Source organism: Leptodactylus fuscus, chromosome 6 (assembly GCF_031893055.1).
Source record: "Leptodactylus fuscus isolate aLepFus1 chromosome 6, aLepFus1.hap2, whole genome shotgun sequence".
Classification (NCBI taxonomy): Eukaryota; Metazoa; Chordata; class Amphibia; order Anura; family Leptodactylidae; genus Leptodactylus; species Leptodactylus fuscus.
In genome coordinates, this window is record NC_134270.1 from 16,223,090 (window position 1) to 16,295,178 (window position 72,089).

The window sequence follows — 72,089 nt, forward strand, 5'->3', positions numbered from 1 at the left end:
ATAGTCCAAACAGCAGCACAACGGATGGGGGTATTCCTGCCCCTGCGTGCAATTAGGACAGGTGGAATTTTTAATCAATCAAAGAAAACCTCCCCTATAAGATATAAGAGGTCAGCAGACCCCCCCCCCCCCCCTCGTGTTAGTTATAAAGTATAAAATTCCGAAAATATTTCAGAAGCATCAAAGAATCCAGGGAGGGAGCCTTGTGCTGCTGTTTGGACTATGGGAAAACAGATTATCTTCATAATCCTCCATTCGCCATACGTCAAACAGCAGCACAACGGATGGGGAGGTAGCAAGAAAAAACCCCTAGGGCGGGACTTCCTGCCAGACTGATGATAATATGGAGCAGCCGAAGGCAACTGCCTCCGCGCTAAAGCAATCTAGCCAATAATGCGTTACAAAGGTTAAGTGTGAACTCCAAGTTGCTGCTGAACAAATTTGGTCTAATGAGACAGAGTGTCTCTCTGCACAGGATGTGGGACAGCTTGGTCAGAGTGTGCCCGGACAAACTCAGAGGAGGTAGCCCCTGAGAGTGAAAAGCCTGAAAGATGGCTTCTTTGATCTCTCTAGATAAGGTTCCTTTGGAAGCTTTCGCCCCTTTATATCAGCCAGATAAATTCACGAATACATTTTCAGCTTTTCTGAAAGACCTAGTACGCTCCTGGTAGGTCTGCAAACATCTCTTCAAATCCAATGTATGTCACCTCTCCTCCTCCTGAGAGGTTGGAGAAGGGAAAAAAGGTGGGTAGGGAGATTATGTGATTTATATTTTGACCTGAAGGGACCCTAGGCATAAAGCCCGGGAGGTACCTTAATTGTACCCTATCTGGAAGAAACAATAGGTATGGCTCTGAAGCTGCCAAGGCCTGTAGTTTCCAGCGCGCTTCGTCATAGTCATGGCTAGGAGAAAAGCCACCTTGTAGGAAAGAAATTTTAGTGCCGCTACTTGTAGTGGCTCAAAGGGAGCCCCACAGAGCCCCTGCAGCACCGTGGCCAGATCCCATTGTGGGACTGGGCCGTGAACGGATGGCCGGAGCCTAGCGGCCCCTTTAAGAAACTGACTGATGAGAGGATTCTGAGATAGTCTGACACCCAATATGGCCGAAAAAGCAGCTATACGTACCTTTAATGTTGCCAGAGTAAGGCCTTTGTCAAGGCCACTCTGCATGAATTCCAACACCGATTCTACCGCCGAGCTAGAATGTTGGTTATCCGTACACCATTGATGGTAGATCCTACCAGTTCGCATGTAGCTCCTGTTAGTGGAGTCTGCTCTTGAACAGGCCAATGTTGCTTGAACGGCCTGTGATCGTCTTCTATGTCTGTATAGGGTGCGGTCAACCTCCAGGCTGTCAGGTTGAACCTCTTCAGGTCCTGGCAGAGCCGTTTGTTCTGGGTTACCAGGTTGTGAAGAAGTGGAAGCCTCCATTAATTCCCTCGACTCATCTGCATGAGGTGGGTAAACCATGCCCTTTTCGGCTAGAACGGTATGATCGCAATCACCGAAACCTGGTCCCGTTTCATCTTGGTCAATACCTTTCATACTATGGGAAGTGGAGGGAAGATGTACGCCAGCCTGAACCTCCAAGGTATTGAAAGGGCATCTACTGCCAAGGGATTGTCTTCCTGATAGAGGGAACAAAACCTTTTCACCTTGGCATTGTACTGAGTGGCCATCAGATCCACCTCGGGGAGACCCCACATCCGAGTCAGTTGGAGAAAGATGCTCTGGTTGAGGGACCATTCGCCTGATATTGTTTGGCCTCTGCTGAGCTGGTCCACCAGCACATTCAAGTGTCCATTTATGTGCATCGCACTGCAATGGCTTAGATTTTCTTCTGCCCAAGAAAAAAATCAGATCTGTCAGCTTAAGAAGGGGAGGAGATCTTGTGCCTCCCTGTTTGTTCAGGTAAAGAACAGCTATGATGTAGTCCGTTCTGATTCTGACTGCCCTGCCACGGAGAGACTGGGTGAAGCGTAGCAGGGCCCGGTAAATTGCGCATAGTTCATGCCAATTTTATGACTGTGATCTCTCCAGCTGATTCCATGTCCCTCATGCCAGGGTCTCCCCCAGATGTGCCCCCCCCCCCCAACCATGGAAAGAGGCATCTGTCGTCAAGAGGGTCCAGTCAGGCTGGACCGTGGACATCCTGTTCTTCAGTAGGGACCACCATACAGTGATCGACGGGTTCTGATGGACAACTGGATAGGCTTCTCCAGCCCCGAGGGGCTGCGGCTCCATACCTTGAGGATCTCGCTCTGCAAGGGTCACATATGCCATAGTGCCCATGGAACTGCATCCGTAGCCGCCGACATTAATCCTAAGACCTTCATTGCGGGTTCTTACCTGAACCTTCCGCGTAACCGCCAGATGATGTACCGCCCGACAGATCTTCTCTTTCCGATTGGGAGGAAGAGATATCTCCATCTTCCGGAATCTAAGATGAATCCTAGAAACTGGATTCTGGTGGAAGGGACAACCACAGACTTTTGCCAGTCTATTAGCCATCCTAGTTCTTCAAGGAAGGCGATGGTAGTGCTTAGGTGGGCAGCGAGAACCTCTGCTGGCTGGGCCTTTAACAGCCAATCGTCTAGGTAAGGTATGATAAAAATACCCTGGAGCCAAAGAGCTGCAACGACCGGGGCCACGACCTTTGTAAAGGTAGGGGGGGCCGAGGATATTCCGAACGGAAGAGCTGTGAACTGTAGATGACACAGAGTACCGTCCAGCACAACCGCAATCCTCAAAAATCTTCTGTGTGGCGGAAATATCGGGACATGCCGAAAAGGCGTCCCTTAAGTCTAAGGTGACAAAACTGTCTCCAGCTTGCAGGAAAGGTAGAACCGACCTGATGGTTTCCATCCAGAAACGGATCTTGAGGACATGGCGGTTGAGAGATCCTAAATCGACTACCATTCTCCTGAAGTCTTTGGGACTAGAAATACTGGAGACTACCCACCAGACGATTGCTCTTCCAGAGGCACCGGCTCTGGAGCGCCTTTGTTCAGGTACTCCAGAATGTCCTTCTCTAGAAGAACCTGCTCGTGACCAGACCAAACACGGGTTTTTACCAAGGTGTCGGGGGGGGGGGGGGGGGGGGGTGAGAAATGAATTTTATTCTGTAGCCTGAATTGACGAGCTGAAGCACCCAGGGGTCCTGAATATGACGGACCCAGGCCCCCCAAAAAAAGAGAAAGGCGACCTCCTACTGGAACAGGGGGGCGGGCAGAGGGGGAGGAGGGACTCTTGTCCATGGTCTGTGTAAGGTATTACAGGTCAGTAAATGGGCTCAGCTGTAATATCGCACACAGCCGCCATCCATAAATATTTGCACCAGGAGCGATTTTGCAAGTTTTACCACCTACAAAGAAGGGAGAGGTTGGTAATTCTTATTGTAGGTTCACTTCAACTGTGATAGACACAATCTAAAAAAATCCCATTGTATGATTTATATTTAAATAATGAATTTGCATTTTATTGTATATAATAAGTATTTGATCAGCGACCTCCTTCCCTCAGTAAGAACATTGAAGATGGGTCATGGCTGGGTCTTCCAGCAGGACAATGACCCAAAACGCACAGTCGGGGTGGTTTAGTCCAAATATTATCCTACTGGATTTCTCTGTGTCATCAGAGGGTGCAGCAGAAGAGTAATCAGAAGAGCCGGGGTCATACACTGGAGGTCACGAGGTATCCGAATCGCAGGTCAAAGAGAGGTAGTCTTCAAACAAGCCGGGGTCATACACTGGAGGTCGCGAGGTATCCGAATCAGAGAGCAAAGAGAATTGGTCATGAGGCAAGCCGGGGTCATACACGGGTGGTCACGGGGAATCGGAGTCTCCGGTGTAGTAGTGGTAGTCTAGGAGGAGAGCAGGGTTATACACAGAGGCCAAAACACAGGAACACAATAAGAAGGCAGAAGAAACAGGGCAGGAATGGACAGAGGTGTGGGGTGAGCTGATCCCAGTGGAAAATTGAATAACCAGAGGTGGGTTGGAGCCAGAATAAGGCCTAAATAGCCTCCGGCTCGCCGCTGACTCCCCTGACCCCAGAAGTGCCGTTCTGCTCCCGGGAGGAGACCGGAATCCCCCGCAGACTATTGCAGAGGTTCTGGTCCTCCTCCTCCAGGCACCGCAAATATTGGACATGGCACCTGAAGCAGAGCGGGCCGGCAGCCTCTGTGCATCGCCCACACTGCAACATTCTGCTCTCACTGACATGAATATAGTGAGGGCGCACAATATTATATACTAACTCTTACCTGGCTTCTCCACTTTTACCCCATCAAGGTTGTCAAGAGCTGTATAGTCATGGCATTCAACTCTTCTATCACAACTGTAACACAGAGAGATGTCCTTAAATAAACTGGTGCAGATGACAATATTCAGTTACCCCCCAGAAAACCCCCATGACCCCTCCCCCACTACAGAGGGGAAGATTTATAGGTGTGATGTATAACAGCAGGAAGGATATGGTGTCCTCGTGTACATTACACCAGGGGTCCTCAACCACTTGTCCATGGACCAACATCGCTAATAACCCCGTCCCCATATAACTAAAGTCCCGCCCCTACTGGGTCATGAAAAAATGGTTTTGTTTGAAGCCGTCCCTGGTGCAAAAAAAGTTGGGGATCACTGCATTACACCATAATACAGCGCCAGGAAAGGCAGGACAGCGGCCATCTGATTATAGCACCGCCTGATCCAACCCCTGGGTTATAGCCTGGCTGCAGTAGTTACAGTGCCCCCTGTAGGTCAGATAGTAAGTGCAGATACATTATATAGAACAGTTCCCTATAGAGAATAATGTGATGTGTAGAGGAGAAGATGATGGAAACTTACCAAATTCTGATACAGCCAGCGATCAGGGCCAGGATGGTGATACTGCATAATGAAAATGCGATGGTCAGCACTGGTAATAAAGAGACAAGATGGCGGTTATTCTTATTACAGAGAGAAAATACTATAAAACATTGTCGGACATCTCTAGATCCTCCTGATGCCAGCAGTGCCCGTCATAAAGACATCAGCGGGGCAGGGATTGGCAGCTTGGCTGGGCATGGGGCATTGCTGGACTGTGGGCTGGTAACGTCTGGGGAATGGGCACATCATTGTATATTCCAGACGCACATCATTATATAGGAGCCGTCAGCCAAAGACGCCGCTCACTGGTTGTTCTCCACCACTACAGACAGGGGGCGGTAGAGGATGATGGGAGTAGAAGTAGGAGAGGAAGGAATTGACTACTTACGGGGATTGGTGACTCTGACACGGAACATCTTTGGCCCTGGGGAAGTCTCTGCACATAAAGGAATGAAGAGAAATAAAGACATTGGCCGAGATTTATTATTGATGGAAAACATTTTGTGGCCTAAAAAGTCTCAGATCTGGGGATTTTGGCTTTTATTATTATTCCCATATGTATAATATATAACCCCCTGTGTATAATATATATCTCCCATATGTATAATATATAACCCCCTGTGTATAATATATATCTCCCATATGTATAATATATAACCCCCTGTGTATAATATATATCTCCCATATGTATAATATATAACCCCCTGTGTATAATATATAACCCCCTGTGTATAATATATAACCCCTGTGTATAATATATAACCCCCTTGTGTATTATATATATCCCCCATGTGTATAATATATAACCCTCTGTGTATAATATATACCCCCTTGTGTATTATATATATCTCCCATCTGTATAATATAGATCCCCATGTGTATAATATATACCCCCATATATACAATATATAATCCGCCCATGTGTATAATATATACCCACATGTGTATAATATATATCTCCAATGTGTATAATATATAACCCCCATGTGCTGCTTCCCCAGCGGTGTGGCCTGCTGGGGGAGCAGTATATCAACCAGGGACAGAAATAGACTTGACCGGCTGATCAGGAGGGCCAGCTCTGTCCTGGGGAGCCCCTTGGACCCAGTACAGGTGGTGGGTGACAGAAGGATACTGTCTGTGGTGACCTCCATGCGGGAGAACAAACCCCACCCCATGTATGGGACCCTGATGGGACTTGGCAGCACTGTAAGTGACCGTCTGCTTCACCCCAAGAGTGAGAAGGAGCTATCGCAGGTCCTTCCCTCCAACCGCGACCAGGCTGTATAATCTACATCAGACCAAGCGAAGACACTCCGCACAGAGAACTAATGATTATGACGATGACCATGAGGTCTTCCTCTTTCTCTTCTGTTTTTTTTTTCCTTAGCTGCCATGGACTCCTAGTATATCTTCTCTTCTCAGCTTATCTGTGTCTACGTCTGTAATATATTACTCTGTATTATCCTGTATCTGTATTACTATGCTGCTGTAACATGCCGGAATTTCCCCAATGTGGGACTATTAAAGGATTATCTTATCTCTTATCTTATCTTATATCTCCTCTGTGTATAATATATAACCCCCATGTGTATAATATATATCCCCCATGTGTATAATATATATCCCCATGTGTATAATATATATCCCCCATGTGTATAATATATATCCCCATGTGTATAATATATACCCCCATATATACAATATATAATCCGCCCATGTGTATAATATATACCCCCATGTGTATAATATATATCCCCCATGTGTATAATATATATCCCCCGTGTGTATAATATATATCTCCCATGTGTATAATATATATCTCCCATGTGTATAATATATAACCCCCATGTGTATAATATATCTCCCCCCCCCCACCGTGTATAATATATATCCCCCTGTGTATACGCCTCTTACCTTTTTCTGTGCTTTGCACCTCGCTCAATGTCAGTGTAATCAAGAAAATTACAATTACTTTTTTCACCTCCATTGTCTACAACTATAAACCCTCAAAAGACTCCAGAGCGCCCTCTACGTATAGAACCCTGGAGACTGCATTGTGATGTCATACAGCCTCAGAGCTGCAGTCTGGAGGCGGAGCTTACATGATGACATCAGAGATATGGCCTGAATGATGGGCAGTATATGGAGGATATTTATAGTGAGATTCCTCCTCTAGTGAACCTTCTGAGAAGTCCTATAGACAGTATATACAGTCCTATGAAAAAGTTTGGGCACCCCTATTAATCTTAATCATTTTTTGTTCTAAATATTTTGGTGTTTGCAGCAGCCATTTCAGTTTGATATATCTAATAACTGATGGACACAGTAATATTTCAGGATTGAAATGAGGTTTATTGTACTAACAGAAAATGCGCAATATGCATTAAACCAAAATTTGACCGGTGCAAAAGTATGGGCACCTCAACAGAAAAGTGACATTAATATTTAGTACATCCTCCTTTTGCAAAGATAACAGCCTCTAGTCGCTTCCTGTAGCTTTTAATCAGTTCCTGGATCCTGGATAAAGGTATTTTGGACAAACAATTCAAGTTCAGTTAAGTTAGATGGTCGCCGAGCATGGACAGCCCGCTTCAAATCATCCCACAGATGTTCAATGATATTCAGGTCTGGGGACTGGGATGGCCATTCCAGAACATTGTAATTGTTCCTCTGCATGAATGCCTGAGGATTTGGAGCGGTGTTTTGGATCATTGTCTTGCTGAAATATCCATCCCCGGCGTAACTTCAACTTCGTCACTGATTCTTGAACATTATTCTCAAGAATCTGCTGATACTGAGTTGAATCCATGCGACCTTCAACTTTAACAAGATTCCCGATGCCGGCATTGGCCACACAGCCCCAAAGCATGATGGAACCTCCACCAAATTTTACAGTGGGTAGCATGTGTTTTTCTTGGAATGCTGTTTCTTTTTGGACGCCATGCATAATGCCTTTTTTTATAACCAAACAACTCAATTTTTGTTTCCAAAATGAAGCTGCCTTGTCCAAATGTGCTTTTTCATACCTCAGGCAACTCTATTTGTGGCGTACGTGCAGAAACGGCTTCTTTCTCATCACTCTCCCATACAGCTTCTATTTGTGCAAAGTGTGCTGTATAGTTGACCGATGCACAGTGACACCATCTGCAGCAAGATGATGCTGCAGCTCTTTGGAGGTGGTCTGTGGATTGTCCTTGACTGTTCTCACCATTCTTCTTCTCTGCCTTTCTGATATTTTTCTTGGCCTGCCACTTCTGGGCTTAACAAGAACTGTCCCTGTGGTCTTCCATTTCCTTACTATGTTCCTCACAGTGGAAACTGACAGGTTAAATCTCTGAGACAGCTTTTTGTATCCTTCCGCTGAACAACTATGTTGAACAATCTTTGTTTTCAGATCATTTGAGAGTTGTTTTGAGTAGCCCATGATGCCACTCTTCAGAGGAGATTCAAATAGTAGAACAACTTGCAATTGGCCACCTTAAATACCTTTTCTCATGATTGGATACACCTGGCTATGAAGTTCAAAGCTCACTGAGGTTACAAAACCAATTTTGTGCTTTAGTAAGTCAGTAAAAAGTAGTTAGGAGTATTCAAATCAATAAAATGATAAGGGTGCCCATACCTTTGCACCGGTCAAATTTTGGTTTAATGCATATTGCGCATTTTCTGTTAGTACAATAAACCTCATTTCAATCTTGAAATATTACTGTGTCCATCAGTTATTAGATATATCAAACTGAAATGGCTGTTGCAAATACCAAAATATTTAGAACTAAAAATGATTAAGATTAATAGGGGTGCCCAAACTTTTTCATAGGACTGTATATATATATATATATATATATATATATATTATACCATCGTCTTAGAGGGCATGTCCTCACATAAATTATATTTAGGGTTTTTATAGATCTAAACGGATCCAAAATGTCCTCTTGGTGAATCTCCTCTTATATCTTTATAGTGGTCACAGCTCAGGTTTTCTGATACACGGCTCCAAAATTGCTGCCAAGCCATAGAGGCGAAGAATAAAATTCTGACTGTCACCACTAGAGGGAGTACGGAGCCTACTACATACATATATACACTGTACACAATAATAAATCTGTATTGTGTAAGCTCCCCCTAGTGGTGGCTTCAGGCAGACAGAAATTTACAGTTAAAAAATTTTTTATCTTTTGTCCTAAAACAGCGCCACTCTTGTCCATGGTCTGTGTAAGGTATTACAGGTCAGTAAATGGGCTCAGCTATAATACCGCACACAGTCGCCATCCATAAGTATTTGCACCAGGGGCGATTTTTCAAGTTTTCCCACCTACAAAGAAGGGAGAGGTTGGTAATTCTTATTGTAGGTTCACTTCAACTGTGATAGACACAATCTAAAAAAATCCAGAAAATCCCATTGTATGATTTATGAATAATGAATTTGCATTTTATTGTATATAATCAGTATTTGATCAGTGACCTCCTTCCCTCAGTAAGAACATTGAAGATGGGTCATGGCTGGGTCTTCCAGCAGGACAATGACCCGAAACGCGCAGTCGGGTTGGTTTAGTCCAAATATTTTCCTACTGGACTTCTCTGTGTCATCAGAGGGTGCAGCAGAAGAGTAATCAGAAGAGCCGGGTCATACACTGGAGGTCGCGAGGTATCCGAATCACAGGTCAAAGAGAGGTAGTCTTCAAACAAGCCGGGGTCAAACACTGGAGGTCGCGAGGTATCCGAATCAGAGTGCAAAGAGAATTGGTCATGAGGCAAGCCGGGGTCATACACGAGTGGTCACGGGATATCGGAGTCTCCGGTGTAGTAGTGGTAGTCTAGGAGGAGAACAGGGTTATACAAAGAGGCCAAAACACAGGAACACAATAAGAAGGCAGATGAAGCAGGGCAGGAATGGACAGAGGTGTGGGGTGAGCTGATCCCAGTGGAAAATTGAATAAGCAGCGGTGGGCCAGAGCCAGAATAAGGCCTAAATAGCCCCCGGCTCGCCGCTGACTCCCCTGACCCCAGAAGTGCCATTCTGCTCCCAGGAAGAGACCGGAATCCCCCGCAGACTATTGCAGAGGTTCTGGCCCTCCTCCTCCAGGCACCGCAAATATTAGACATGGCACCTGAAGCAGAGCGGGCCGGCAGCCTCTGTGCATCGCCCACACTGCAACATTCTGCTCTCACTGACATGAATATAGTGAGGGCGCACAATATTATATACTAACTCTTACCTGGCTTCTCCACCTTTACTCCATCTAGGTCATCAGAATCCAGTGCTACATATTTGTTGCACGTGAGTCTTCTATCACAACTGTAACACAGAGAGATGTCCTTAAATAAGCTGGTGCAGATGACAATATTCAGTTACCCCCCAGAACACCCCCATGACCCCTCCCCCACTACAGAGGGGTAGGTTTAAAAGTGCGATGTATAACAGCAGGAAGGATATGGTGTCCTCGTGTACATTACACCAGGGGTCCCCAACCACAGGTCCCTGGACTAACACCCCCAGTAACTCCATCCCCATATAACAAAAGTGCCGCCCCCTACTGGACCATGGAAAATGGTTTTGTTTGAAGCCGTCCCTGGTGCAAAAAAAGTTGGGGATCACTGCATTACACCATAATACAGCGCCAGGAAAGGGAGGACAGCGGCCATCTGATTATAGCACCGCCTGATCCAATCCCTGGGTTATAGCATGGCTGCAGTTGTTATAGCGCCCCCTGTAGGTCAGATACATTATATAGAACAGTTCCCTATAGAGAATAATGTGATGTGTAGAGGAGAAGACGATGGAAACTTACCAAATTCTGATACAGCCGGTAAAAAGGGCCAGGATAGTGATACCGCATAATGAAAATGCAACAGTTAGAACTGGTAATAAAGAGACAAGATGGCGGTTATTCTTATTACAGACAGAATATACTATAAAACATTGTCGGACATCTCTAGATCCTCCTGATGCCAGCAGTGCCCGTCATAAAGACATCAGCGGGGCAGGGATTGGCAACTTGGCTGGGCTTGGGGCATTGCTGTACTGTGGGCTGGTAACGTCTGGGGAATGGGCACATCATTGTATATTCCAGCCGCACATCATTATATAGGAGCCGTCAGCCAAAGACGCCGCTCACTGGTTGTTCTCCACCACTACAGACAGGGGGCGGTAGAGGATGATGGGAGTAGAAGTAGGAAAGGAAGGAATTGACTACTTACGGGGATTACTCGCTCTGACATGGAACATCTTTGGTCTTGGGGAAGTCTCTGCACATAAAGGAATGAAGAGAAGTAAAGACGTTGGCCGAGATTTATTATTGATGGAAAACATTTTGTGGCCTAAAAAGTCTCAGATCTGGGGATTTTGGAGGATTATGTAGATAATCTGTTTTCCCATAGTCCAAACAGCAGCACAACGGATGGGGGTATTCCTGCCCCTGCGTGCAATTAGGACAGGTGGAATTTTTAATCAATCAAAGAAAACCTCCCCTATAAGATATAAGAGGTCAGCAGACCCCCCCCCCCCCCCTCGTGTTAGTTATAAAGTATAAAATTCCGAAAATATTTCAGAAGCATCAAAGAATCCAGGGAGGGAGCCTTGTGCTGCTGTTTGGACTATGGGAAAACAGATTATCTTCATAATCCTCCATTCGCCATACGTCAAACAGCAGCACAACGGATGGGGAGGTAGCAAGAAAAAACCCCTAGGGCGGGACTTCCTGCCAGACTGATGATAATATGGAGCAGCCGAAGGCAACTGCCTCCGCGCTAAAGCAATCTAGCCAATAATGCGTTACAAAGGTTAAGTGTGAACTCCAAGTTGCTGCTGAACAAATTTGGTCTAATGAGACAGAGTGTCTCTCTGCACAGGATGTGGGACAGCTTGGTCAGAGTGTGCCCGGACAAACTCAGAGGAGGTAGCCCCTGAGAGTGAAAAGCCTGAAAGATGGCTTCTTTGATCTCTCTAGATAAGGTTCCTTTGGAAGCTTTCGCCCCTTTATATCAGCCAGATAAATTCACGAATACATTTTCAGCTTTTCTGAAAGACCTAGTACGCTCCTGGTAGGTCTGCAAACATCTCTTCAAATCCAATGTATGTCACCTCTCCTCCTCCTGAGAGGTTGGAGAAGGGAAAAAAGGTGGGTAGGGAGATTATGTGATTTATATTTTGACCTGAAGGGACCCTAGGCATAAAGCCCGGGAGGTACCTTAATTGTACCCTATCTGGAAGAAACAATAGGTATGGCTCTGAAGCTGCCAAGGCCTGTAGTTTCCAGCGCGCTTCGTCATAGTCATGGCTAGGAGAAAAGCCACCTTGTAGGAAAGAAATTTTAGTGCCGCTACTTGTAGTGGCTCAAAGGGAGCCCCACAGAGCCCCTGCAGCACCGTGGCCAGATCCCATTGTGGGACTGGGCCGTGAACGGATGGCCGGAGCCTAGCGGCCCCTTTAAGAAACTGACTGATGAGAGGATTCTGAGATAGTCTGACACCCAATATGGCCGAAAAAGCAGCTATACGTACCTTTAATGTTGCCAGAGTAAGGCCTTTGTCAAGGCCACTCTGCATGAATTCCAACACCGATTCTACCGCCGAGCTAGAATGTTGGTTATCCGTACACCATTGATGGTAGATCCTACCAGTTCGCATGTAGCTCCTGTTAGTGGAGTCTGCTCTTGAACAGGCCAATGTTGTTTGAACGGCCTGTGATCGTCTTCTATGTCTGTATAGGGTGCGGTCAACCTCCAGGCTGTCAGGTTGAACCTCTTCAGGTCCTGGCAGAGCCGTTTGTTCTGGGTTACCAGGTTGTGAAGAAGTGGAAGCCTCCAGTAATTCCCTCGACTCATCTGCATGAGGTGGGTAAACCATGCCCTTTTCGGCTAGAACGGTATGATCGCAATCACCGAAACCTGGTCCCATTTCATCTTGGTCAATACCTTTCACACTATGGGAAGTGGAGGGAAGATGTACGCCAGCCTGAACCTCCAAGGTATTGAAAGGGCATCTACTGCCAAGGGATTGTCTTCCTGATAGAGGGAACAAAACCTCTTCACCTTGGCATTGTACTGAGTGGCCATCAGATCCACCTCGGGGAGACCCCACATCCGAGTCAGTTGGAGAAAGATGCTCTGGTTGAGGGACCATTCGCCTGATATTGTTTGGCCTCTGCTGAGCTGGTCCACCAGCACATTCAAGTGTCCATTTATGTGCATCGCACTGCAATGGCTTAGATTTTCTTCTGCCCAAGAAAAAAATCAGATCTGTCAGCTTAAGAAGGGGAGGAGATCTTGTGCCTCCCTGTTTGTTCAGGTAAAGAACAGCTATGATGTAGTCCGTTCTGATTCTGACTGCCCTGCCGCGGAGAGACTGGGCGAAGCGTAGCAGGGCCCGGTAAATTGCGCATAGTTCATGCCAATTTTATGACTGTGATCTCTCCAGCTGATTCCATGTCCCTCATGCCAGGGTCTCCCCCAGATGTGCCCCCCCCCCCAACCATGGAGAGAGGCATCTGTCGTCAAGAGGGTCCAGTCAGGCTGGACCGTGGACATCCTGTTCTTCAGTAGGGACCACCATACAGTGATCGACGGGTTCTGATGGACAACTGGATAGGCTTCTCCAGCCCCGAGGGGCTGCGGCTCCATACCTTGAGGATCTCGCTCTGCAAGGGTCACATATGCCATAGTGCCCATGGAACTGCATCCGTAGCCGCCGACATTAATCCTAAGACCTTCATTGCGGGTTCTTACCTGAACCTTCCGCGTAACCGCCAGATGATGTACCGCCCGACAGATCTTCTCTTTCCGATTGGGAGGAAGAGATATCTCCATCTTCCAGAATCTAAGATGAATCCTAGAAACTGGATTCTGGTGGAAGGGACAACCACAGACTTTTGCCAGTCTATTAGCCATCCTAGTTCTTCAAGGAAGGCGATGGTAGTCCTTAGGTGGGCAGCGAGAACCTCTGCTGGCTGGGCCTTTAACAGCCAATCGTCTAGGTAAGGTATGATAAAAATACCCTGGAGCCAAAGAGCTGCAACGACCGGGGCCACGACCTTTGTAAAGGTAGGGGGGGCCGAGGATATTCCGAACGGAAGAGCTGTGAACTGTAGATGACACAGAGTACCGTCCAGCACAACCACAATCCTCAAAAATCTTCTGTGTGGCGGAAATATCGGGACATGCCGAAAAGGCGTCCCTTAAGTCTAAGGTGACAAAACTGTCTCCAGCTTGCAGGAAAGGTAGAACCGACCTGATGGTTTCCATCCAGAAACGGATCTTGAGGACATGGCGGTTGAGAGATCCTAAATCGACTACCATTCTCCTGAAGTCTTTGGGACTAGAAATACTGGAGAATACCCACCAGACGATTGCTCTTCCAGAGGCACCGGCTCTAGAGCGCCTTTGTTCAGGTACTCCAGAATGTCCTTCTCTAGAAGAACCTGCTCGTGACCAGACCAAACACGGGTTTTTACCAAGGTGTCGGGGGGGGGGGGTGAGAAATGAATTTTATTCTGTAGCCTGAATTGACGAGCTGAAGCACCCAGGGGTCCTGAATATGACGGACCCAGGCCCCCCAAAAAAAGAGAAAGGCGACCTCCTACTGGAACAGGGGGGCGGGCAGAGGGGGAGGAGGGACTCTTGTCCATGGTCTGTGTAAGGTATTACAGGTCAGTAAATGGGCTCAGCTGTAATACCGCACACAGCCGCCATCCATAAATATTTGCACCACGAGCGATTTTGCAAGTTTTCCCACCTACAAAGAAGGGAGAGGTTGGTAATTCTTATTGTAGGTTCACTTCAACTGTGATAGACACAATCTAAAAAAATCCCATTGTATGATTTATATTTAAATAATGAATTTGCATTTTATTGTATATAATAAGTATTTGATCAGCGACCTCCTTCCCTCAGTAAGAACATTGAAGATGGGTCATGGCTGGGTCTTCCAGCAGGACAATGACCCAAAACGCACAGTCGGGGTGGTTTAGTCCAAATATTTTCCTACTGGACTTCTCTGTGTCATCAGAGGGTGCAGCAGAAGAGTAATCAGAAGAGCCGGGGTCATACACTGGAGGTCACGAGGTATCCGAATCGCAGGTCAAAGAGAGGTAGTCTTCAAACAAGCCGGGGTCATACACTGGAGGTCGTGAGGTATCCGAATCAGAGAGCAAAGAGAATTGGTCATGAGGCAAGCAGGGGTCATACACGGGTGGTCACGGGGAATCGGAGTCTCCGGTGTAGTAGTGGTAGTCTAGGAGGAGAACAGGGTTATACACAGAGGCCAAAACACAGGAACACAATAAGAAGGCAGAAGAAGCAGGGCAGGAATGGACAGAGGTGCGGGGTGAGCTGATCCCAGTGGAAAATTGAATAAGCAGCGGTGGGCCAGAGCCAGAATAAGGCCTAAATAGCCCCCGGCTCGCCGCTGACTCCCCTGACCCCAGAAGTGCCATTCTGCTCCCAGGAAGAGACCGGAATCCCCCGCAGACTATTGCAGAGGTTCTGGCCCTCCTCCTCCAGGCACCGCAAATATTAGACATGGCACCTGAAGCAGAGCGGGCCGGCAGCCTCTGTGCATCGCCCACACTGCAACATTCTGCTCTCACTGACATGAATATAGTGAGGGCGCACAATATTATATACTAACTCTTACCTGGCTTCTCCACTTTTACCCCATCGAGGTTGTCAAGAGCTGTATATTTGTGGCATTCAACTCTTCCATCGCAGCTGTAACACAGAGAGATGTCCTTAAATAAACTGGTGCAGATGACAATATTCAGTTACCCCCCAGAAAACCCCCATGACCCCTCCCCCACTACAGAGGGGAAGATTTATAGGCGCGGTGTATAACAGCAGGAAGGATATGGTGTCCTCCTGTACATTACACCAGGGGTGCTCAACCACTTGTCCATGGACCAACATCGCTAATAACCCCGTCCCCATATAACAAAAGTCCCGCCCCTACTGGGTCATGAAAAAATGGTTTTGTTTGAAGCCGTCCCTGGTGCAAAAAAAGTTGGGGACCACTGCATTACACCATAATACAGCGCCAGGAAAGGCAGGACAGCGGCCATCTGATTATAGCACCGCCTGATCCAACCCCTGGGTTATAGCCTGGATGCAGTAGTTACAGTGCCCCCTGTAGGTCAGATAGTAAGTGCAGATACATTATATAGAACAGTTCCCTATAGAGAATAATGTGATGTGTAGAGGAGAAGACGATGGAAACTTACCAAATCCTAAAACAGCCGGCAATAAGGGCCAGGAGTGTAATGCCGCATAATGTAAATGCGATGGTCAGCACTGGTAATAAAGAGACAAGATGGCGGTTATTCTTATTACAGAGAGAATATACTATAAAACATTGTCGGACATCTCTAGATCCTCCTGATGCCAGCAGTGCCCGTCATAAAGACATCAGCGGGGCAGGGATTGGCAGCTTGGCTGGGCATGGGGCATTGCTGGACTGTGGGCTGGTAACGTCTGGGGAATGGGCACATCATTGTATATTCCAGCCGCACATCATTATATAGGAGCCGTCAGCCAAAGACGCCGCTCACTGGTTGTTCTCCACCACTACAGACAGGGGGCGGTAGAGGATGATGGGAGTAGAAGTAGGAAAGGAAGGAATTGACTACTTACGGGGATTGGTGACTCTGACACGGAACATCTTTGGCCCTGGGGAAGTCTCTGCACATAAAGGAATGAAGAGAAATAAAGACATTGGCCGAGATTTATTATTGATGGAAAACATTTTGTGGCCTAAAAAGTCTCAGATCTGGGGATTTTGGCTTTTATTATTATTCCCATATGTATAATATATAACCCCCTGTGTATAATATATATCTCCCATATGTATAATATATAACCCCCTGTGTATAATATATAACCCCCTGTGTATAATATATAACCCCCTGTGTATAATATATAACCCCCTGTGTATAATATATAACCCCTGTGTATAATATATAACCCCCTTGTGTATTATATATATCCCCCATGTGTATAATATATAACCCTCTGTGTATAATATATACCCCCTTGTGTATTATATATATCTCCCATCTGTATAATATAGATCCCCATGTGTATAATATATACCCCCATATATACAATATATAATCCGCCCATGTGTATAATATATACCCACATGTGTATAATATATATCTCCAATGTGTATAATATATAACCCCCATGTGCTGCTTCCCCAGCGGTGTGGCCTGCTGAGGGAGCAGTATATCAACCAGGGACAGAAATAGACTTGACCGGCTGATCATGAGGGCCAGCTCTGTCCTGGGGAGCCCCTTTGACCCAGTACAGGTGGTGGGTGACAGAAGGATACTGTCTGTGGTGACCTCCATGCGGGAGAACAAACCCCACCCCATGTATGGGACCCTGATGGGACTTGGCAGCACTGTAAGTGACCGTCTGCTTCACCCCAAGAGTGAGAAGGAGCTATCGCAGGTCCTTCCCTCCAACCGCGACCAGGCTGTATAATCTACATCAGACCAAGCGAAGACACTCCGCACAGAGAACTAATGATTATGACGATGACCATGAGGTCTTCCTCTTTCTCTTCTGTTTTTTTTTCCTTAGCTGCCATGGACTCCTAGTATATCTTCTCTTCTCAGCTTATCTGTGTCTACGTCTGTAATATATTACTCTGTATTATCCTGTATCTGTATTACTATGCTGCTGTAACATGCCGGAATTTCCCCAATGTGGGACTATTAAAGGATTATCTTATCTCTTATCTTATCTTATATCTCCTCTGTGTATAATATATAACCCCCATGTGTATAATATATATCCCCCATGTGTATAATATATATCCCCATGTGTATAATATATATCCCCCATGTGTATAATATATATCCCCATGTGTATAATATATACCCCCATATATACAATATATAATCCGCCCATGTGTATAATATATACCCCCATGTGTATAATATATATCCCCCATGTGTATAATATATATCCCCCATGTGTATAATATATATCTCCCATGTGTATAATATATAACCCCCATGTGTATAATATATCTCCCCCCCCACCGTGTATAATATATATCCCCCTGTGTATACGCCTCTTACCTTTTTCTGTGCTTTGCACCTCGCTCAATGTCAGTGTAATCAAGAAAATTACAATTACTTTTTTCACCTCCATTGTCTACAACTATAAACCCTCAAAAGACTCCAGAGCGCCCTCTACGTATAGAACCCTGGAGACTGCATTGTGATGTCATACAGCCTCAGAGCTGCAGTCTGGAGGCGGAGCTTACATGATGACATCAGAGATATGGCCTGAATGATGGGCAGTATATGGAGGATATTTATAGTGAGATTCCTCCTCTAGTGAACCTTCTGAGAAGTCCTATAGACAGTATATACAGTCCTATGAAAAAGTTTGGGCACCCCTATTAATCTTAATCATTTTTTGTTCTAAATATTTTGGTGTTTGCAGCAGCCATTTCAGTTTGATATATCTAATAACTGATGGACACAGTAATATTTCAGGATTGAAATGAGGTTTATTGTACTAACAGAAAATGCGCAATATGCATTAAACCAAAATTTGACCGGTGCAAAAGTATGGGCACCTCAACAGAAAAGTGACATTAATATTTAGTACATCCTCCTTTTGCAAAGATAACAGCCTCTAGTCGCTTCCTGTAGCTTTTAATCAGTTCCTGGATCCTGGATAAAGGTATTTTGGACAAACAATTCAAGTTCAGTTAAGTTAGATGGTCGCCGAGCATGGACAGCCCGCTTCAAATCATCCCACAGATGTTCAATGATATTCAGGTCTGGGGACTGGGATGGCCATTCCAGAACATTGTAATTGTTCCTCTGCATGAATGCCTGAGGATTTGGAGCGGTGTTTTGGATCATTGTCTTGCTGAAATATCCATCCCCGGCGTAACTTCAACTTCGTCACTGATTCTTGAACATTATTCTCAAGAATCTGCTGATACTGAGTGGAATCCATGCGACCTTCAACTTTAACAAGATTCCCGATGCCGGCATTGGCCACACAGCCCCAAAGCATGATGGAACCTCCACCAAATTTTACAGTGGGTAGCATGTGTTTTTCTTGGAATGCTGTTTCTTTTTGGACGCCATGCATAACGCCTTTTTTTATAACCAAACAACTCAATTTTTGTTTCCAAAATGAAGCTGCCTTGTCCAAATGTGCTTTTTCATACCTCAGGCAACTCTATTTGTGGCGTACGTGCAGAAACGGCTTCTTTCTCATCACTCTCCCATACAGCTTCTATTTGTGCAAAGTGCGCTGTATAGTTGACCGATGCACAGTGACACCATCTGCAGCAAGATGATGCTGCAGCTCTTTGGAGGTGGTCTGTGGATTGTCCTTGACTGTTCTCACCATTCTTCTTCTCTGCCTTTCTGATATTTTTCTTGGCCTGCCACTTCTGGGCTTAACAAGAACTGTCCCTGTGGTCTTCCATTTCCTTACTATGTTCCTCACAGTGGAAACTGACAGGTTAAATCTCTGAGACAGCTTTTTGTATCCTTCCGCTGAACAACTATGTTGAACAATCTTTGTTTTCAGATCATTTGAGAGTTGTTTTGAGTAGCCCATGATGCCACTCTTCAGAGGAGATTCAAATAGTAGAACAACTTGCAATTGGCCACCTTAAATACCTTTTCTCATGATTGGATACACCTGGCTATGAAGTTCAAAGCTCACTGAGGTTACAAAACCAATTTTGTGCTTCAGTAAGTCAGTAAAAAGTAGTTAGGAGTATTCAAATCAATAAAATGATAAGGGTGCCCATACCTTTGCACCGGTCAAATTTTGGTTTAATGCATATTGCGCATTTTCTGTTAGTACAATAAACCTCATTTCAATCCTGAAATATTACTGTGTCCATCAGTTATTAGATATATCAAACTGAAATGGCTGTTGCAAACACCAAAATATTTAGAACTAAAAATGATTAAGATTAATAGGGGTGCCCAAACTTTTTCATAGGACTGTATATATATATATATATATATATATATATATATATATATATATATATATTATACCATCGTCTTAGAGGGCATGTCCTCACATAAATTATATTTAGGGTTTTTATAGATCTAAACGGATCCAAAATGTCCTCCTGGTGAATCTCCTCTTATATCTTTATAGTGGTCACAGCTCAGGTTTTCTGATACACGGCTCCAAAATTGCTGCCAAGCCATAGAGGCGAAGAATAAAATTCTGACTGTCACCACTAGAGGGAGTACGGAGCCTACTACATACATATATACACTGTACACAATAATAAATCTGTATTGTGTAAGCTCCCCCTAGTGGTGGCTTCAGGTAGACAGAAGGTTACAATAAAAAAAAAAAAAAAATGTTTTCTTTTGTCCTAAAACAGCGCCACTCTTATTACAGGTCAGTAAATGGGCTCAGCTGTAATACCGCACACAGCCGCCATCCATAAGAATTTGCACCAGGGGCGATTTTGCAAGTTTTCTCACCTACAAAGAATGGAGAGGTTGGTAATTCTTATTGTAGGTTCACTTCAACTGTGATAGACACAATCTAAAAAAAATCCAGAAAATCCCATTGTGTCATTTATAAATAATTAATTTTATTGCATATAATAAGTATTTGATCAGTGACCTCCTTCCCTCAGTAAGAACACTGAAGATGGGTCATGGCTGGGTCTTCCAGCAGGACAATGACCCAAAACGCACAGTCAGGATGGTTTAGTCCAAATATTTTCCTACTGGACTTCTCTGTGTCTCTAGGTTTTATGGTTTCTTCCACACTCTTATTTTTGATGGTTCCCATTATATTCTGGTCATATAGACGAGACGTCTCTTGTACAGTCACCATGATCTCTATATGGATGTTCAGCTCTTCTTCTTCGGATCCCAGCCCGATCTTCAACTCCTCTGGAACATCTGCAATATAAAAAGGAAACCATCAGTATGTAGCAGGTGTTTGGGTTCTATATGAAACCTCAAGTTGTAACAAGGTAACCTGGAATATGAGGTTACAGACACTAGACTGCTTTCTTACAGATACAGCGCCCCCCATGTCTATAGGCTGTATTAGATTTTACAGCTCAGCTCCATATAACGTGACTCTATCATTATGTCCCTGTTCGCACTATATATCCTTCATTTCATGTTGTATTTTGACTATTTCTGCTCTCAGTGACATGACCATAGTGAGGGCACACAATATTATATATTAAAGGGATCCTCTTATTCACACACTATTTTTTCTAGGTACCGTGTTGGAATAGCCTTTAGAAAGGCTATTCGTCTGCTACCTTTCCTCTTCTTCTCCGTGCCGCTGTTCACCTACAATCCCGGTTTTTCTCGGGATGTAAATGAGCTCTCTGGCAGCACTAGGGGCGGGCCCCAGCGCTCAAACAGCACTGGGGGCATCCCCAATGCTGCCAGAGAGCTCTCCTGCCTCGCTTCCATCTTCATCTGCAACAAGGTCTTCACCGTGTCTTCTTCCGGCGGCATCTTCTTACTTCTAGGGCTCAGGCTTAGGGCAAGCCAACTGCGCATGCCCACGGCCACAAGAAAAATGGCCACTTCCACAGTATTGGAAGCGGCCATTTTCTTGTGGCCAGCAGGCATGCACAGTCGGCTTGCCCGAGGCCTAGAAGTAAGAAGACGCCGCCAGAAGAACACGTGGTGAAGACCTTGTTGCAGATGAAGATAGAGGTGGCGTTGGAGAGCCCCCAGTGCTGTTTGAATGCTGGAGCCCGTCCCCAGTGCTGCGAGAGAGCTGATTTACATACCGACAAGAACCGGGATTGTAGGCGAACGGCGGCACAGAGAAGAAAAGGAAAGGTAGGAGACGAATAGCCTTTCTAAAAGCTATTCCAACGTGGTACCTAGAAAAAATAGTGCGTGAATGAGAGGATCCCTTTAACTCTTACCTGGCTTCACCGCTTTAACCCCATCCAGGACATCGGAATCCACAGCCGTATACTTGTACCATGTACAATATCCACCACAACTGTAACACGGACATTTTAAGAATTGTCAGGTGGGTGGTGCCAGGCAGTGGGAAGGATTCAGAGTTCCAATCAGAGGCAGCCAGTGTCAGAGTTCAGAGTTCGTTCCCACTAGTGGAAAAAAGAAGCGAGCTGCCCTTTCTTCAGGCGGATTCCGCGCTCCGCCTCGCGACAACACCCTCCGGACTAGGTCCATTCATTGGGGCCTACTCCGGAGCGGGAATCCGCGACTGTTGGAAGCCACGACAGGCACATTTTGGTCCTATTCTGATGCCACTTCCCGCGTCAGAATGAGGACCAAAATACATGGTCCCATGTCCCGTGTGAACAGGGCCTTACAGCTTGAAATTGAAATTTATTGGAAGGGCAGGAGGGAGATGAAGCTAAATGAGAGAGGAGAGAAAGGGGCATAGATGGAGGCTGCTGCAGCTAAATTGGAAGTTTCTATCTCACCTCAAGCGCTTTATATCCATCACTACACTTCAGTATGGGTCAATAATGTTCTATAGGATCCTGCTAAAGCTTCTGAGTAATAGAAAATTAAATGAACAGAATATTCTTCATTTTCTGTATACAGTATATGGAGGGCATTATAGCATCAAGTTCAGTATAGCGCCAGCTCAGAGAAAAGGGAGAATCAGAAATAGAGTCTGCAAAGGGGAAAACTGATAAAAATGCAGTATAGGCGTATAATGTAGAGCAACTCAAAAATATTGTCATGCTATTAGCTGCGCTTTAAGAATCTACATAAAGGATTGGACAGTGTCCGACATGTTCATGTGCCATACACCGTTGTGGGCACTGGGGGCAGTATATAGGGGGAGGTGACATTAGAAGACTTTTCTTTCTGTTCTCTAGCTTGCAGTTCACACAGGGCATGAAGCCTATTGATGACCATTCATTACACAGGACACAAAACCTTCTGCTTCCAGCTCTGTGCACTATATATAGTTTCGGCACCAGAGAATGCCGGAATAGACTAAACTAAATGAAGTCACCACCCCATGATCAGCTGTTCTGTCTGTGCACTGAATCTACAATATATAGTGTACAGAGCTGGAGTAGAAGGCTTTGCGCCCTGTGTAGTGGCAGCTCCAGGATCTGTGCACTGTATAGTTGCAGCAGTGGAGTCAGTCACCAACAGCTGGTCAATGGGAGTTCTGGGATTTTGGGAGATCCTTGGGATAGTGATTAATATCAAAAACCCATCCTGGCTCGTACAATCCTAGTTTGTATATGACATGACTTTGAGCCCAGTTATGGGCGGCAGTGGACACATGGATGTATCGGCACATCTCTGCTCCGCGAAAATAAAGAAGGACTAGCTGGAACATCCGAGAATTGGCACTGAAGCAGAATGCCAGGATACAATGAAGTATATGCACTCTTAAAGTCACAGTGTAGGGCCAGGATACAATGAAGTATATGCACTCTTAAAGTCACAGTGTAGGGCCAGGATACAATGAAGTACATGCACTCTTAAAGTCACGGTATAGGGCCAGGATACAATGAAGTATATGCACTCTTAAAGTCACGGTATAGTGCCAGGATACAATGAAGTATATGCACTCTTAAAGTCACGGTATAGGGCCAGGATACAATGAACTATATGTGTAGCGCCCCACAGAGTGTGTCACTACAAATGTCATCTTATGTGATCTATACTGTGTACTGTGAAGGTATAGTGAGATCCAGACAACCTGTTAGCACACACAAAGTTCCACAGCCATTATCTCTTTAAGAAAAGGGGAGGAGCTACAGACTGGAAGAGGGTCTCTCTTTCAGTTCCAGGTCAGAGAGTGCAAGTGTGCAAGAGAGGAGAGGTGTGTGGAGGTGCAGTGTGTGCTGCAAGCCGCATGGTTTACACAGCACAGGAGGCCGGAGACCTGCAGAGGTGAGACAAGACCTTGCAGGGACGGAGCTGCAGTCATAGGACCATCAATTCCTAACTAGTGTGAGAAACTGGAGCAAGGTGAATCCTCCTGTAAAATCTGTTATCTCCTGCTCACCTATATCATCTAGCCCTGGGACCTGCCCTGGTTGAGGAGGGTATAACATCTGGCACTGCATCACCACCTATTCCCAGAGGCCTTGCCTACAGTGCCCGGCTTCACCTCAAGCCAAAACCCCAACTGGCGTAATGAGAAACTTTTATTTTTCTTTATTTTTCTTTAATCCATTTTTGCTTAAAACTCCCCTTTTTCAAGGCGCTGCCGCCCCTGGTGTCGGGCCTGTTCGCACCGTGAATCTACATAGGCCGAGCCGGGACGACTCACCTTTTTGGTGTCACAAACAGGAAAGTGCACAAAACTTTTATTTTTGTTGAAAAAGACTTGCATTTTTCAAAATTTTTCCCGCTTTCCAAAATAGCAACGAACAGCAGTTGCATGATTCAAGTTACATTGAGCTGCAGGGTTGGTGCCTTTGCCTCGCAAGCTATGCAGCTACATCATCAAAAAGCGACCGTGCCTGTGCAAGGAGCAGTGAAAGATACAGATTGCATCATCCCCAACTGCAGTGATAAGTCATCCATCCATCCGGATCGACGCTTCACAGTATCAAGTCCGATGAGTGTGGCCTTGCTGGGGTTAACAAGGGGGGGTGATGTATCAAGCAAGTGGATCCTCATCTCCAGGCCCCTCTGATTCCCCCATAGACTCTAACCATGGTCACAACCAAGTAACTATGGCACCTATATTACCCTTAACCATGCCATATATTCCAGGTGCATCCTGGCTGCCCCAGTATACAGGCGAGTCCCATAGCCTCAGAGACTTTAAAGAAAAGCTGAGTAGCCTGTTTGACCTTTACCCTATGACAGAAGAGCAAAAGGTAGCAATATTATTAAGTCAACTTGGTGGTGCAGCACAAAGGGAAGTGAAATCCTGGCCATTGAGTGATAAAAGAACTGCAAAGGACATTTTTACCAAACTCAGGATCACCTTTGACACCCGCACCACAGCAGAGATAAAAATGCGGTTTTTCAGCTGTAGGCAAAAACTGCAGGACACTGTGAGAGATTTTGCCCTCAATCTGCAAGAGGCCTTGTGGGTTATTAAACAAGTAGAACCAGATAGTATTCAGGATGAGGACAGGATGCTAAAAGAACAGTTTGTAGAAGGCCTATTGTCAGAATCCGGTAAGGCCCAACTGCGCATGATGGCGCTGCAGAATCCTGATATGAGCTTTATTGAATTTAAGGACAGATCCATCCATATCTTGAGGGAACCTGTCTATCCATGCGGACAGACGGAGGAGCAACAAGTTGCTCTCCACAGGCAAACACCTGTGAGCCCTGCAAGTGCTGCACCTTTTCCATCTACTGTACAGTGTGCACAGATCCAGTGTGATGATGCTGCAGAGCTGTGGTTACAAATGACTGAGCTAACTAAACATGTAGCTGCATTAACCAAAACTGTTCAAGATCTCCAAGTTTCTTCTCCAGCAAAGATCCAGCTTGCTTCCAGCCCAGAGGATTTACCTTGGAGACGTTCAAGAAGAACATTGTTTCCTCAACAGCGACTGACGTGCAACGGCAGGAGGACCACTGACAAGTTTGACCCCTCTGGCCGACCCATCTGCAGACGGTGTGATAAGGTTGGTCATGTTGAGAGGGAGTGTCCTTTAAATGGGCAACTCCTGGAGTAGAGGACCAACCTTCAGGAGTAAGACGATTTGGTCCAACTAGCTGGAAAAGCAGGTATGTAGGTGGACGTCCTATAATTCCAGTTACAATTGATGGTATCCCTTTCACAGCACTACTGGACACTGGTTCACAGGTAACCACTATTCCTCAGACTTTGTTTCGCAGGTACTGGACTGATGCTGATATTACCCAACATCCAAATGGGGACTTGGTACTAATTGCTAGTAATGGTCAGCCCCTGGCCCAGGTGGGATATAAAGAGGTCACCCTGAGAGTAGGTGCCACGGATCTTAAATCCCAAGGTCTAATAATTGTTGATGTGGATGAAGAGGAATTTGCTAATGTGTTAACATTGGGGACTAATGTGTTGGAGAATTGTCTAGATGAGGTAATTGCCATCTTACAGGACGCATTGAGAGCTACCCCCTACAATGAAAGATATACTCTGAATAAGGAGATTAAAGCCCTTGTCCAGCGTCAACAAGTAGAGTTAGCAGGTGGAGAGATTGGCAGTGTGAGGGTAAGCGACCCCAATTCCATCATGCTTCCCCCCAGGAGAGAAATCATTGTCTGGTGCAGAGCAGCAATAGGCATCAAAGGACAAGACTACCAGGCGCTGCTGGAACCTGTCTATTCTGACTGTAGGCCCACTGTTATGACACCAATTAAAGAAAGGTATAGGTCCATTCCACCCACACATTATCAGTGTATTAAGGACATGAAGAGTGCTGGGGTAATCAGGGAAAGCTATAGCCCCTGGGCAGCACCCTTAGTGTTAGTTCGCAAGAAAGACGGGACGATGCGCATGTGTGTGGATTATGGAAAGATTAATAATATCACGCACAAGGATGCTTACCCCTTGCCTCGCATAGAGGAGTCACTAGCAGCGCTCAGGACGGCTAAGTACTTTTCTACCCTGGAACTAACCAGCAGGTATTGGCAGGTTCCTGTAGCAGAGGCTGATAAGGAGAAGACCGCCTTTACGACTCCCATGGGTCTTTACGAATTTAATGTCATGCCCTTCGGCATATGCAATGCGCCAGGAACCTTTTAAAGGCTGATGGAGTGCTGCCTAGGACACAAGAATTTTGAGACAGTCTTGTTGTACCTAGACAATGTGATAGTTTATTCCAGAACCTACGAAGACCACTTGCAACACCTGGCTGAAGTCTTTGAGGCCTTGTCCAACTTTGGCCTGAAGGTCAAGCCTTCCAAATGCCACCTCCTGAAACCAAAGGTACAGTACCTAGGACATGTGGTCAGTGCAGAGGGAGTTGCCCCAGACCCAGACAAGGTGACTGTGATCAAGGACTGGAAAGCCCCAACTACCATCAGAGAGATCTGCCAATTTCTAGGGTTAGTTGGCTACTACAGACGATTTATCAAGGACTTCACTACCCTAGCAGCCCCCTTGCAGGATCTCCTTGTCGGCCAATCCAACAAGTCTAAAGGCAAGAGCCCCCCAGTGGAGTGGAACCCCCAATTAGAAGAATCTTTCCAGAAGCTAAAGCAAGCCCTCACTGGAGAAGAGATCTTGGCCTATCCTGACTACAGTCAGCCCTTCATCCTGTACTCAGATGCAAGCAACAATGGACTTGGAGCTGTCCTCTCCCAAGAACAGCAAGGCAAAGAGAAAGTAATTGCTTATGCAAGTAGGAAGCTTCGTCCTTCTGAGAGGAATCCAATCAACTACAGCTCCTCAAGTTGGAGCTTCTAGCAATAGTATGGGCAGTGACGGAGAGGTTCAAGCATTACCTGGCTTCTTCAAGATTCACAATCTACACCGATAACAATCCCCTGACACACCTGGACACTGCTAAGCTTGGAGCTCTGGAGCAGAGATGGCTTGCCCGCCTATCCAATTTTGAATTTCTCATAAAGTACCGAGCTGGCAAAAAGAACCTGAATGCAGATGCCTTGTCTCGCATGCCAAACCCTCCTGATCCAGTAGAGGAATCTGATGACTTAGAAGAGGTTGAAATGCCAGCCTTCTACAACAAGCAAATGGCCCATAACTCCAGCTGTGTGACTGGAAGAAGTCTAGCAACTCAAGAGATCTCCCTGAATCCATTACCTCATTATGGCTGGGCTGAAACACAAGAGAGTGATCCGGCTGTGCACCTAGTCAAAGAACTTCTTGGAGTAGAAAACACCTCTTTACCTGCGGATGCACCACCAGATGCTCAACAGCTCTGGAAAGAGAGGAAGAAGCTCTTTGTTTTTGAAGGGAAGTTGGTTCGAAGAGCTATCAACCCAAGAACCCATGAACTACTCTGGCAGATTGTAGTGCCCCAAAAGGACATACCTATGGTGCTAGGAGCTTATCACAACCAAGCAGGACACTTCGGGTGGAAAAAACTAGTAGTGGTGATCCGAGACCGTTTCTTCTGGACGGGTATGAGAAAATCCATTGAGCAGTGGTGCAGAGCATGTGGTACGTGCAATCTCAGGAGAAAAGACACTACTACTCAAAAGGCCCCCCTGCAACCTATCCAGACAAAGCAACCCTTGGAGATAGTGGCCCTAGACCACGTGCAGCTGACTCCCAGTAGATCAGGATACACCTATGCTCTTACCATTGTGGATCATTACTCCCGCTTCCTGGTCGTTGTTCCAGTTAAAGACCAGACTGTAAAAACAGCTGCAAAAGCATTCCAAGAGCATTTCTGTCGGCCCCATGGTTATCCCGACCAAGTCTTGACTGACAGAGGTCCAGCATTCGAGGCGGAGGTATTCAAAGAGTTTTGCTCCCGTTATGGATGCAAGAAAATCAGAACAACCCCATACCACCCTCAAGGCAACGGACTTTGTGAGAAAATGAACCACCTGGTCATCCGTTTGTTACAGACCTTGCCTTTGGAAGAGAGAAACCAATGGCCTGATAAATTGCCTGACTTAATTGAAATGTACAACCATGTCCCAACTAGCTCCACAGGCTATTCTCCAGCATACCTAATGCGTGCCAGACCAGGTAAACTTCCTATTGACTTGGAGATGGGAGTCCTAAATCCTGAAGAAGTGCCCAACTCACCTGATCTTGATTGGATTGCTGAAAGACAGTTGCAGTATAAAAAGGTTCAGCAGTGTGTAGAGCAAAGCCTTGACCAAGCTAGGCAAAGACAAGAGAAAAGCTACAACCAACATGCTCCAGCTTCCCCTTTACCAGTTGGTGAGCAAGTATTGAAAAGAAAGAGGAGGCACCACAAACTAGATGATCAATGGGAATCTGAACCCTATACTGTCCAACCATCTAACAGTGATAACAGCAAAGTATGTAAGATTTCCAAAGATGGCGGAAAGACTTGTATAACTGTATCCAGAGACAATTTGAAACTATGTCCGTCTCAATTACGTGAGGAAGCAGGAAACAAAGTGGAAGAAAACCCTCAACAATCAGAAAAATCTGCGACAGAAGTTCAGACCATACTTGGGCCGTTTCCTAGTTCTTGGCCGCAAATTGAAGGTGCTTTAGTAGTACCAGTAATGCTGTTCCCACAAACATCCTCTCAGGAGATAACGGATTCTCAAGAACAGCCAATCCCAGTTCCTGATGATGTACCAGCGCAAATTCCAGCAAGCCCGATTCCTAGTGAAGGTAGGCCTACCGATCCCCTGATAACTCCAGTGAGTAGGAGAAGACTGTCAGGAATCCCATTTCTGCGTAGATCTCAGAGCAATACACAAGGACAACTCCCCATACGTTACAGGGACGATAAGTAGAGGCATACTAACCCAATGTGTTTACAGATAGTTGCGTTGTATTTGTATATGTTGAATTCAATTTATGCAACGTTAAAGGTTTAATTGCAGTGCCGGCTCCCTAACAGATTGCACTAGTAGGTGAGTCAGAAATACGAACTGTGCATTAATACTTACTCTCCTGAGCATGGCGTTACCAAGAGAGAATGGACTAAAGGAGCTGTGCCAGTGCTTAACATGTCTCATTTTACAGGGTTCCTACCACAATAACTTTCTTGTGGGATTGAAACTTTTAAACTTCCATTTGCCTACCAACCTCTTCAAGTGCATGGAATGCAATTTATGCAGGTGCACCAACGCTCTCGGGGGTTGGGGGATGTTTCAAATATGGCGGCCTGTCGGATAGGAGCCATCAAAACAGCCTGTGCAGTGAAGAATTTCGAATGTTCCAAAATACTCCGCAGCTGCACTCGGAGTTAAGGAGGTGGACTGAGCGGTTTGGGGCTGTAATCCGCAAGGAAAGCAACCATGAATGTTGCTGGGTTGTAAGGAATACACAACCAGAGACTTTAACGGGTTACGGAAATTGTGTTTGCTTGAACGTTTTTGTGAAAGTTTAAATTGATCTTGAGTAAGTTGCACTTTTCTCCTTAGGGGATTTACTTACATATGAAGTTTACACTTGTATGTAATGTCCTTCAAGCACTATGATATTTATGTTACCGTCTACTAACTTTCTTCTTAGTTCACCGGAAAGGTAGCCCGAGACGTGCTACTTTTAACAAGGTGGGAATGTAGCGCCCCACAGAGTGTGTCACTACAAATGTCATCTTATGTGATCTGCACTGTGTACTGTGACGGTATAGTGAGATCCAGTCAACCTGTTAGCACACTTAAAGGTCCACAGCCATTATCTCTTTAAGAAAAGGGGTGGAGCTATAGACTGGAAGAGGGTCTCTCTTTCAGTTCCAGGGCAAGAGAGTGCAAGAGAGAGGAGAGGTGTGTGGAGGTGCAGTGTGTGCTGCAGCCGCATGGTGTGCACAGCACAGGAGGCCGGAGACCTGCAGAGGTGAGATGAGACCTTGCAGGGACGGAGCTGCAGTTATAGGACCATCAATTCCTAACTAGTGTGAGAAACACTTAGAAAATTGAGAAACTCACTGGACCGAGGCCTAGTGAATGCAAGATTCCTGGAGGCTCAGTAACATACAGAGTTGGGGTGAGTGTATCCAGCATCCCAAAGAACTCGCGTTACCTGCTGTCCAGAAGGGGGATCTACCCAGTTGTAATCAACCTTTGAGCTCCTGGAACCCAGGACCAGAGGAAATCTATTAGAGAGTTTGAGCAGCAATGGAAGGCTGAATCATACTAGTGGTAAAAGGAAAGACTGGCATCTCACTATACTGGAGCAAGGTGAATCCTCCTGTAACATCTGTTATCTCCTGCTGACTACAGAAGTAAACTGTAAGTGTTTGGTTAACCCCTGTCTGGACTGTATTCCTTTATTGATCATCGATCCTCTGTTACTCCTCCTGGAAATGATCCCTTCTTCACTTATATCATCTGGCCCTGGGACCTGCCCTGTTTGGGGAGGGTATAACATCTGGCACTGCATCACCACCTATTCCCAGAGGCCCTATCTACAGTGCCCGGCTTCACCTCAAGCCGAAACCCCAACTGGCGTCACGACAAACTTTTATTTTTCTTTATTTTTCTTTAATCCATTTTTGCTCAAAACTCCCCTTTTTCAAGGCGCTGCTGCCCTGGTGTCGGGCCTGCTCGCACCGTGAATCCATAGAGGCCGAGCCGGGGCGACTCAGTCACAGTGTAGGGCCAGGATACAATGAAGTATATGCACTCTTAGGGTGCCTTCACATGATGTTACGCTGCGCTCATTCTGAACGTAAAATTTGTTCAGAATGAGCGCGTAAAAAGCAGCTCCCATTGATTTGAATGGGTGCCGGCATACGTGCGTATTACATTGAAAGCAATAGGGAGAAAAGCCTCCCATTGATTTGAATGAGTAGCGCGCATATGCCGGCACTCTGGCACCCATTCAAATCAATGGGAGCTGCTTTTTACGCGCTCATTCTGAACGAATTTTACGTTCAGAATGAGCGCAGCGTAACATCGTGTGAAGGCTCCCTTAAGGTCACGGTGTAGGACCAGGATACAATGACACTTTTTGTAACACTACCGATTGATTTTTCGCTTACAGCTGCCGTCTATATATGTATACTCTATATATGTATACACTGAGCCGCAATCTTGTGGACTGAAGTTGTCACTCAATAGTTAAAATCGATCAGTAGAAAGTCTCTGTTTCGCCCCGGCCTTGCTTACATTGGATTATTTTACACGTTGAGTGTTTTCCACGTTCTGTCTGTTACTACACAATCAGTCTCGTCTAGACATTTAGGATATAATAACACAGTTATATATAATGTTACAGAGTCCCATAAAACTGAATGATTGTAACTTATTACTGAGGCGCATGTGAACAAGTGTGTGTAAGACAGTATAGTGTGTCCCCATAGTGTGTCCTGTAGTGTGTCCCCATAGCGTGTCCCCATAGTGTGAAGATGAGACTCTACGGACTGTTGTACCCCAAACCACCCACCCCACCTCCCCATATAGCGATCACCAACTAAGAGGAAGATGAGACTCTACGGACTGTTATACCCCAAATCAGCCACCCCCCACACACACACTCAACCCACACACACACACACACACACTTTACTAGCTTTGGCAATGCCAAATATCCATTTGGACGTGCCAATAAAGCCTATTTGATTTGATTTGTGTGCTCCATAGTGTGTCCCATAGTGTGCCCCATACTGTGTCCCTATAGTGTGTCCCCATAGTGTGCCTCATACTGTGCTCTATAGTGTGCCCCATAGTGTGTCCGTCCCATAATGTGCCCCCATAGTGTGTCCCATAGTCTGCCCCATAGTGTGTCCCATAGTGTGCTCCATAGTGTGTCCCATAGTGTGCTCCATAGTGTGTCCCATAGTGTGCTCCATAGTGTGTCCCATAGTCTGCCCCATAGTGTGCCTCATAGAGTGTTCCTTAGTGTGCCCCATAGTGTGTCCCATAGTGTGCCTCATAGAGTGTTCCTTAGTGTGTCCCATAGTGTTCCCCATATTATACATGGGATTAGTGGGGGGGTTTTATTAGTATTGCTTGCTGATGTTTTTGAACAGAAATAACAATGCCACTTGTTGAAGCCCCACATGGCGTGGCAAAAACCACAACGTTTTACAGTCCCTGCAAAGTGAATATAGCGAATCCCATCCACAGATTGCAGAAAAATACCCAAACTAAAAATGCTGCTATTTCCAAAACCATTGCGTTTTTGGAAATCGCAGCATGTCAATTATACCTAAGGAAATGCCAGCTGTTTCCCTATAGGTATAATAAAAGCAGAAAGTACATAGAGGAAAACTGGATACATTGTGTGGTGGAGAATTTAGTAATGTACCTGCAATTGAGGCCAACATCTCACTCTGCTGACCACTGGCCAGTACCTCTGATGGTATACACATGCTCAATTCCCCAACACATAAAGGACCAGTACACATATGAACAGCCTGTAATTATAAGGTTCCCCAGTTCATTTCGGGATGGACAAGTTTAGTATTAACCACACTTTAAATTGGTTTAAAACATAGTGTAGCATACTCTTAGGACTTCTAGTAGCCTATCTATAAAACATAGTGCAGAACACCGTCAGGACTCCTAGGTACCTATCTATAATACATAGTGTAGAACACTGTCAGGACTCCTAGGAACCTATCTATAAAACATAGTGTATGACACTGTCAGGGCTCCTAGGAACCTATCTATAAAACATAGTGTATAATTCCTTTCAGGGCTCCTAGGAACCTATCTATAAAACATAGTGTAGAACACTGTCAGGGCTACTAGGAACCTATCTATAAAACATAGTGTATGACACTGTCAGGGCTCCTAGGAACCTATCTATAAAACATAGTGTATAACACTGTCAGGGCTACTAGGAACCTATCTATAATACATAGTGTATGACACTGTCAGGACTCCTAGGAACCTATCTATAAAATATAATGTATAACACCGTCAGGACTCCGAGGAACCTATCTATAAAATATAATGTATAACACCGCCAGGACTCCTAGGAACCTATCTATAAAACATAGTGTAGAACAACACTGTCAGGGCTCCTAGGAACCTATGTATAAAACATAGTGTAGGACACTGTCAGGGCTCCTAGGAACCTATCTATAAAACATAGTGTATAACACTGTCAGGGCTACTAGGAACCTATCTATAAAATATAATGTATAACACCGTCAGGACTCCGAGGAACCTATCTATAAAATATAATGTATAACACCGTCAGGGCTCCTAGGAACCTATCTATAAAACATAGTGTAGAACACTGTCAGGGCTCCTAGGAACCTATCTATAAAACATAGTGTATGACACTGTCAGGGCTCCTAGGAACCTATCTATAAAACATAGTGTATAACACTGTCAGGGCTACTAGGAACCTATCTATAATACATAGTGTATGACACTGTCAGGACTCCTAGGAACCTATCTATAAAATATAATGTATAACACCGTCAGGACTCCGAGGAACCTATCTATAAAATATAATGTATAACACCGTCAGGACTCCTAGGAACCTATCTATAAAACATAGTGTAGAACAACACTGTCAGGGCTCCTAGGAACCTATGTATAAAACATAGTGTAGGACACTGTCAGGGCTCCTAGGAACCTATCTATAAAACATAGTGTATAACACTGTCAGGGCTACTAGGAACCTATCTATAATACATAGTGTATGACACTGTCAGGACTCCTAGGAACCTATCTATAAAATATAATGTATAACACCGTCAGGGCTCCTAGGAACCTATCTATAAAACATAGTGTAGAACACTGTCAGGGCTCCTAGGAACCTATCTATAAAACATAGTGTAGAACACTGTCAGGGCTCCTAAGAACCTATCTATAAAACGTAGTGTAGAAATACTGTCAGGGCTACTAGGAACCTATCTATAAAACATAGTGTATAACACTGCCAGGGCTCCTAGGAACCTATCTATAAAACATAGTGTATAACACTGTCAGGGCTCCTAGGAACCTATCTATAAAACAGTGTATGACACTGTCAGGGCTCCTAGGAACCTATCTATAAAACATAGTGTATAACACTGCCAGGGCTCCTAGGAACCTATCTATAAAACATAGTGTATGACACTGTCAGGGCTCCTAGGAAGCTATCTATAAAACATAGTGTATGACACTGTCAGGGCTCCTAGGAACCTATCTATAAAACATAGCGTAGAACACTGTCAGGGCTCCTAGGAACTTATCTATAAAACATAGTGTAGAACACTGTCAGGGCTTTTAGGAACTTATCTATAAAACATAGTGTAGAACACTGTCAGGGCTCCTAAGAACCTATCTATAAAACGTAGTGTAGAATACTGTCAGGGCTACTAGGAACCTATCTATAAAACATAGTGTAGAACACTGTCAGGGCTCCTAGGAACCTATCTACAAAACATAGTGTAGAACACTGTCAGGGCTCCTAGGAACCTATCTATAAAACATAGTGTAGAATACTGTCAGGGCTCCTAGGAACCTATCTATAAAACGTAGTGTAGGACACTGTCAGGGCTCCTAGGAACCTATCTATAAAATATAGTGTAGAACACTGTCAGGGCTCCTAGGAACCTATCTATAAAACATAGTGTATGACACTGTCAGGGCTCCTAGGAACCTATCTATAAAACATAGTGTATGACACTGTCAGGGCTACTAGGAACCTATCTTTCCAATTTCTAGCTGTCTAAGGCTAATGTTAAGTTAAACAGAATATTTAATTTATGTCTATGGAAATTAACCAGAGGATAAAAACTCAGTCTTCACATCACGACGTTCGGCGTTCCTAGGTTATCACTGAGGCTCAACCACAGGCCTCAGCCATGACCACTATTCTACTAAAGTCCCAGAAGAGCGCCGAATGCCACAAAGAGGCCCAAGGGAGATAACGAAAGGTGAGTCACATGAGCATGCCGAGAATTATGACCTTGGGTGCATGACATCACCAGGAGAGCACCAGACACTGCAAGGAAGCCAAAAGTGGTGAGGGAAAATCAGTATAAATATACTTTTTTTCTTGAGCCTCCACCTATTATACTGTGTTGTCTGAAGAGACCCCAGAGTATAATGAATTACAGCAACACATGCCACGGTAGCCCTTTAAGTATGTCTTAAATGAATTCCCAATTGTTCAAATCAGTTAAAAATTTAATAACTTAAGATATTCATGTTGAACCCACCTTGGAATGAATCAATCTGTTCGCTCATCTCTAGTCATCACCAGGACAGGAAGGAACATGGTCAGGAATGGAACAAAGCCATCTCCAGGACAAATCGGAACATGGTCATAAATGGAGCCAAGAACCATTTCTAGGGCAGACAGGAACCTGGTCAGGAATAGAGCCAACGGATATCTCTAGGACTTACATGAACATGGTCAGGAATAAAGCCAAGGGACATATCTAGGACTGACAGGAACATGGTCAGGAATGGAGCCAAGAACCATCTCTCGGTCAGACAGGAAGGAACATGGTCAGGAATGGAACAAATCCATCTCCAGGACAGACAGGAACATGGTCAGGAATTGAGCCAAGGGACATCTCTAGGACTGACAGGAATATGGTCAGGAATGGAGCTAAGGGACATCTCAAGGGAAGACAAAAACATGGTCTGGAATGGAGCCAAGAACCATCTCTAGGGCAGACAAGAACATGGTCAGGAATAGAGCCAAGGGATATCTCTAGGACTGGCAGGAACATGATCAGGAATGGAGACAAGGGACATCTCTAGGGAAGGAAGGAACATGGTCAGGAATAGAGCCAAGGGACATCTCTAGAACTGACAGGGACATAGTCAGGAATGGAGCTAAGGGACATCTCTAGGGAAGGCAGGAACATGGTCAGGGATGGAGCCAAGGTCATCACCAGGAGATTAGTCAGAATGCAACAAGCCAGAGGACAAACAAATATGGTCAGGAATGGAGCCAAGGGTCAGAACTCCAAGTACCAGACAGGTAATCCCAGAGACAAGATCAGGAAAAAAGCCAAGGCCATGATCAGGAATTAAGATCAACACTGAAGACAACAGTGATTCACAGGAACAAAAGCCAAGAAAGGATGAACTTCAAAGACCAGGTAAGGTACAGCAGGACAATTCCCAGGATGAATCCACTACAGCAGATCCATGATGAAAAGGATGACAAGGCTTTCGGCAGGAGCCACAACCAACCACTGGAACATGGTACATGGACACGGTGAGTACCAAGTAACATACCTGCTCACTTGCAACCAACAGAAGCCTTCTAAGATCCTATACTGTGATTTTCTAATATTCTATGTTTTTTTAAATGTAGATTGTGAACCCCATATAGAGATCACAATGTCAATTTTTTTACCTATCAGTAGAATGGGAGGAAATCCACGCAAACACGGGGCGAACATACAAACTCCTTGCAGATGTTGTTCCTGGTGGGATCCTAACCCAGGACTCCAGCGCTGCAAGGTTGCAGTGCTAACCACTGAGCCACCATGTTGCCCCTATTATCTAATATTCTTGAGACCTGTCTGGAAATAAAAAGATCATTACGATAATTTGTTGCTTACACAGTTAGCTGGGCCAGTATTGACCTCACGATGGGACAGACCACCACACACTGCGAATTCACACTGAACATTTAATACCTTTGGCCTTAGAGCGACGTCTTGTGGGCTGGATTTTGCAGATGTATTAAAGAGCACCTGGAGAACACAGCATAGTTGTGTGCAGGAATGATATCAGCCCAGTATTCGGAGTATTCGGCTATTTGCTCCAGGGTTTATGTATTGAGTTATGCTAAATAAGCGTCTGAGTGGTATTAATAATGTTATGTTTAGCGAGCCCGGTGGGAGAATTCCTGCAGGACTCTCCGGCTCCAGCACGACATAGACTTATGTTTCTGTAATGTATCTCTAGCCATAACATGCATACTGACTGTCTACCCTACCCCAAAGCTACTGCATTACAAGATGGAATTGTGACAAGGAAACTGAAATAAGGAACGTAAGACAATGGGGACGCACGGAAATCCCTCCTCAATGTGTTAAGAAACCATTGTCAACCTTACCTTAATGGTAGTTTACCAAGTTACACTATCTGGATTTATTTCATCTTAACATTGGCCTAGGAAATGGATTCTTTCAGGGTAAGTTCATACGTGGCGTAGTAGTTGCAGAATTTCTATACAGAATTGGGAACCAAAACCCTTAAAGGGATCCAATCTTTCAAAAACATTTTTTTCTAACTAACACGTAGGAATAGCCTTAAGCTATTTTTTTAAGAAAGGCTATTCTTCTCCTACCTTTCGTTGTCTTCTCTGGGTTGCCATTCGCTTGAAATTCTGGTTTTTCTCGGTATGTAAATGAGTTCTCTCGCAGCACTGGGGGCGGTCCTCAGCTCTAAAACAGCACTGGGGGCACCCCTAATGTTGCAAGAGAACTCTCCAGTGCCACCTCCATCTTCTTCAGGAACCGGCCTCTACATGTCTTCTTCCAGTGGTAGCTTCAAACTTCTAGGCATCAGGCAGCCGACTGCGTATGCCTGCTGGCCACAAGAAAATGTCTACTTACAATACTGTGTAAGCAGCCATTTTCTTGTGGCTGGTGGACATGCACAGTTGGCTTTGCCCAAGGCCTAGAAGTTTGAAGCCACCGCTGGAAGAAGATGCAAAGAAGACCCGTTCCTGATGAAGATGGAGGCGGCACTGAAGAGTTCTTTTGATACAATGGGGACGCCCCCAGTGCTGTTTGAGTGCTGGGGACTGCCCCCAGTGCTGCGAGAGAACTAATTTGCATACCGACAAAAACCGGGATTTATACCGAACGGTGGTGCGGAGAAGACATCTAAAGGTAGGAGAAGAATAGCATTTCTTAAGGCTATTCCTACGTGGTAGGCAGAAACAAAAATGAGTTTTAATGATAGGATCCCTTTAACAATTGTTATATTATGGGGAAGGGAAATTATTACTAAATCAGACGTTATGAGACATGGTGGGGGAACTAGTGCCGTAGAAACTGGTATGGGGCTGTGAGATTTTGTTTTTTTTTTATTAGGGAGTCCCTGCTGATCTCTATTTACTAGTCTCACCTTAAGGCCGGGGCCACACGGGACGGAAATGCCACTGGAAAAATCGCATTTTACAGTGCTGACTCTGACACGTGTTTATGTGTCAGAATGAGCGCCGCGTTACATCGTGGGAACGGGCCCTTTCTGTGAAAAGCGGTGCGGGAAAAATCGTGCTGCGTTTCTGCCACAATTTTTCCCACAGCACTTTTTGGCTGTGGCTCACTACGTGGGGGCTTAGCCTAAGGCAGAGATCCACATTGCGGAAACGCAGCTTTTTTTGTTGCAGATTTTGCTGCGTTCTTTCGGGCCAAACCTTGGAGTGAATTGAGCAGAAGGTAAAAGTAGAAGAACGTCCTATATAATTCCCATTCCTTCTGTAACCATTTTTGGCTTTGGCTCAAAAAATCGCAGCAAAATCTGCAACAAAAAAAGGTGCTTTTCCGCAACGTGGGGCCTCAGCCTAATAAAGACAATATACAGTACTGTTAGATTGTATCATGCGTATTAGAATCCACCTCAAAATCTGCCTAAAAAATGCCTCCCGTTCATTTCAATGGGAGTCAGTTTTTTTTAATATATAGGGTAGGATCTCTGCCTTTACTGTATGTTCTGCTTCTATGCTGATTGCGGATTTTGAAGAGGTTTTTGCCGCTTTTTTTGCAAAAAACGATTCAAAAACTGCTAGCAATTTATTCAAGGTCCATACACTGTGCTGGAGGAAAAAAACAAAAACTAAAAACGCCTCAAAAATTGCCTCATGTATAAAAAAAAAAAAAAAAAACGCTTAAAAAAAAACCATTTCCTAATTCCTGAATATTCCTGATATTTTCCTCTCAAAAATCCTCACCAAAAAAGTGTGATCCTGAGTTCAGACAGAGTTTTTTGGTCCGGAATTTTAGGTGGAGGCTGCCTCAGATTCCAGACTAAAAAAACAGTAGCTGCGACTGGATGTCACTGCAGTGCACCCCGGCATCCATTCGTGGCACTCTGCTTCGGATTAGGCCCAAATGAATGGGGCTAGTCGGAAGGGAGTGTCTTCAGGCTGAACCGGCCGCGGCATCTGCCTGAAGAAGGGGCTATCTGGGAGCCGGAACAGACCGCTCTCGGAAAAAAAGAACTGACCGGCTCCCGTTGATTTCAATGGGAGCCGTTGTTTGGGTCCGGATTTTGAGGCAGATTCCGCCTCAAATTCCTGACCAAAAAACTCTGCTAGCAGAAAAATGAACCCATTGAAGTCAATGGGAAGCTTTTTTTCAGCGCTGAAATTCCACACCAAATTCCTCACCATTTTCATCTGTGTGAATGGACCCACGTTGCAGAAACGCAGCTTTTTTTGTTGCAGTTTTTTGAGCCAAAGTCAGGAGTGGATTGAGCAGAGGTAGAAGTGTAAGAGCTTCCTATATATTTGCCATTTCTTTTGTGGTCACTTCTAGGTTTGGCTCAAAAAAACGCAGCAAAATCTGCAACATAAAAAGCTATGTTTCCGTAATGTGGGGCCTTAGGCTAAGGAACAACCGCGGCACAAACGCATCACGGTTCTTCCCGCAGCGCTTTGAACAGAAAGTTCACTGAGTTTTCCTCCGTGAACTTTTTGGTACAATTTTATCTTTGGAGAAGCATCCGGCGTTTCCATAGATATAATTGACGTGCTATCCACTTTGCAAATACTGTAAAATGACGTGATTTTTCCCGTGGTGGGAAAATCGCGGCGTTTCCGGTCTTAAGGTGTTTTGGGGTGGGAGGAAATTATCCTGTTCTTTAATCTAGAATACTTTCTGAATGGGTTTTTTTTTTATTAAATTTTAATATTTTTGTTCAAAAAATTCTGACAGTACTGATTTTTATTTTTGTATTTATTTCATACATGTGACTATTGGGGCCAAAATCGGGGAATTTTTATAACCTTCCACTCCTTCTTTTTCCGGTACCGCCGGTGCCATTTTAAATTTGACATTACGGTCAGAAAGAAAGAAAAAATTCTTTCCTAATTAGGAATCTTTTCAAGGAAAAAAAAAAAAAAGTCATTCTCGTTCCCACTTTGTGCCCGTGGAGGAGTCTTGACAAACCATTCATCCGAGATTTTTCCCATCATCACATAATGTAAGGGGGGGAATTTTCCGCTGAATAGATGGGCCTCTGAATAGCCTGCCACCAAACAAAAATGACGTCCCTTGTGAAGAAGACGCCATCGCTCCATAAAAGCTATTGATTTTACTTAACCCCCTCCCTGCCTGATGACTTCCTGATGGCTCGCTTTAAGGAGACCAATTTCGGTCACGACGCAAAGTAATGTTAAGCAATCTCATTAGCGACAATGGCCGAGGCTTGTAGAAGTAAGAAGAAAAGGCTCTACTTGTCCGTTTCTGGTCTTCGCCACGACGTTCCCTTTGTTAGTTTTTCTCAATGAGGGAATCGACGTCTCGGCACACATTTTTCACATTAATTTGCAATGTTCTTTTCATTCACTGAGTCATTAAACCTCCCTCTTAGATTAGACACATTTATACCGAAACCAAATTCCTTCCCTTTTGTCTGCGCTCCTCTCAAGCCCTGGTGTCTTTGTGCCCTCTGGTGGAGATTTAACTGGAGAAAATCGTGCCCGAAACACCTTGACCCGCCTCTTATATCTACTTCAATTCTAACAACAAAAAAAACACTTACAAAGATACTTAAGTGTTTATAAAGTAATATCTAACTAAGAAAGAAACTCAAAAACTAATCCCTGGAAAATCTTAAAACCCCAAGTAGATCAAATAAAAATCTACGAGATTCTGTAGGGGCAGAGAGTATCATTTGGTTCTTCGCAGTGGCGTAACTACCGCCATAGCAGCAGAGGCAGCTGTAATGTCCCGGTACTGCTAGTCCAATTCCCTCTAATGCAGACCGAGATAGCATGGACATTTTCATATAAGGTAAATATTTTCCTCCCCCTTCATTCCTTCTATATATTTCTATTCTTCCAGAGCCAGCACACAGGGGGTCTATTAATGCGCCATCTTGTGGATGTTTTTGTGAACTGCACCTGCCTATACTTTGCCATTGTAATTTGAGTTGTAACTGTAAAGGGAGTGTCCATTATGATTAGCTGACCTCCAGGACCAATGAGGCTCCCTTGACTGGCCTGGAGGGAGAGTTGAGTGACCACCCTCTCTAGAGGGGGTTGGGGACGTTTTTGGCTGATGTCTTTTGTGTGGGGCTACAAGTGTAGACACAGCTGTGAGACAGAGCACATGGAGCATGGATAATGGCTTCCGACTTATCAGGGTGCACCAAGCAGAGATGTCTTCTTCCCTATCTTCAAGGCCCTTCTCAGAGAGCGTTTTCCTCTGAAGCTCTAATCTTACAAGTGCTGAAGTTGATGGACCTGGTTATCCATACATCTGGGACCCCCCACGTATATCTCTATCCAAGTAAGTCTTTGGGACAAATCTATATTTAAAGAAGCCCATAGCTAGTCTGGCAGAAATTGAGAATCTCCCGCTGCTAAGAAAAATTGTATTTGTTCTTCTACATACGTGTACCCAGTTTGTTGAGGACTAACCCCCTGGATACAGGCCATCTTTACAAGTATATACAAGTTAACTGCCAAGCAACCACTATCCAAAGCATTCTGCCCCATCCTCCGCTAATTGGACACTACCTGCAAAGATCGCTGTATTGTATGTGAAGAAGTCCTCCATATGTACATGTGTATTACTTTGTCCTGCTAGTAAAAAGAAAAGCAACGATTACCCCCGAAGCCTGGTTGTCTGTTGTCATTGTCAGATATCACGCAGGGGAGGGTAGTCGGGGACATCAAAAAGGGAAATTTTGTGCACATTCGGGACCCAGGGACTCCCTGCAAGCCGGCCACATCTGATATATTACCGTGATACCAGCCCTGGCCCTCCTGAGTGTTGCAAACCCCTTTTTGTGGCGTCACGAACAGGATTGTGCCTCTGTGCCTGCCTAAAGACTGTATGTTGCTTCTGGAGAACTACTGCTCCAAGACTAACCGATACTCTCTACAAAGTGGGGGTGAAAGCATTCTGCCTCTGTGCCTGCCTAAAGACTGTGTTGTTGTATGCCATGCTGTGTGACTGCATATTCCACCATTTTGGATTGACTAGCTTCTTGAGCAATTCAGCAGGAGTAAACTCCCCCCCACCAAACTTCCCCCAGGTGCCAAAACTGGGTGTCGCCATCTCTATCCAACACTGAATCCAAATCCATCCCAGCTGTAACAAGACTCCAACTTCCCTGCCCCCAATTCTTTTTGCAAAGACTCCTTATCTCTTCAAGGATCAAAGTGATCATCCTGCCTGCAGCTCCTGCTCATCACTTCTGCCAGAACCTCCACTGCCATTGTCTGCTGTTACCTGCCATTCCTGGGATACAGATAAGTGCATTTTATAAAGTGACTTTGTATTTGCTGAGATTTGCATTTCATAAAAGAGACAGAAGCCTTATTATTTTACTTAAAGAGACAGTATCCTAATTTTTGCAAAAATGTCTACATCGCCTCGAGATGCCCTGTCTGGCGCAGATAACACTACAACCTCATCCTCCAGTTCTCCTGCACCTCAGGAGACAGCTACCATCTCTGCTTCAACTCCTGTTATAGCGACAGGCTTGCCTTTCTTTATAGGACCCTCCAGTCTTCCAAGTTACAGAGGGGATCCTCATACCCTTGCTCAGTTTCAGGAAAAGATATTGCGTACTCTTGAACTTGTATCACTTTCTCCCAAGCAACAGGTACAGCTTCTCTTAGGACAACTTGAAGGTCCAGCTGCTGAGGAAGTTCGTTCCTGGCCACCGACAGAAAAGACCACCGTTGACCAGGTCCTCACGCGTCTGAGAAAAGAATTCGAAGTCCAATCACCAACTGAGGTTCGTCTTAAATTCTATGACAGACGTCAGAGACCAGGTGAGACCCTCAGAGACTATGCACTTGCCCTCCAGTCAGCATATAGGGCTCTGCGCCAAGTTGACAACATTGATCCTACTGCTGCAGAAAGCATTATTACAGACAGGTTCATAGAAGGTGTGGACTCACGACTAATACAGAGTCAACTCCGCATGCTATCAGCCCAAAATCCAGACATGTCTTTTCTAGATTTTAAGACTTTGGCCCTACGAATAGTGGGAACTGATTCACCTTGTGCTAATTATTACTCTGCCACATATTCCCCAGACCTGGCTGGTGGAATCTCCGCTGCATCTCCATTACCTCCTATTGTGCCCATGCAGGCCACTCAGACTGTACAGGCTCCTACTCCTGCCACTATGCCCTCTACCACCGATGTTCTTGCTCAGGTAGTGGAATCTCTTTGCCAAGCCCTAAAGGAATTAAAAGGCCAGTCTGCATCATGTGAGCCCTCTTTATCTAGAACATTGCCTGCAGAGCCTCACTCTAGCCGCCCAAGTCCTGATAGGCTTCCTCCTGACCGGTCTTCACCACGTGAACGTCCTTATTGTACTTACTGTGAGCGTGTTGGGCATTACAAATACCAGTGCTTTAAGTTAAACGGGACACCACCGAGGCCAAGGGCCGCCCCTCGGGAGGTGAATCCAAAGGCCCAGGGGGACAATCGCCATGGACATCCAGATTCGTCTCCAAGTGCCCGTACATAACTATTTGGATTGAGGGTGTACCATTAGAAGCTTTAGTGGACACTGGGTCACAAGTAACAACTATTGGGCAACAAGCCTTTGAGAAATATTGGGACTCTGACATACTAAATTCTGTGGGCAAAGCGAAGTTACGTTTGATTGCAAGTAATGGTCAGCCTATATCCCAACTAGGTTACTGGGAACCTACCATTCGTATTGGTGATCGTGAATTACCACGACAAGGTGTAATTGTTACAGAGTCTCAGGGAATGGCTACACCAGTGGTATTAGGCATGAATGTTATGCGTCATGTATTCACTGAATTGCTAGATGCTTTGCATGCTTCTCTCCCTACTGCTACTCTTTCTTACAGGCAAGCTGTACAACGTACCATCAAAGTGCTCTGTGCCCAGCAGAAGTTTGCTAACCGTAATGGTGAAATCTGTCGTGTCCGTATCCAGGATGCCAGACCCGTCACTCTGACTCCTAACAGTGAGACTCTCATCTGGTGCCGAGTCCGTCCAGGCATTAACAACGAAGATTACGAAGCTCTTCTTGATCCTATTCAGATTGAAGGACAGCCGCTGGTGAAAGCCGCCAGAAGCATCGTCACCGTCTCCAACGGTAAAGTACCAGTACGGCTAGTCAACCTAAGTGATGCACCTATTGAATTGCACAAGTTTAAGTCAGTTGCTCAACTGTATCAGCTCAATTCAGAAGACATCTTAGATGATGAAGCACTTGCTTATCAAAAGTCAATTCATGTCCCTGCCGGAGGTACTCACAAACCTACTACCTTCTGGTGGAATGAACTCAACATTGGGGATGCGAATACCCCTAGGGAACACATCAATGGTGTCATCAAAGTTGCGAAACGGCACAGCCAAGCTTTCAGCAAGCATCCACTTGATTTTGGGAAAACCTCTTTGATCCAGCATAAAATCAACACAGGTGATCATCCTCCTTTCAAGGAAAGATACCGTCCAATCCCTCCTGCTAACTACCAGCAAGTAAAGAAGCTGATAAAGGAGATGAAAGACACCAAAGTCATCCAAGAAAGTCAAAGTCCTTGGGCAGCACCTATCGTTTTGGTAAGAAAGAAGGATGGTAACATCAGATTCTGTGTTGACTACAGAAGACTGAACGACATCACACATAAAGATGCCTATCCTCTTCCACGGATTGAAGAATCCCTCACTGCTCTTGGTTCAGCTGCATACTTCTCAACTCTCGACCTAACCAGTGGCTACTGGCAGGTCCCCATGGCTCCTGAGGATAGAGAAAAGACAGCTTTTACCACCCCGATGGGACTTTATGAGTTTAATAGCATGCCTTTTGGGTTGTGCAATGCCCCAGCAACATTCCAGCGACTCATGGAGAGATGTCTTGGCCACCTCAACTTCCAGAGTGTTTTGCTGTATCTCGATGATGTTGTTGTGTATTCTCGCACTTATGAAGACCATCTGAACAACCTAGCAGAAGTGTTCCAGGTTCTTATTGAACACGGCCTGAAGATAAAACCTTCAAAATGCCACCTGCTAAAACCAAAGGTCAATTACTTAGGTCATGTAGTCAGTGCTGAAGGTATCCAGCCTGATCCTGACAAGATCTCTGCTGTCAAAGACTGGGAAACTCCAAAGACAGTAAAGGAAGTCAGAAGTTTTCTAGGATTCGCGGGCTACTACCGCCGCTTTATACCTCACTTTGCACAGGTAGCGGAACCACTGACAGAATTGCTACGTGGTTGTCCTAAAGAAAACTCAAACAGAAGACTCCTAATTGATTGGTCTGAAAGACAAGAAACTGCATTCCAGACTTTGAAAGCCTTATTGACTTCTCCTCCAATTCTGGCTTATCCTGACTACAGCCATCCTTTCCGTCTCTATACAGATGCCAGCTATCAAGGCCTAGGAGCTGTACTGTCACAAGTCCAGGACAACAAAGAGAGAGTCATCGCTTATGCCAGCCGAAGCTTGAGAGGTGCTGAGAAGAACGATCACAATTACAGTTCGTTCAAGTTAGAGCTGCTTGGTGTTGTGTGGGCCGTCACAGAGAAATTCAAAGACTACCTTGCGGCTACACCATTTACCGTTTACACAGACAACAATCCTCTAGCTCACCTAAACACAGCACGGCTAGGTGCTCTCGAACAGAGATGGGCTTCCAGATTGGCGAACTATTGTTTCGACCTCAAATACCGCAGTGGTAAGACCAACGTAAACGCTGATGCTTTATCCCGTTTGCCTATAGGAGAAGAACCTCCTGAAGAAGACATGTGGGAAGATGTTGAGATGCCTCCCTTCTATCAGAAGTTTGCTACGCAGAACGTCATTGCTGCTACACAGCCTGAAGAAGGTCCTCAAGAGAAATCTGACCCACTTCAAGAACTATCTAGATGGCAAACCCTCCAGAAAGAATCTCGTGTCATAGGTGAAATCTATGATTACCTAATCACTGGAAGAATACCTGTCAGACTCAGAAGACGGTATACGGATACTGAGCTCAAACGCCTATGGAGGCAGCGCAAAAGACTTTTCATCCAGAAAGGCTTGATTCTGCGCAACACCTTAGATCCTGTTTCCGGTGAGAGGTTGCACCAAATTCTCATTCCTAGGCGGGATGCCAAGATCATTCTTGATGCCTACCACGATCAATCTGGACACTTTGGAGTGCAGAAAACTGAAGCCACCATACGCCAACGCTTCTATTGGATTGGAATGCGTGCTGACATTGAGAGTTGGTGTAGTGAATGTCCAGCCTGCAACCTTACAAAGACTGGTAAGAAGGATGCTAGAGCACCACTACATCCCATCCATACTCAGAGACCAAACGAACTAGTTGCTCTTGACCATGTGAAGTTAGCCCCGACTCGTTCAGGCTACTCATATGCCCTTACCATGGTGGACCACTACTCCAAGTGGGTTGTCGTTGTGCCAGTTAAAGACCTCACCGCACGTACCACAGCCATCACATTCTACCGCGAATATGTGAGACACTACGGGTGTCCTGAAGCAGTCCTAACTGACAGAGGACCTGCATTCGAGTCACAGCTTTTCCAAGAACTATGCCAGTTCCATGAATGCAAAAAGCTGAGAACAACTGCCTACCATCCCCAAGGGAATGGACTTTGTGAGAAGGTTAACCAGATCTTCATCAACATGCTGAGAACAGCATCTTTCACCAAACAAGCAGAATGGCCTCAACTACTTGATGAATTAGTGGAGATCTACAATAACACTACCCACTGTTCTACAGGCTATTCACCATACTTCTTAATGTTTGGAAGACAAGGTCAACTTCCAAAAGACCGTGCTTTAGGAATTCAGATACCAGATGTGATCAACCCTCTGCCAAAGACTGATTGGGTTCTAGAACATCAGCGCCGAATGCAAGAAGCGCAAGAGATAGTCGACTGTCGCATGAAGGAAGCTCACAGACGACAAGAAGAGAACTACAACCAAAGAGCTAATGCTACACCTTTACACATTGGTGACAAAGTATGGTTAAAGAAGTACCACAGAACTGGAAAACTTGATTCTCTTTGGGAAGCGGAGCCCTACACCATTACAGCCATTCCCTATCCAGAGTCCGATGTTTATGAAGTAAAGAAACCAGGCATGGCTCCACAAACAGTGCATCGGAACCGCATCAAATTGTGCACCAGAGAGGACTCACTGAGGATGTCAGCACCACCACAAGCTACAACTGTCTACCAACCAGTTCCTGTGATGGCAACTCCTCCAAGACAGCCTTCTGTAGATGAATCGATCTTTAGATCTCAATTTCTTATCCCCAGCTGTTACCAGTTTGTTCCTGTTCCAGTTCCTATCCCGACTCATGTTCCGGTTCCAATTGTTGCCCCGGAACCAACACAAGATGAAATTCCGGACTCCAGTGTTGCTGCTCCTGAACCAACACAAGATGGAATTCCGGACTCCAGTGTTGCTGCTCCTGAATCAACACAAGATGAAATTCCGGACTCCAGTGTTGCTGCTCCAATTGCTGCTCCTGAACCAGCACAAGATGGAGTTCCAGTTTCCAGTGTTCCTACGCAAGTAGAAGACCAAGTGCTGAGGCGATCAGAACGAAGTACCAAGGGAACTCCCCCAGCTCGCTATAGAGACTGAGCAACCATATCCTTTCATAGATATATATATATACTTTGCCTCTTTCATATACCTATGTTCTTATTAATTAGTTAGTTAGCAACCGTTTAAGCCTCCATACCTGGGTAATCCCAAGCATTTTGTTATGTTCTTGTTTTGCATTACATATTTCTCTACAGCCTATGGACTACTGAGGACTGTATTTGTGCCACATGGTGCCTACCCTGAGCCTTTCCATGGACAATGCCCTATTGCTGAAAGAGACTCTACCCACCTATTGGCATTATGTTTCTACTGTTTATTATGTTTTGGTTTTGCATATAATCACGGAGTATCGTTCTTGTACATAAGTCATGTCACATTGTTGTTTGCCATTATTCTGTTTATTGTTTCTCAGGTATCCAGCCCTACTACCTGTGCGCATCCCATCTCTCTAGGTTCCTCCGCGCTAGTTAGTCGCCGAGGACGGCTCTTTTCTTAGTGGGGGTGTATGTAATGTCCCGGTACTGCTAGTCCAATTCCCTCTAATGCAGACCGAGATAGCATGGACATTTTCATATAAGGTAAATATTTTCCTCCCCCTTCATTCCTTCTATATATTTCTATTCTTCCAGAGCCAGCACACAGGGGGTCTATTAATGCGCCATCTTGTGGATGTTTTTGTGAACTGCACCTGCCTATACTTTGCCATTGTAATTTGAGTTGTAACTGTAAAGGGAGTGTCCATTATGATTAGCTGACCTCCAGGACCAATGAGGCTCCCTTGACTGGCCTGGAGGGAGAGTTGAGTGACCACCCTCTCTAGAGGGGGTTGGGGACGTTTTTGGCTGATGTCTTTTGTGTGGGGCTACAAGTGTAGACACAGCTGTGAGACAGAGCACATGGAGCATGGATAATGGCTTCCGACTTATCAGGGTGCACCAAGCAGAGATGTCTTCTTCCCTATCTTCAAGGCCCTTCTCAGAGAGCGTTTTCCTCTGAAGCTCTAATCTTACAAGTGCTGAAGTTGATGGACCTGGTTATCCATACATCTGGGACCCCCCACGTATATCTCTATCCAAGTAAGTCTTTGGGACAAATCTATATTTAAAGAAGCCCATAGCTAGTCTGGCAGAAATTGAGAATCTCCCGCTGCTAAGAAAAATTGTATTTGTTCTTCTACATACGTGTACCCAGTTTGTTGAGGACTAACCCCCTGGATACAGGCCATCTTTACAAGTATATACAAGTTAACTGCCAAGCAACCACTATCCAAAGCATTCTGCCCCATCCTCCGCTAATTGGACACTACCTGCAAAGATCGCTGTATTGTATGTGAAGAAGTCCTCCATATGTACATGTGTATTACTTTGTCCTGCTAGTAAAAAGAAAAGCAACGATTACCCCCGAAGCCTGGTTGTCTGTTGTCATTGTCAGATATCACGCAGGGGAGGGTAGTCGGGGACATCAAAAAGGGAAATTTTGTGCACATTCGGGACCCAGGGACTCCCTGCAAGCCGGCCACATCTGATATATTACCGTGATACCAGCCCTGGCCCTCCTGAGTGTTGCACAGCTGCCACAGGGCTCGGGACATTAGGGGCCTGGTGACAGCCGCTACCGCTGCTATCATTATACTCTGAAAAGACCCCAGAGTATAATAATTGTTTATAGGTGTCCACAGTGGGACATAATACTGTGTGCAGGGGCCACTATGGGGATAATACTGTGTGCAGGAGCCACTATGGGGGATAATACTGTGTGCAGGGGCCACTATGGGGGATAATACTGTGTGCAGGGGCCACTATGGGGGATAATACTGTGTGCAGGGGCCACTATGGGGTATAATACTGTGTGCAGGAGCCACTATGGGGGATAATACTGTGTGCAGGAGCCACTATTGGGCATAATACTGTGTGCAGGGGCCACTATGGGGGATAATACTGTGTGCAGGGGTCACTATGGGGTATAATACTGTGTGCAGGGACCACTATGGGGCATAATACTGTGTGCAGGGGCCACTATGGGGCATAATACTGTGTGCAGGAGCCACTATGGGGGATAATACTGTGTGCAGGAGCCACTATGGGGGATAATACTGTGTGCAGGAGCCACTATTGGGCATAATACTGTGTGCAGGGGCCACTATGGGGGATAATACTGTGTGCAGGGGCCACTATGGGGGATAATACTGTGTGCAGGGACCACTATGGGGCATAATACTGTGTGCAGGGGCCACTATGGGGCATAATACTGTGTGCAGGGGCCACTACGGGGGATAATACTGTGTGCAGGGGCCATTATGGGGCATAATACTGTGTGCAGGGGCCACTATGGGGGATAATACTGTGTGCAGGGGCCACTATGGGGGATAATACTGTGTGCAGGGGCCACTATGGGGGATAATACTGTGTGCAGGGGCCACTATGGGGGATAATACTGTGTGCAGGGGACACTAAGGGACATAATAGTACACGCAGGAATGCGTAGGAGGGGGTCAGTCGAGATCTTCGGGGTCGGTCGGTGGGGGGGGGGACATGTCAAAAGTTCGCCACGGGGCCCTGTCAATCCTAGTTACAGCACTGGTTCTTCGTGTGATTATTAGGATGACACGACCATACGCAACTGCACCATCTAAATATTCTCTTAAATAGAACCTTTCACCACCTCCACCAACTCCAACTCTTTGTATTCTTCAATAGTCACCACTCCAAAGGCCAGGTAAGCTCTGACCCAGTGGCGTAACTACCATGGTAGCAGTGGTAGCAGCTGCCACAGGGCCCAGGACATTAGGGGCGCGGGCTGCGTTTTTCCGTTCCCGATCTTTTTTAGGCTGGATCGGAACCCTATCGCGATCGTGAAATTTACTCAATCGCCGAAATCCGATCTTTTCCTTCCCGATCGTTCAACCCTATTGGTGGGGTATTCGTATTGCTTTGTGGTACCTCCTCCTGATCTCATCTATCTCATCTTGACACAAATTCCTGGAAATGTCCTTCCATGACCGACCTCCACCAGTAACCGGCTTAGCATACAGGACGTATTTTCATCCTAACACTATCACTAGAACTCATCCATTCACTGTTAACTGGGGACCTACTGAAAGTCTCTTCTGTAACATTTAGTGGTGGCAGGTGAGTGAGGCTTCCCCCATCTCCTATCAAGGTCAACCATCTTATGTACAACATGTTGCCATCTTCCATTAATGGCCCGTTGGACAAGTCTTACAAAACCTGGTACTATTGGATGGAGATCCAACAGAGTCCGCAGTCCGGAGACCCAATGCTCCTTTCTCATTAGGATGAATCACTATCTTCTCCTTAACCCTCGCTTTCCTTCACCCAGGTTTCTCTCTTTTTCCACTCTCTCTCACCAAACCCAGGGGCAGTGCCACAGTTGAGGCCCTGTAGGTGTGTAAGGTGGTGGAAGCCATTGCCGTAGGTGGGCAACTATGGCTAGGTCCTTGCTAATGATAGGTTGGGTATGCTTGTGTCCCATTTATGTGTACACGTTCTGTCTGTACACCGTATCGAGTACTCTGATTTTGATGACCCTGCATAACTGAATATTTTTTTGATTTTTTTTTAGCTATTTTGTGGCTGTCATCACATAATCGACCAATGAATCTTCAAAATGGGCAACACTTGTTTTCAACTGTTGCCTGTGCATATCAAAGTATAGCCTTCATATGACACCTTGACACATCAGATGGGGAAGTCTCCATATTAAAGGAAGTTGGACTCGTATGAGATACTTGCAACACCTGTAAAATCAGAGACCGCTGTGTTTGTTGTCACACAACCACGTCCCTTCTTTCCCATGGAGGTTTGATGAGGGACCCATGAAGTACCGGGTATAGCGAAAAAACAGAGAGGACACCGAGCGCACTGAGTGCAGTATGTAAGTCACGGATGGTGAGAAAAATAGTAATGAGTAGAGATGAGCGAGTAGTATTCGATCGAATACTACGGTATTCGAAATACTCGATCGAGTACCACTCACTATTTGAATGTAAAAGTTCAATGCAGAACCAGCATTGATTGGTCGAATGCTATACAGTCGGCCAATCAACGCTGGTTCTTCTCCTACCTTTAGAAGTCTTCTCCGTGCAGCTTCCCCGCGGTGTCTTCCGGCTCTGAATTCACTCTGCCAGGCATCGGGCCTGGGTAGAGCCGACTGCGCATGTCCGCTTGTAGTGCCTGATGCCTGGCAGAGTGAATTCAGAGCCGGAAGACACCGCAGGGAAGCTGCACGGAGAAGACTTCTCGGAGGATCCAGCCCGACCCTCACTCATGGACTTGGTAAGTATAATTTGATCGAATGTTGCCTACCCCTGAAACGTGCAGTTTCCCCCCCATAGAGTATAATAGGGTTCGATATTCGATTCGAGTAGTCGAATATTGAGGGGCTACTCGAAACGAATATTGAATCTCGAAAACACTTTACTGTTCGCTCATCTCTAGTAATGAGTTTAAGAACTGACCAGTTGGCCTCTCACCTGAAAGAGTTGTGAGCAGTCACAACTCCTTTGATGGCTTTTGGATTGGAGAGTCCGGGTGAGAGCGGCAGCAGATCTAGCAATACACCAGAGGACCGGAGGAGAAATGCGTGAGGGATACGAACCAGAGGCTCGTGACGGAATGAAGATCTGCGCTCAATGGTGGGAGAATGATGTAGGAACTGGAATATCCGATGTGAAATATATTTATTGAAGAAGATAAAACAACACGACGCGTTTCGGGCCACCACAGGCCCTTTCTCAAGTGCAAATGTGCAGGACACGTCGGGCCAGATGAAGTACCAGGTGGCATTCTTACAAGATATATAGGCATAAGTGTGCTTTTTTTTTAGAATTTGGATTTTATTTTTGTTTATTTGCTGTTCTCCCTTTTTTTATACCTCCTCTCGGATCGATTTCTCGTCTTTGAGCTTGACGCATGACTTCTAATATCGAGAATATCCCAGAAGAATGACTTCACTGATTTCATCACAATACAAACAGTAAATTCAATGATTTATAACAAGATTTTGGTCGAGTCTAGTGGAATTTCCCAAAATAAATTTGTGTAAACAGCCGGCTACAAAGAAGCAGTCACATCGGAGGCTGGAACGCGTAAACAGCGCAAACAGGGGAGAATAGTAGAATCTCTCTGACAGATCGGGAGTCATTCACATGGAGACGTTCTAAGCAGGACACAAGCTCCTGACATCCGGTCTCGTGGCTTCACCAAACAGGTCGCACTTTTGGCAATTTTATGCCAAGGATAGGCCATCCGTTTTATAAGCCAGGATGACACTTTTTCCATTGTTCTACTCAAGCGAAGAGCAAAGACAACGTCACAGAGGGGAATGTATCGTTACTTACACAAAAAACTGCAAGAATGAAAATAAGGCCATGTTCACACCTAGAATTTTGGTGCAGAAAATGCTCGGTTCACACTAGCACTGTGGTCTCCATTGTTCAGGTTCACTGAGGGACCTAAGGCCCCACGGGATGACCGGTGGGAACGCATCACGGTTCTTTCCGCAGTGCTTTAAACAGAAAGTTTGCAGAGTTTTCCTCCGCGGACTTTCTATTACTATTATATCTGCATGGGAAGAATATGCAAATCTGACTTCCATGATGTAATTAGGAAGACAGAGCCTCAGTCAAGCAAACCAATAGAGGGCGCTCCCTTTGACATCATGCCGACCTCCTCAGAGGCCTTTGTTTGCAGTGATGTTGGGATTTTACCAGGTAGTCTCCCAGCCAAGGACAGCTGTTTCGATGTTATTGCATCTCATCAGCTTGGCGCAGAGAGGACTGACCTGGCAGAGTTATCTACGGGGAAGCTGCCGGCATTTCCGTAGATATAATTGACATGCTGCATTTTCCAAAACAGCACTGGTTTTGGAAATAGTGACGTGTCCGCGCCACGGTTTTTCCCGCAAAGTGGGCATGGGATTCACAAAGAAGTTACTGTAAAACACTTTTTTTCCCACCGCAGGCAAGTTTCAGCATTTCCGGCCAGTGGGTTTTTCTATTAAGGGGTTAAAGTGTAAATAAAACCATATGAATTTGCTATCCCTGGAATCGTACTGAAACATAGAATACAGGTGACGTGTCATACTGGATGCAGAGTGAACGCCGTAAGAAAGTCGTACAAATGCAGTTTTTCTCCAATTCCACCCCATTCTGAATTTTTTTTCCCGCTTCCCAGTACATTGTACAGAATAATAGATGGTAGCATCATGAAAAAAATTTGTCCCGCAAACGTTGAGTCTTCGTATGGCTCTGTGAAGGGAAAATTAAAAAAGTGATGAGGTTTGGAAGGCGGAGGCAAAAATTGAACATTGAAAAATGTCATTGGAGGGAAGGGGTTAAACTGGGGGCAACTGGAAGGAGACGTTAAACTGTAGAAGAAGCTGAAGGGGGACAGTAAACTGAAGACAGCTGCAATAGGAGAGTGAAATTGTACCGTAGGGGTAACTAGAGAGAGACATTAAACTGGGGCAACTGGAGGGGGTTAATAAACTGTGGAGGCAGCTGAAGGGGGACATTAAATTGTGGGGAAATTGAAGTGGGACATTAAACTATGAGGGTAGTTGGAGGGGGACATGAAACTGGGGTAACTGGAAGGGCAGCTGGAGGGGCATTAAACAATGGGAGTAACTGGAGGGGGACATTAAACTGGGGTAGCTGAAGGGGGACATTAAACTGGGGGTAGCTGAAGGGGGACATTAAACTGGGGGTAGCTGAAGGGGGACATTAAACTGGGGGTAGCTGAAGGGGGACATTAAACTGGGGACAACTGGAAGCGGACATTGTTCTAGTGGAATGGCTGGATTGTACTTTTTGGTTAGAGTGCTCCTTTGTTAAGAGGGATTCTGCAAGTTACAAAACTGATCAGGATATAACCTGCATATATGAGGTCTGGAGATCCAGGAATTAACCTTCATTGCTCTTGGTATCTAAAAAACATCTAAGTATATTATGAAAGTTACATATTATAGTGACCATATCACAGAAATCATACAAGGAAGCAACGTCTCTAAAGAAAGCGGTAGTTTCAGAATATGACAAAAGCCTCCATAACAAATGATATGTGACATCACAAAACAGACCAGTAATCCGGGAGAAAATAATGAAGTATTCTAAAAGGGCCGGTCAGAACAGAAGCCCAAAGGAATATTTATGAGCAGTCATGTGGATAATATAAGACTGAAACACTTCACAGCGGCAGTAAAGCGACATATTCTGAAGCACATGCCTGACATCTAGTGGCAAATATGAAAACTGCAAGATGCAAAAAGAAAGCAGAGGACAACGACGTGTACAAAATTCAGCTTCCATTAGAAAATATTTTCATAAGTCTAAGCTTTAGTGTAGGTAATAATTTATAATGAGAATTAATAATCAATAAAAACAACAATTACCCCAAAAACATACAATAAAAACATACAAAAAAAAAGCTGCTACAGTTCATGGTCATGATATACAGTCCGAGGTCATATGATATACAGTCCATGGTCATATGATATACAGTCCGAGATCATGTGATATACAATTCGAGGCCATATGATATACTGTCCATGGTCATGTGATATACAGTCCGAGGTCATATGATATACAGTCCATGGTCATGTGATATATAGTCCGAGGTCATATAATATACAGTACGAGGTCATATGATATACAGTCCATGGTCATGTGATATACAGTCCATGGTCATGTGATATTCAGTCCATGGTCATGTGATATACAGTCCATGGTCATGTGATATACAGTCCGAGATCATGTGATATACAGTCCATGATCATGTGATATACAGTCCAAGATCATGTGATATACAGTCCGAGGTCAAGTGATATACAGTCCGAGGTGATATGATATACAGTCCGAGGTGATATGATATACAGTCCGAGGTCATATGATATACAGTCCATGGTCATGTGATATACAGTCCATGGTCATGTGATATACAGTCCGAGATCATGTGATATACAGTCCGAGGTCAAGTGATATACAGTCCATGGTCATGTGATATACAGTCCGAGGTCATATGATATACAGTCCAAGGTCATATGATATACTGTCCATGGTCATGTGATATACAGTCCGAGGTCATATGATATACTGTCCATGGTCATGTGATATACAGTCCGAGGTCATATGATATACAGTCCATGGTCATGTGATATACAGTCCGAGATCATGTGATATACAATTCGAGGCCATATGATATACTGTCCATGGTCATGTGATATACAGTCCGAGGTCATATGATATACAGTCCATGGTCATGTGATATATAGTCCGAGGTCATATAATATACAGTACGAGGTCATATGATATACAGTCCATGGTCATGTGATATTCAGTCCATGGTCATGTGATATACAGTCCATGGTCATGTGATATACAGTCCGAGATCATGTGCTATACAGTCCATGATCATGTGATATACAGTCCAAGATCATGTGATATACAGTCCGAGGTCAAGTGATATACAGTCCGAGGTGATATGATATACAGTCCGAGGTGATATGATATACAGTCCGAAGTCATATGATATACAGTCCATGGTCATGTGATATACAGTCCATGGTCATGTGATATACAGTCCGAGATCATGTGATATACAGTCCGAGGTCAAGTGATATACAGTCCATGGTCATGTGATATACAGTCCATGGTCATGTGATATACAGTCCGAGATCATGTGATATACAGTCCGAGGTCAAGTGATATACAGTCCATGGTCATGTGATATACAGTCCGAGGTCATATGATATACAGTCCAAGGTCATATGATATACTGTCCATGGTCATGTGATATACAGTCCGAGGTCATATGATATACAGTCAATGGTCATGTGATATACAGTCCATGGTCATGTGATATACAGTCCATGGTCATGTGATATACAGTCCGAGATCATATGATATACAGTCCATGGTCATGTGATATACAGTCCATGGTCATGTGATATACAGTCCGAGATCATATGATATACAGTCCATGGTCATGTGATATACAGTCCGAGGTCATGTGATATACAGTCCGAGGTCATGTGATATATAGTCCGAGGTCATGTGATGAACACACACGTGTAAGCCTTTCCTTCTTCCATTGCAGGGAATCGACTACACCCATTTGTCTGTCCTTCTATGCTGATAACCACCATTGGTCCTCTAACCTTACCCCACAGACCTCTTGCTGTACCCACATCCCTTTCCAGCTGCCCCCTTATTTCTTACACTGGAGGGTAATATGGTCTAGTTTGGATCCTTTACAACAGAAGGAATACTTGTATGGACAGGGCACCCACCCTAGTGAGGTCACGCCGGACATTGTGACAAAGGCTCTAACTATGCAACAATGACTGACTAGAGGAGGATGATGATGATGATGATGATGAAGATCTTGTACATTTTCAGATTCTTCTGGCATTATTGTTACTCTTATGTTTTGCAGGAAAATAAAAAAATAAAAAACCATGTAGTACGAGTGAGTCAGCGAGTCCTCACTATGTATGGGAATTCCTGGCAAGGGTTGTCCTGTCTGCGGTGCTCCCGAGGTCAGACATTCGGAAGTGCTTATACTAGGACTCATTACTCAGACTTTCTGAGGATCACCAGTTACATCGGAGAACATGGCCCTGCCATTAACCACCATTACCAGGTCACAGACGAGGGCTTGGCGGTGTTCTCTACTATACATCAGTGATATCTGCGAGGCTTTGTTGTGAAGATCTAAGACTCTGTCATTTCCTTTTTTGCTTTCTTCTTTGGGCTGATTCTGTTCTCCCTCTTTTCCTCATACGATGTCCTCGCTGCCTGACTTTACTAGTGATTGTCTTTTCATTCTTAGTTCTTCTTCTACATTGCTCTGATAAGATGGACTCCCACCTTGGCAAAAAGTAGATGGCCCTCGCCCATGGAGACTGGGCTCACCAAAATATACGGCAATATCCATAAGTGTTATATGTAGGTCATGGAGTCCCAAAGTCAACAAAATGGACCACAGATAGGAAAAAAAATTAGCTTAACAGGCCACAATCCTTCCAGTGTCCTTGTACAGTGTATAGTTTAATGTCCCCCAACAGTGGTCCCATATAGTTTACTGTTGCCCAACAGTGTTCCCATATAGTTTACTGTCCCCAAACAGTGGCTCGGTACAGTTTAATGTTCCCCAACAGTGGTCCCATATAGTTTACTGTCGCCCAACAGTGTTCCCATATAGTTTACTGTCCCCAAACAGTGGCTCGGTACAGTTTAATGTTCCCCAACAGTGGTCCCATATAATTTAATGTCTCCAACAATGGCCCCATATAGTTTAATGTCCCCCAACAGTGGCCCAGTACAGTTTAATGTTCCCCAACAGTGGCCCCATATAGTTTAATGTCCCCCAACAGTGGCCCCCTACAGTTTAATGTCCCCCAACAATGGACCTATATAGTTTAATTGTCCCATATAGTTTAATGTCCCCCAACAGTGGTCCCATATAGTTTAATGTCCCCCAACAATGGCCCCATATAGTTCAATGTCCCGCAAAAATGGCCCCATATAGTTTAATGTTCCCCAACAATGGCCCCATATAGTTTAATGTCTCCCAACAGTGGCCCACTACAGTTTAATGTCCCCCAACAGTGGCCCAGTACAGTTTAATGTCCCCCAACAGTGGTCCCTTATAGTTTAATGTCCCACAACAATGTCCCCATATAGTTTAATGTCCCCCAACAGTGGTCCCTTATAGTTTAATGTCCCACAACAATGGCCCCATATAGTTTAATGTCCCCCAACAGTGGTCCCTTATAGTTTAATGTCCCCCAACATTGGCCCCATATAGTTTAATGTCCACCAACAGTGGCCCACTACAGGTTAATGTCCCCCAACAGTGGCCCAGTACAGATCCATGTCCCCCAATAATGGCCCCATATAGTTTAATGTCTTCCAACAGTGGCCCACTACAGTTTAATGTCCCCCAACAATGGCCCCATATAGTTTAACGTCCCCCAGCAGTGGCCTCATACTTTAATGTCCCCCAGAAGTGGACCCACATCTTGTCTCTCCTTAGAACTACACAAGCTAACTGCGCCTGTGCAGTATGTTTATGTAGGATGAAAACCAAGATGGCCAACGAGTATGCGTTGTCGACGTGGCCCGAACCTAAAGTGGTAGGGCTGACATCACACACACGAGATTGTGTTTTCTGAATGATAGACTCCCTTTAAAGCCTTTAAAGCACCACAACTACTAAGACGATGGTGGAAGTCAATGAGCCGAGTGAACAATGATGAGGCGGCAGCCATGGCCAGGTCTGGCACGCCCTTCAAACATTTATTTGGCAAGGGTGCAGAGAGTGGGAATCTCGCCCATCTGATACTGACGGTCTCATAAGCAAGATGTCTCACCCTGCACCAGCCACTTCTCCGGGGCGACCTTCCACTTGATCATCAATCCATGAAGTAATAGAGATCCAAGGCACCTATATGGCAAATAGTTATGTCATTGTAGGCGGCCTTGTTCAGCCGGATGTGACCAGTACAAAGAAGAAAGTCATTGGCTTTGTGCCTATTTACTAGAACTGAGTGGGCCAGTTTGTAAGGAATTACAGTTTGTCGCAACTTTTACAAAAATTTGTCTGAATGTGAGATTTTGGAGTTTTGCTACCCATCAATCATTGTTATACCTCTCTCCAGTGGTGTAAATACTGTAGACCCTACCACCAGGCCCAGGAAGTTATGGGGCCCGGCGGGACCCTGATTTATTTATTTTTTTAATAGGGCTTTATCTACTGGGGTAACCCCAATAGGTAACGGGCCCTATTTACTTACCAAACCTTGCTATGGCTCATGGTCGCCAGTGGAGATGTTGTCAGGAGCCGGGATCGGTAAGTGAGGCCACAGGCTCGCGAACCCCACAAACACTGCTATCATTATACTCAGGGTTCTTTTCAGACCCTGAAAATAATGATAAGAGGGCCTGGGGAGGCGAAGGAACATAAAATACACTGTTACTTACCTCTCCTGCGCTCCAGCTGTCTGCCTGGCTCATGTGACGTCTGGTCCAACATTGAAGTTGGCCGAAAGTAGAGAGGAGTGCGCCGGAACCCAGGAGAGGTAAGTAACATTATTTTTTATGTTTGTATCCTCTGCTGCGTATCTGATCATTATACTCTGGGGTCTGAAAATCTGTTTGAAGAGACTGCAGCATTTGGATACGTACACTGCCTAGGGGCGATACTTGGTATTCTCTTGAATGGGACAGACCACGTCACACATGATCATGATTAGAGATGAGCGAGTAGTACTCGATCGAGTAGGTATTTGATTGAATACAACGGTATTCGAGATACTCATACTCGATCGAGTACCACTCGCTGTTCGAATGGAAAAGTTTCGTCGCAGAACCAGCATTGATTGGCTGAATGCTATACAGTCAGCCAATCAACGCTGGTTCTTCTCCTACCTTTAGAAGTCTTCTCCGTGCAGCTTCCTCGCGGCGTCTTCCAGCTCTTCATTCACTCTGCCAGGCATCGGGCCTGGGCAGAGCCGACTGCGCATGTCTGCTTGTAGTGCGGGCATGCGCAGTCGGCTCTGCCCAGGCCGGATGCCTGGTAGAGTGAATGAAGAGCCGGAAGACGCCGCGGGGACGCTGCACGGAGAAGACTTCTCGGAGGATCCAGCCCGACCCTCACTCGTGGACTTGGTAAGTATAATTTGATTGAATGTTGCCTACCCCTGAAACGAGCATTTTCCCCCCATAGACTATAATAGGGTTTGATATTCGATTCGAGTAGTCGAATATTGAGGGGCTACTCGAAACGAATATCGAACCTCGAACATTTTACTGTTTGCTCATCTCTAATTATGATGTCACTGTTGTGAAGAGGAAGCGTATCCGGGTATCAGACAACCACAAATCAAGCTTATCCTAAGGATAGATCATCAACATGTAATTCCCGGAAAAATCCCTTTAATGAATACAGGGTGGCCATAATATAACCTCAGGTGTTTGGAGTCGTGTGCCGGCTGACCCAATGGACGGAATTGCCTGAAAATTTGTATGTGTGCTAATCAAGGCATGGGGAAACGGATGGCATGAAAAAAAAATTTAATACGAAAACTCCCCACCAGGGGATAATGTGGCGCTGTACAGTGAGCGCGCGGCGCAAAACCCGTCTGTTGATACTTGGGGATATCCCATTTGGACCACCGACTAGCATGACTGTTGAATGTGGCCGCCATCATGTATGGTAGCATGGTCATCCTATGCAGAACGTGCTCGACGCTTGCGTGTAACGTCTCTGGTGAGATGCTGCGCACTTCCAACGTGATGCGGTCTTTGAGGTCAGGCAGGGTTTCGACATTCCCCCGATAAACACGCTCCTTCACGTGTCCCCACAACCAGAAATCACAAGGAGTGAGATCCGGAGAGCGCGGTGGCCACGCTGTAGGGAATGAGCGGCTCAAAATCCTGTCATCGGGAAAATGTGCACGAAGAGCGTTCTTCACAGGATTTGTGATGTGAGGAGGGGTCTCATCCTGCATGAAGGTGATCGTCTGCAGACACTGCCGCTGTTGGAGTTGGGGAACGACCACTGTTTCCAGCACTGTCCGATACCTCGCTGCTGTGACGGAACAGGTGGCAACCCCAGTTGGGCCCAAATCTTCGGAAAAGAACAGTCCGATCATGAACGATGAGGTGAACCCACACCAAACGGTCACCTTGGGCGAATGCAGCGGAACCCCCTCGAGCGCAAGCGGGTTTTCGGTGGCCCATAGGCGACAGTTCTGTGTGTTGACCGTTCCATTCAGGTAAAAATGCGCTTCGTCGCTCCACAGGATATTCCATGGCCAATTGGTATCCACCTCCACTCTGGCCAGAAACATTAATGCGAATGTCATGCGGGTGTCATTGTCACCAGGAAGTAGTTGGTGATGATTTTTAGGGTTAATTTTTGTTTTTTGTTTTTTTCTCATGCCGTCCGTTTCCCCATGCCTTGATTAGCACACATACAAATTTTCAGGCAATTCCGTCCATTGGGTCAGCCTGCACACGACTCCAAACACCTGAGGTTATATTATGGCCACCCTGTATAAAGCTATGGGAAGTCCGTTCTTGTGGCCTTATTGGAAGAATGGTCTGCAAATATAGCGGACACTGATGAGAGACCCCATTGACTATAACGGGGTCCGTCGGGTGTCTATAGGGTGTCCATTTGTTTGAAAAAGTTGGGCTTGCAGGACCTTTTTCTTCTTCTGACGGAGATCCCGCGCGGATGCGAACAGCGTCTTATCTATATAGGAATTCCATTGGTCATGAACAATGTTTAGGGCAGTGGTTCTCAACCTTTCTAATGCCGTGACCCCACAATACAGTTCCTCATGTTGCGGTGACCCCATTGCGCGCCGCAATGAATTTAGCTCCGCCCACTTTTATGTTGACTCCACCCATTCTCATTAATTTTTCATGTGCTCCCACACAGCATAATCCTCCTACAGTCACCCGGACATTATATGTCCCCTCGCCATCTCTCCCCCAGTTTCATATAACCCCTTCATCTGCCCCCAGTTTCATGTCCCCCCCCCTCCATCTCTACCCCCAGTTTCATGTCCCCCCATCTCTGCCCCCAGTTTCATGTCCCCTATCTCTGCCCCCAGTGTCATGCTGTACCCCCCCTTCATCTGCCCACAGTTTCATGTCCCCCCATCTCTGCCCCATTTCATGTCCCCCATCTCTTCCCCATTTTCATGTCCCCCATCTCTGCCCCCAGTGTCATGCTGTACCCCCCTTCATCTGCCCACAGTTTCATGTCACCCCATCTCTTCCCCCAGTTTCATGTCCCCATCTGTTCCCCAGTTTCATGTTCCCCCATCTCTGCCCAGAGCTTCATGTCCCTCCATCTCTGCCCCCAGTGTCATGCCGTCCCCCCTTCATCTGCCCAGAGCTTCATGTCCCTCCATCTCTGCCCCCAGTGTCATGCCGTCCCTCCCCTTCATCTGCCCAGAGTTTCATGTCCCTCCATCTCTGCCCCCAGTGTCATGCCGTCCCCCCTTCATCTGCCCAGAGTTTCATGTCCCTCCATCTCTGCCCCAGTGTCATGCCGTCCGTCCCCCCTTCATCTGCCCAGAGTTTCATGTCCCTCCATCTCTGCCTCCAGTGTCATGCCGTCCCCCCTTTCATCTGCCCCTTCATTAGATGTAGCCGCGATGTGATGTCATCACATCGCGGCTACACTGCAGAAGTCGCAGCGCAGCGTTTAAAGCAGGAGCTGGCTGTGACAGCTCCTGCTTTAATCGCTTGTGTGTTCAACTCATCAGCGTCCTCCGGGCACCGATCAGTTGAAACCGGGACATACCTCCCACCGACCGGGACGGTTGGGAGGTATGCTTTAGGCGACCCCTGTGTTTTGGTCGTTCGACCCCCGCCGGGGTCGCGACCCACAGGTTGAGAACTGCTGGTTTAGGGAAAGATTTCTTTCTTCTCTGTCGCTGTTTACGCCTCAGGCAGCAGCAAAACTCCTTACAGACTGGCAAATAGTATATTTTTTTGGAAACTGAATCCGGTCGTTAATGCGTTAAATGAAATGAACCTCGGTAGACAGAGCGTCTCCAAACGTGTTTATTGTCTGCGGCGTGGAAACAGAACGATTGTATCTCGCAGTCCAAGACAATAGACGATGTTCATCTCCAGACGACAGAAGGAGCAGTTTTTGTATATGATTAAGGAGATTCGCGAGAACTTCACAGCCATACGAGATGCCCGAGAAGACCTTTTATATTTCACACACAACACTTGTTTGCCACTTATCTCCGTTCACAATATAATGCAGACTTGTATTTCACTGCTTTTATGGCAAGTAGAATTACGGAGATTGCGCTAATGTATTTTTCATATGCAAACTAGAAGTATTATCCACCTGTCAGCCGAAAGAGGAAGAAAAGTAGAAGAAAGTTCCTTTCAAGGAAGTTTCTTCAATGCATGTTCTTCCTTCACAAAACATCAATGGCTCTTTGTCTCCGGTGAAGCGCCAGTATGTGTCTAGGAGTCGGTAAGTGCCCCGGCTGAGTGTAAAAAGTTCCCAAAATTTAAAACGCTCTTCACCTTATGCAACGCGAGCCAAGGTGTTCTATGTTTACCAACATATAGTCCAAAGAAATTCATCCCTATATATTTCCAATGTAGTTGTATACCCTTAAAGGGGACCTTTCACTTACTCAATCTCGTTCCATCCTTTAATAGGCAACATTCCACTGATTACGTTGCAGTTGGAATTTTTTCTCTAGCCCCCACTATTCCTGAGTTATCATTGCAGAACGTTTGGTGTCTGATAGGCTAACTAGACTCCCTAATGACAAGTGGGTGGTGTCAGGGAAGAACATGTAATGGGGCGTGGCTCTTAGTTTAGATGTCTGCTAGTCCTAACTAACTACCTGACTGACTCTGATTGGTGCTCTCAGTCACGCTCCTTGCCTGTTCCTGCCTGCTCCTGCCTGACACCATCCACTTGACATTAGGGAGTTTAGTTAGGAACCAAAACTAATAGCGCTGACTGTTCAGGAATGGTGAGGGCTAGAGAAAAAATTCCAACTACTCCAGAATCAGTGGAAGGGTGGCTATTCGGGAATGATGTGTGCTAGAGAAAAAATTAGAACTTCTCCAGAATCAGTGGAAGGGTGGATATTCAGGAATGATGTGGGCTAGAGAAAAAATTCCAACTACTCCAGAATCAGTGGAAGGGTGGCTATTCAGGAATGATGTGGGCTAGAGAAAAAATTAGAACTTCTCCAGAATCAGTGGAAGGGTGGCTATTCAGGAATGACGTGGGCTAGAGAAAAAATTCCAACTACTCCAGAATCAGTGGAAGGGTGGCTATTCAGGAATGATGTGGGCTAGAGAAAAAATTAGAACTTCTCCAGAATCAGTGGAAGGGTGGCTATTCAGGAATGACGTGGGCTAGAGAAAAAATTCCAACTACTCCAGAATCAGTGGAAGGGTGGCTATTCAGGAATGATGTGGGCTAGAGAAAAAATTCCAACTGCTCCGCAATCAATGAACTAATAAAAGGTTAAAAGGACGGGAGTTGGTGTAGGTGGTGAATGGTCCTCTTTGGGGTCAGCTGTACATGGGCTTTCACTGTCTGGAAAATATGATCCACTTTCGTCCCACACTCCAAAGGTGTAGTGATAGGGAACTTAGAATGTGAGCCCTATATGGGACACTGACTGTAATGTGCTGAGGAATATGATGGCGCTATATCGGTAAGCAGGTTTTCTGTGACTCCCATAGACTTGAATTGGGGAGAGCCACAGATGTCACCTCAATTATTGTCCAACTGTATATGTGCTTGTGTGCGGTATATTCCATTGTGCATGACCCCTATGTAGGTATATATTTATATAAATTTGTCTAGTCTTTGTAAAGGCCCATTTACAAAGACTTGAAACGAGTGCAAGCCACGGTGCACCCATTATGGCAACCAAGGTCTCCTATTGCACAATTGTCAGAGCGCCCCCTTAGGTGCCACCAATCATATATTCTTTTTCCAGCCAAAAATAACTGCACATTATGCATAGCAATAAACTCACGCTTGACAACTTTTGTTGGCCGAGATCCGGGAGTCCTGGTGCATGAAAAGTGCAGCAGAATTGTTTTGTATGACCACAAAATGTTCCGGTTTGGTCTCTTTTTTTATATATGCGCCCGGGTTGCATCTAATATGACGGCAGTAACATTCCTCCGAGTCCACTACGAGGTCTCCCCTTTTTTGCAGGAACCTCCAGGATGTTTCGGGAGAGTTGGAAAGTATGAATATACCGCACCCAAAAAAATCTAAGAGGTGTTTATTAACCCTTTAGGAGACAGGATCGTTTGGTCATCAGGAGTCGGCAATTAATTCCGTATTTTCTTGCTCCCACCATAGTTACATACGCCATAGTATTATGTTATGTAGTGTTTGTACATAGAGGATCCGTTACCGTTCCAGACTTGTCTGTTTCAGTAAATATGGATTCCTCCATGTGTATGGGGCCTCATCCACTATACTGTCACTATAGCTAACCTGCTGAAAACGTCACTTGTGTCACCGGCCGGGACTTTCTGTAGCAAATAAATAGCGACATCTGGTGGAAATCAGTGGTCATTGCACTTTAATCCTGTCTCCTGAGACCGAAAAGTGTAAAAAGTCTCGCCACTTTGCAAAGTAAAGATCCCTGTGCGGCAATTTAAGCTCCACCTACTTTTGCATTGACTCCACCCATTCCCATCTATTTTCTCTTTCTACTCCCCACATAGTATAACACTCTTACAGTCACCCTAATGTTATATGCCCCCACATTATAATGGTCCTCTCCAATTGCCCACAGTATAAAGTCTCTCACAGTTTAATGTCCCCCTCCAGCAGCTCTATTGTTTAATCTAGGGGTAACTAGAGGGGGACATTAAACTGGGGCAGATGGAGAGAGAGGGATAAAACTGTGGGGTTAGCTGGTGGGGGACATTAAATTGGGAGGAGGTCGTTGAATTAGGAGCAATTAGAGGGGGACATTAAACTGGGGCAACTTGAGAAGGACATTAAACCATGAGGGGACATTAGTGTCCCCCTCCAGTTGTCCCCAGTTTAATGTCCCCCTCTAATTGCCCCAATTTAATGTCCCCCTCCAGTTGTCTCCATTTTAATGTCCCCCTCCAGCTGCCCCCAGTTTAATGTCCTCATCCAGTTGTCCCCAATTTAATGCCCCTCCAGTTGTCCCCATTTTAATGTCCTCCCCCAGCAACCCCCCAGGTTTATTGTCCCCCTCCATCTGCCCCTAGATAACACCCCCTCCATCTGTTCCCAGTTTAATGTCCTTCTTCAACTGCCCCCATAGTTTAGTGCCCACTCTATCTTCCCCCATATTTTATTGTCCCATTCATATACCCCCCAGTTTATTGTGCCCCCTCCATCTGCCCCCACAGTTTACTGCCGGTCTTCAGCTGTAAAAGCTTAACATAAAAACACTGCTCCTCACCTCTCCTGGCTCCCCTGCTGCACAGTCTACAGTCTCTTGTCCCGGGAGCTGCAGGCGCAATGTGAGTGATGTCATCACATCGCGCCTACAGCTCCCTGAGCCGGGGCACGTAAGGGGCACAGTGGTGAGGAGGGGGCTGTCCGCTCCTGATTCACCACTGTATTCAACTCATCTGCCTCCTCTTTGGACTCAGATGAGTTGAATTTTGTACATACTTCCCACCAACTGGGACCGCGGGACAGGACCCGTAATCCTCAACTGTGCCGCTGACTCCGGGACTGTCCTGCTGACTCTGGGACGGTTGGGAAGTATGCACACCACTGACTCTGACATATATACATTCACAAATTTACCAAAACCCACTTTGTTTTGTGCCCCCCGATCCAATGCCCACACGAAGTATGAGACTTACCGCAGTCTTCTATTCCGGTATACAGCGTGTTAAATTTCATTCCTCATAAATCCCCACTTTTACGTTACTCCTGCCCTGTACAGATGTGACGCGGGATACGGCGTATCACAGCTTGTCACCACCATTTCCCGCCTGTGATCGTGATCGCCATGAGTTAGTCATTCCTTGGTGAGCAGTTTTCACAGTTTGGTCGGGGGATGTCAGCGCCGCGTAGAGCAAACAGTGACCTTTCCATGATGAGAATCCGGCCCGTCACTAATGGGATCACCACGACTGTGTCACCATTTATTTATAGAAAAAAAATTGATATATTAAAGATAACAGGTTTTAACTCTATAAAAATTTGAAACTATCTGTTTTTATGTGACATGTCTGAATGTCCAGGTAAGGAGCAGCCAATGACACCTCCGCATACCCCTTGGGATGATGATGATGGTGGTGGCTGTAAGGTTTAGTTAGAGCTGCACCATCTTGTGCTGTCTGGGCAGTACTTGCCCCATTCACACACCCGAATTTACCGCTAGTTTTGAGGTTGATTCTTGAACAAGATCGCAGAAGAATACTGAACATATATGTGTCCTGCTCCATACCTCCCAACCGTCCCGATTTCCGCGGGACATTCACGATTTCGGTGACGTGTCCCGCGGTCCCGGTTGGAGGGAGGTATGTCCCGATTTCAACTCAGATCTGCGTCCAGAGGACGCAGATCTGAGTTGAACACATATGAGGCTGAAGCAAGGAGCTGACACAGGTCAGCTCCTTGCTTCGCCGCTGCACGCCGCGTACTGGCTGTTGTAGACGCGATGTGATGACGTCACATCGCGCCTACAACTGTGTGCGAGAGAGAGAGGTGCGGAGAGAGCGGCGGGGGAGCGAGGAGAAGGTAAGTTTAATGTGTACTGAGGTGGAACATGAAACTGGGGGCAGATGAAGGAGAGGACGGCATGACACTGGAGGCAGAGATGTGGTGACATGAATCTGGGGCAGAGATGGAGGGGACATGAATCTGGGGGCAGAGATGGAGGGACATGAATCTGGGGGCAGAGATGTGGTGACATGAATCTGGGGGCAGAGATGGAGGGGACATGAATCTGGGGGCAGAGATGGAGGGGACATGAATCTGGGGGCAGAGATGGAGGGGGGACATGAATCTGGGGGCAGAGATGGAGGGGGGACATGAATCTGGGGGCAGAGATGGAGGGGACATGAATCTGGGGGCAGAGATGGAGGGGACATGAAACGGGGGGCAGAGATGGAGGGGGGACATGAAACTGGGGGCAGATGAAGGGTGTATATGAAACTGGGGGAGAGATAGAGGGGGAACATATAATTTACGGGTGACTGTAGGAGGATTATACTGTGTGCGGGCACATGAAAAATTAATGAGTGGGCGGAGTCAACACAAAAGTGGGTGTGGCTACATTTGCCGCGGCGCACGTAGCACAAATTCCTCTTTATTTTCTGACGTGTGAACAGAGCCGAACACTTTATGCCAGAGATATACAATGCTGCCATATGTGCCTATTATATTTAGAGATGGGAGAATAGGTTCGTAGCAAGCTGGTTTCGACCCAAATATTCCAAATTGTTTTTTTGTTTTTTTTATGAAACTTAGCAAATGGAGATTCAGCTAACTAAAATGGTCGCTGTATAACACTCCGGAGTCTCTTATATCTTGGACAGAATCCCCTGGAGTCCACGGCCACATAGTAGGGACTATAGATCAGTATTTAGGACCTCACATCTAGAACCAGTACAAAGTCTTTGAATGTTGCTTTCATTTATCCACAAGGGGGCAGCAAATAGGAGATTATATTAGAGAGAAACTGAGGAGTCTCTGGGTGAAATCCTCCAGGCAGGGGCGTAACTACCGCAGAGGCAGCTGCCACAGGGCCCGGGCCATTAGGGGGCCCGGTGACAGCCGCTACCACTGCGTTGTTTTTGTTTGTTTGTTTTTTTAATATGCTGTTATGGGCCCTATTTACTTGCCGATCCTGGCTGGACCGAGATCGGTAAGTGACACTGCGAGCCCCACAAATACTATCATTATATTTGGGGGTCTTTGCAGAGGAACGTCCCCCCAGTACTCATCTATGGACGAGCACTATCAGGAGGGGGGCGTTCCTCCCCGCTCACACTGTACAGCACGATAGGCGCTGCTGTGGAGAAGGACGTACCTGACTGACTGTCAGGAACGCCCTTCTGACAGTGAAGAGCTGTGGCACCGGCACCGATAGCTCTTCACTGGGGGCACAGAACGGGAAAGCCAACAGTTTGCTGAATTCAGCGCACTGTCGGCTTTCCAGCGGCGTATAAAACCACATGTGCCCCAACTCATGAAAGGTCCTCTTTAAGGGGCTTTGTTTAGGTGAGGACAATATGGGTCAGGTGCCTGGAGAAGTGAGGGAAGAGGGAAGAGATGGGAAATGTGAGCGATTAGTCAGGGACGTCTCCGGTAAGTCACCACACAATGTTATGCACGGTAGTCACTGTAATGTTACCACTAGCGCACCCGTCCGCCTCAGGCAGCAGAAAGGCTAGGTTCACCACTGATTGTATGTATAGTAAAAATCGTGTTACGCCCAGGATGTAGCTTGCACTTGTAATAGTTTTATTATAGCAGACACAATAAGACATTCTATGAATATACAATATACATGCATATATACAATGGAGTACAAGGCTGTAATGCTGTATATCAGATGTATATACCATCTGTATAAATATAGAACTGGAACTTTACTACAGATAGAACTATTCATTGTATCCATCTTCATCCATGTAACTCTATGTAACTATGGCCTGTAAATACCCAGCAACATTGTCAGACACTGGAGGCTGTGAGGATATATCCACTGTATTGTGTAATGTATATACTATACTTACTGCATTATATAATGTGCATACAGTCCTATAGTTACTGGGGTGTCCCTGGTGCACTGCATTATATAATGTGTATACAGTCCTATAGTTACTGGGGTGTCCCTGGTGCACTGCATTATATAATGTGTATACAGTCCTATAGTTACTGGGGTGTCCCTGGTGCACTACATTATATAATGTGCATACAGTCCTATAGTTACTGGGGTGTCCCTGGTGCACTACATTATATAATGTATACAGTCCTATAGTCACTGGGGTGTCCCTGGTGCACTGCATTATATAATGTATACAGTCCTATAGTTACTGGGGTGTCCCTGGTGCACTGCATTATATAATGTGCATACAGTCCTATAGTTACTGGGGTGTCCCTGGTGCACTACATTATATAATGTGTATACAGTCCTATAGTTACTGGGGTGTCCCTGGTGCACTGCATTATATAATGTGTATACAGTCCTATAGTTACTGGGGTGTCCCTGGTGCACTGCATTATATAATGTGCATACAGTCCTATAGTTACTGGGGTGTCCCTGGTGCACTACATTATATAATGTGTATACAGTCCTATAGTTACTGGGGTGTCCCTGGTGCACTGCATTATATAATGTGCATACAGTCCTATAGTTACTGGGGTGTCCCTGGTGCACTACATTATATAATGTATACAGTCCTATAGTCACTGGGGTGTCCCTGGTGCACTGCATTATATAATGTGCATACAGTCCTATAGTTACTGGGGTGTCCCTGGTGCACTACATTATATAATGTGCATACAGTCCTATAGTTACTGGGGTGTCCCTGGTGCACTACATTATATAATGTATACAGTCCTATAGTCACTGGGGTGTCCCTGGTGCACTGCATTATATAATGTGCATACAGTCCTATAGTCACTGGGATGTCCCTGGTGCACTGCATTATATAATGTGCATACAGTCCTATAGTCACTGGGATGTCCCTGGTGCACTGCATTATATAATGTATACAGTCCTATAGTTATTGGGGTGTCCCTGGTGCACTACATTATATAATGTATACAGTCCTATAGTCACTGGGGTGTCCCTGGTGCACTACATTATATAATGTATACAGTCCTATAGTTATTGGGGTGTCCCTGGTGCACTACATTATATAATGTATATACAGTCCTATAGTCACTGGGGTGTCCCTGGTGCACTACATTATATAATGTATACAGTCCTATAGTCACTGGGGTGTCCCTGGTGCACTACATTATATATTGTATACAGTCCTATAGTTATTGGGGTGTCCCTGGTGCACTACATTATATAATGTATATACAGTCCTATAGTCACTGGGGTGTCCCTGGTGCACTGCATTATATAATGTATACAGTCCTATAGTCACTGGGATGTCCCTGGTGCACTACATTATATATTGTATACAGTCCTATAGTTATTGGGGTGTCCCTGGTGCACTACATTATATAATGTATATACAGTCCTATAGTCACTGGGGTGTCCCTGGTGCACTGCATTATATAATGTGCATACAGTCCTATAGTCACTGGGATGTCCCTGGTGCACTGCATTATATAATGTATACAGTCCTATAGTTATTGGGGTGTCCCTGGTGCACTACATTATATAATGTATACAGTCCTATAGTCACTGGGGTGTCCCTGGTGCACTACATTATATAATGTATACAGTCCTATAGTTATTGGGGTGTCCCTGGTGCACTACATTATATAATG

General features: G+C 45.5%; 1 protein-coding gene across 1 annotated transcript; it reads left to right on the plus strand.

Annotated features, from left to right (window-relative positions):
- Nucleotides 1-24,828: 24,828 nt before the first annotated feature.
- On the plus strand, nucleotides 24,829-51,691 carry LOC142209928 (uncharacterized). Its single transcript, XM_075278967.1, is given in 8 exon segments — nucleotides 24,829-25,156; nucleotides 25,301-25,442; nucleotides 25,667-27,198; nucleotides 27,201-29,125; nucleotides 44,890-46,198; nucleotides 50,733-50,799; nucleotides 51,204-51,212; nucleotides 51,667-51,691. Coding segments are annotated over 8 exon segments (5,337 nt in total).
- Nucleotides 51,692-72,089: the final 20,398 nt, after the last annotated feature.